This window comes from Sminthopsis crassicaudata, chromosome 6, assembly GCF_048593235.1.
Source record: "Sminthopsis crassicaudata isolate SCR6 chromosome 6, ASM4859323v1, whole genome shotgun sequence".
In the NCBI taxonomy this organism is placed as follows: domain Eukaryota; kingdom Metazoa; phylum Chordata; class Mammalia; order Dasyuromorphia; family Dasyuridae; genus Sminthopsis; species Sminthopsis crassicaudata.
Window position 1 is genome coordinate 250,447,392 of NC_133622.1, and position 68,397 is coordinate 250,515,788.

The 68,397-nt window shown below is 48.6% G+C and overlaps 3 protein-coding genes across 6 annotated transcripts; all 3 read left to right on the forward strand.

Moving 5' to 3' along the window:
- The first annotated feature begins 1,874 nt into the window (after positions 1 to 1,874).
- Positions 1,875 to 5,241, forward strand: SPDYC (speedy/RINGO cell cycle regulator family member C). 2 transcript variants are annotated; one of them, XM_074275594.1, is made up of 7 exons: positions 1,875 to 1,930; positions 2,207 to 2,384; positions 2,650 to 2,708; positions 3,171 to 3,256; positions 3,652 to 3,823; positions 4,051 to 4,420; positions 4,993 to 5,241. In XM_074275594.1, exons 2-7 carry the CDS (start codon positions 2,240 to 2,242, stop codon positions 5,046 to 5,048), a joined length of 888 nt encoding a protein of 295 aa, XP_074131695.1. In that variant the 5' UTR covers positions 1,875 to 1,930; positions 2,207 to 2,239; the 3' UTR covers positions 5,049 to 5,241. The 2 variants fall into 2 exon arrangements, with proteins under 2 accessions (XP_074131695.1, XP_074131696.1); XM_074275595.1 differs by having other exon boundaries at positions 1,913 to 1,994.
- A 130-nt stretch (positions 5,242 to 5,371) lies between these two features.
- CAPN1 (calpain 1) lies at positions 5,372 to 37,890 on the forward strand. 3 transcript variants are annotated; one of them, XM_074275592.1, is made up of 23 exons: positions 13,660 to 13,684; positions 14,245 to 14,350; positions 15,990 to 16,257; positions 16,494 to 16,563; positions 16,946 to 17,064; positions 22,227 to 22,360; positions 22,493 to 22,661; positions 26,138 to 26,221; positions 26,389 to 26,474; positions 27,034 to 27,108; positions 27,789 to 27,949; positions 29,817 to 29,995; positions 30,549 to 30,560; positions 31,608 to 31,819; positions 32,009 to 32,048; positions 32,367 to 32,432; positions 32,527 to 32,584; positions 33,196 to 33,260; positions 33,740 to 33,808; positions 34,140 to 34,218; positions 36,086 to 36,202; positions 36,485 to 36,543; positions 36,933 to 37,890. In XM_074275592.1, the coding sequence occupies exons 3-23, from the start codon at positions 15,991 to 15,993 to the stop codon at positions 36,957 to 36,959; spliced, it is 2,148 nt and encodes a 715-aa protein (XP_074131693.1). In that variant the 5' UTR covers positions 13,660 to 13,684; positions 14,245 to 14,350; position 15,990; the 3' UTR covers positions 36,960 to 37,890. The 3 variants fall into 3 exon arrangements, with proteins under 3 accessions (XP_074131691.1, XP_074131694.1, XP_074131693.1); XM_074275590.1 differs by lacking the exons at positions 14,245 to 14,350; positions 30,549 to 30,560 and adding an exon at positions 5,372 to 5,528 and having other exon boundaries at positions 13,633 to 13,684; positions 29,817 to 30,013; XM_074275593.1 differs by lacking the exons at positions 13,660 to 13,684; positions 14,245 to 14,350 and adding an exon at positions 5,405 to 5,535 and having other exon boundaries at positions 15,998 to 16,257.
- A 4,014-nt stretch (positions 37,891 to 41,904) lies between these two features.
- On the forward strand, positions 41,905 to 55,936 carry LOC141546412 (solute carrier family 22 member 20-like). The gene is made up of 10 exons (XM_074274206.1): positions 41,905 to 42,861; positions 42,944 to 43,047; positions 44,946 to 45,100; positions 46,607 to 46,775; positions 48,228 to 48,351; positions 49,067 to 49,182; positions 50,124 to 50,338; positions 50,854 to 50,962; positions 54,381 to 54,584; positions 55,593 to 55,936. The coding sequence occupies exons 1-10, from the start codon at positions 42,487 to 42,489 to the stop codon at positions 55,690 to 55,692; spliced, it is 1,671 nt and encodes a 556-aa protein (XP_074130307.1). The 5' UTR covers positions 41,905 to 42,486; the 3' UTR covers positions 55,693 to 55,936.
- The last annotated feature ends 12,461 nt before the right edge of the window (positions 55,937 to 68,397 follow it).

Consider the following 68,397-nt stretch of genomic DNA (forward strand, 5'->3'; position numbering starts at 1 on the left):
ATTGGACACAATTACTCTGGGGGTTATGATAATTTAGTCAATTTAAGGAGTTCAGCATAGGCCACTGCAGCAAAGGCCTACTTGAGGACAAGATAATCAATGGCCCTCTCTGCTCGTCTCAAGGAAGCTGAGGGATATTCCCAGAGAGCTGTGGGAATTCAACTGCAACAAAGACCCACTTAAATTCAATGAAAGCCTTCTGTTAATGCTCCTCCCTATAGTCCTCCTAGCTTCCAAGGATCTGGGGTCTCTTGCTGGGATCTTAGTCACCCCATCAGTGGGGAGGGAAGCAATGGGACTGAAGATATTTACTGGGATCCATCAGCAGAGAAAACGGTAGCTATAGATTGCACAATTGAAATCTTCTCTCATCATTGCTTTTGGGAGGTTTACATGAAGCTAGACCAAGAGAAATTAGGCAACCTTGACTCTCCTTAGCCCACTCCCAGCTCACGGTCCATTTAGGAGAGTTAAAACACATATGAGTAAGTAGAATAAAGGTAGAAATGTCTAGTCAGCAGGTGAGAATTGGCTCGTGAGCTGGGCTTTGAAGGAAGCCCGCCAGGCCAGACAAGAGAGCATTTGCTCACAGACCTCCATGTCTGAGAGAACCTACCACCTCCCAAGGTAGGTCATTCCAATTTGGTAATTAATTAATCCCTAATTGTTAAATTCTGTGGGTTTTTTTTCCCCCTGCCCTCAAGCTTCTTTCATTTCCTTCTTCAAATTTCCAGTCATTATTCTTGATTTGTCCTCTAATATAGCCTGAATAAACATAGGGGCTCCTTCAGACACTCAGGGCAGGGGTCTTCTCTTCTCGGGGCTAAATTTCCCTCTTTGCTTTTCCAGTCCTTGGCAATCTCGGCTTTCAAGTTCTCCTTTAGAGCTGTCTTCCCTTATTAGAGTGGGAGCTTCCTGAAGTCAAGCAGCATTTGTACTTAAGTCCTTAGTGCTTAATGAACTCTGGAGGCTTGCTCTTGTGTGCTCTCTCTAGCTCTCTCTCTCAATTTGAGACAATTAGGGGTGAGTTGCCCAAGGTCACACAGCTAGCAGGTATGTGAGGTCAGATTTGAATTTAGGTCCTTCTGACTCTATGACAAGTGCTAGTGGGTAACACTGTGCTCCCTCCCTAACTATGGAGCTGGATGATACATCATTTTGAAGCTCAATTTCCTTATTTGGACTCAATATTCTCAAGGTTCCCCTTTTTCTCTCATAATAAAAACTGCATTTATACAGCATTTGAAAGTTTGCAAAAGACTTTACTTCTATTTGATGCTCTCAATAACTCTGGGAGATGGGTACTAGTATTGTCTCTGTTTTACAGATGAGGAAATTGAGGCTGAGAGGTTAGGGCTCACCTCCAAGAGCAAGTGAATGAGGCAGGTTTTGAATTCAGGGCCTATGGATTGCCCCCAGGCTCCAGGTTGACTTTCTCTGCTTTCTGTCCTCCAATCCCCAATCCCTGGGGCAGTGGTCCTAGGGATTGGGAAGTGGAGGTGGGCTGGGGAGAGGGAGAGTCAAGAGCTGGGGTCTTTTCCTCCGCAGCCAAGTCAAAGTCCCCCAGTGCACCAGGCTCGGGGCCCAGCCTGGCCTCCCTAGCCAGACCTGGGGGACCATGGGTCACGTTTCTCTTCTGGCTTCGGACCCTTCAGGTACATGAGCACCCTTCCTGGGTCCAAGCCCCCAGTCCATTCTTCGGGGGCCTGGAGGGAGTGAGGGATGAGGGGGAAAAAACAGTGGAGAAAACAATCCCTCCAGGGAGATTGGGAGGAGGCTTGGAAGGGCTGATTGGTGGCTGGGCCCACTTGTGGGGGGTGGGCGGGGTGGGGGTGGGGTTGAGCCCTTATAGAGAGGAGGTGGGGGTGGGGAAGGGATAAGCTGTGGGTAATTACCTGGTTCAGGCGAGCTAGCTTCTCTCCCAGGGAGTGTAAGAGGGGGGCAGTGAGGGTCTGTCCTTAGCCCCCTCCAGCTGCTGAAGCCAGAGAGCATGGGTTTGTGGGGGACAGCCAGCAAGCTTTCCCCGATGGCTCTGGGGGTGGTGTGGGAGAGGGGGATCTGTAGCCCCACCCCCAGGGCAGGCGCCCCCCCCCAGCTGCTCCACCACCTACCTGGTTCTCCTAGACAGGTGGAGAGGCTGAGGCGGGGTTCTGCCCTCTGAGGCCCAGTTCTGCCTTCTCCCTGAGGCCGGGTTCTGCCCCCACAGGTCCTGTCCCCCTTTTCGCGTCTCTCCTCGTGGATGATAAACCTGATGAACCGAGGCCTGGCCCCTGCTGCCGCCCTTCCTGTGGTCAGCAGCTGGCTGAAGCCGCCGGTGTGGGCCGGCTCCGGGCACCCCGCCTTCCGCCAGCAGCAGCAGGTGCAGGCCTTCCTTAACCTTCTCGGTGAGACCTCGGAGGCACCCCTTGGGCTGGCTGGGGGTTCCCCAGGAGGCCCCCACCGAGTCACTGCCACCAGTAGCCCTCTCCCATCTTCCCCCTGGGCTCTGCTCCCTTTTATCCGTTGGGGGAAGGGGCTGGGGAGATGTGTCCAGCATGTGTGTGGGGGAGATGTGCCCGGGTTGGGGGGGGAGATGTGCCCGGGTTGGGGGAGGATGTGCCCGGTGTGTGTGTGGGGCTGACTCCTTTTCTTTCCCTTCCCCCTCCGCAGAGGACAGCTACCTGCAGCAATTTTTTGCTACCGATTTGTGCTTTCAAATCTCGGATAAGGTGCGCGCATTTAGGGCCAGAATAGGGGCTCGGGTCCTCCGGGAGTGAGCGGGACACCCGCCCCTGCTTGCCCCCGCCTCGGGGCCATGGTTCCCTCTTAACTCGGGCAGGCTGAGAGGGCGCTGAGGCTCATTAAGCATCCAGCCGGAACCGAGCTGAGGACTGGTTCGGCTTCAACACTTACCGGGCCCAGCTGGCGCCAAGGCCGCAGGGGGGCTTCCTGGAGTGAGCATGTGCTCACACCTGCGGGCCCTGCGGCAGGCATGGGGGAGAGGAAGCTGCCCTGCGGAAAGGGAAAAAGGAGGCCGGGGCGCTGGGAACTAGCGGCAGGACCGGGGCTGGGCCGGTTTAGGGCGAGGGCTTGGAGCTGCCCCGGGGACGGCGTCCAATCCGGCCAGAATTGTCCTCGCCTCAGGGAGGCCCGCTAAAGAGGCCTGGCCTCCTGTTTGTGTCTCTGTGCAGTATCTCCTGGCAATGGCCCTGATTTATTTCCAGAGAGCTGGCCTGCAGCTCAGTGAATATACCCACAACAACCTCTTCTTAGCCTTGTGAGTAAGGGAGGCGTGTGTGCGCGTGTGTGCGCGTGCCTGTGTGTGTGCGTGTGTGTGCCCGTGCCTGTGTGTGTGCGTGTGTGTGCCCGTGTGTGTGTGTGCCCGTGTGTGTGTGTGCCCGTGTGTGTGTGTGCCCGTGTGTGTGTGTGCCCGTGTGTGTGTGTGTGTGCCCGTGTGTGTGTGTGTGCCCGTGTGTGTGTGTGCCCGTGTGTGTGTGTGTGCCCGTGTGTGTGTGTGCCCGTGTGTGTGCGTGCCCGCGTGTGTGTGTGTGTGTGTGTGTCTCTGTGTGCGTGTGTCTGTGAGTGGAGGGGGAGGGAGGCTGGCCTTAGACACTGGTGACTTCATGCTTGTGTTGCTCTCCTTCTCTGACCCCCCATCCCCGGGAACCGCAGGTTTCTAGCTAATGACATGGAGGAAGACAGAGAGGACCCCAAATATGAGATTTTGCCGTGGGCGCTGGGCCGGGGTTGGCGGAAGCTTGTACCCAGCTTCCTCCGTCAGAGGGACCAGCTGTGGGCACGGATGGGCTACCGGGCAGTTGTGAGCCGCCACTGCTGTGAGGAGGTAGGGACTGATGGGCTCCGGAGCGTAGGCCCCCGGGGGCCGTTGGAATTGTAGTCCAACTCCATTTGCTACCTGGGGAAACTGAGGTATAGGCAGGGGAAGGGACTTGGACAGTAGAGAATGGGGGCTCTCTGACTTCTCGATGGTCTCTTCTTCAGGGGTGAATGAGAACAGCTTCCTCTTCCTGTTCCCCAAAGGCTTGGGCTAGTAATCTTGTTTCCTTTCAGGTCATGGCAAAGGAACCGTCCCACTGGGCCTGGACCAGGGAAAGGGCTGCCCACCATGGGGGGGCTCGTCGAGGCTTCCCCCAGGGGGATCAGAACGGTTCCACGGTCATGTCCCACGTCTCCAATCTCTCTCCGCTGGGCTGCTCCGTGTGTGGCTGCTGGGTCCAGTGGGACCATTCTCCATTTCCTCCCAAATGGCCTTCCCCCAAACAGAACTCCCTGAAACCGCGGTCCCCCCAGCAGCAGCCCCCCAAACAGCCTCCTCCCACTCAGTCCTTTCCACACTTTTCCTTGGCCCCTTGGCCTAGGAACTTTTTCCTCATTCTCCCACCAATGCTGCAGCTGGGACCTGGAACCTACACTTTGCAGAGTGAGTGTGGAGAAGGGACAGGGTACAGTGCTGGGGTTCTTTTGTGAGGAGAAAGGGATGCCGGGAACAAGAGAAAATGAGGGAGCATGCGAGTGGGTCTCAGTGGCTCCCTGGGGTCTCTGGGATGCAGTCCCAGAATCAAAACCTGCTCCACTTTGGCTTCTGCGATCTGTGTGGAGAACTCGGCTTCCTGTGCTTGGTGCTGGTTCATTTGCCCAAATATGGTTTCTTCTCTTCACTGTGGAAGTCTGTGCCTTTGCAAGGCCAGCTCTCCTTGGCTTTGTAGAAGCCCTGTTACCGGGAGGCTGTTCTGATTGAAATCTCCCTTCCTCCTCTGACTTTGTGTGTTGTGAAGATGGGTACTGTTTTTCCCAGGAGACTGACTGTATGCTCCAGGGGGCCACAGGAACGATGTCCTTTTCATGTTTATCTTGGTGTTCCCAGTGCCTGATGCATAGATGCATTGATTGAGTTTAGAGCGGGAAGGGAGAGTGACCAGAGGCTATTCTTTGGGTGAGCTGTCCCTCCCTGGTTTGGGGAATACTTATGACTTTCTCCTTTTCTCCCCACAGTCATGCCAGAGCTGGCTGCTGCGGTCTCCTCTGCTTCCTGGCAGTCAGTAGGATAAAGAGCAGGTGGAACCAGCCTGCCGGCCCCTCTCCGCAGCTGCCCCAAGTGGGCTGACTGCCCTCCCTGGCGTCAGGCTGGCATCGCTGCTGCCCTTCCCCCCTCCCTTTTCCAGCCTCCTCCCTGCTGGATAACTCTCTTGATCGACACCACAATGGTCTTGGTTCCTTCTTTAATAAATTGGGGAAAAGACATTGTTTAGGCTTTCATTTGACTCTTGGGGGACATTCAGAAATGGTGAGAGACAGTTTTACGGGTTCTCCGCTAGAGAGGGGCGGAGCCACAGGGCACCAGACATGAGACCAGGAAGCTTGTTTAGCACTTGGTTGTAAGACACATTACCCAATACAGGAAGCCCTTAGCTGGCACTCTGGCCTCTTCCTGCCCCTGGGTTACTCTAGAGATGAGTCTGGGAAGATGTCCATCTCAACCCCTTCCTTCCTCTAAGGTGAAAGAAACGGAGGCCCAATCCTACAAGACAGTAAGTAGCAGAGATTCAAACCCAGGCCCATTGACTTGAGCATCCTTTTCTCTGAATGACACTCGGGACTCTGGGCCTCCCCACAAGACAGGTGGTTGTCAGCCCCCCAGCCTGTTGGAAATGAGTCATCCGGAAAGGTGGTGTGTCCAGTTAAAGTGAGCTTCCATCCTCCCTGTAACAAGGTCTCATTTGGGTTTTCCTTCGGATAATTATTTAGCCTGAAGAGACCATGAAGGGTAGGGAGTGGGGAAGAGGGGGAGAAGGGGAAGAGCAGTTGATGGCCTGCCCCATTGGGGAGGAAATTGCTTAGTTTTTCCCCTGGGCCCCAGAGGCCCTGGGGAGGGAGAAGCTGTAGTTTGGGCCTAATGGTGCCCAGATGATGTCCACTGGGCTTTTGGGGACTCCTTTGAGTTCTCCAATTGGTGAAAACTGGATTTTTAGGAGGGTAGAGAGGGGCCGCCTAGTCCAGGCCCCTCACTTGACAGGTGGGGAAATGGCCAGAAAGGTACAGTCCAGGAGGTGGGGGAGTGAAGGTCCCCGGACCCCCCAGGGAGCCTGGTGCCCAGCAGCAGGAGGAATGGAAGGGGGAGGGGTGGGGCTGGAGCCCGGGCCTTCCAGGCTGCAGGTGGGGGAGGGGAGGAAGGAGGCAGAGCCAAGGTGAGTGGCAGTTGGGAGAGCCTGGAGGGGGCCTCTTGGACAAGTCTCCAGACAGTGTATGAGTTTATCCTGGTAGACAAGTTGGAGAGATGAGGCCTTGAGGTGGCAGAGAGGGTCCAGGACTGGGCCTGAACTCAGCAAGACCTGAGTTCAAATCGTACCTCAGACATGTGCAAGCTCTGTGATCCTGGGCAAGTCACAAGCTTTCAGCCTCAGTTTCCTCATCTGTAATCAAAGAGCTTGGACTCGATGGCCTCCGAGGCTCTGAATATGCCCAAGCCTGGCCAGGTTGTTCTCTTGTCTGTTTGAATGGCCAGACCCACTTGGACCCGTGCCCGCCTGGCCTGTGCCCCGGGGACCCGCTCCAGCAGCAGGCTGCTGACCTCCAGGGGCCAAACCTCTTCCATGGCCTACCCTGCAGAAGGCCAGGCTCTCGCTTCTCTTGCTGCCTGCCTGCCGGAAGGCCATCCTGCCTGGGTGAGCACGCTCCTCTCCTGGGCTCCCCACCCCCACTGCTCCCTCCCTTCTGTCCCTCTCCACCCTCTCCCCTCCCCCTTCAGATCTGTCCAACCTCCTTCCATTGTGCCCTCTGGAATGCCTGCCCAATGGTGACCAAACTTCTTTCCTCTTTCCCTTTCTCCTGGCCCTGACCCTTCTCCCCTACTCCTCCAGGCCCTCGAGACCCTTGCTCTGATCATGGTGGGGAAGTCGATATTCTTTGCTCCCCATGGTCAGCTTCTGCTGCCCTTCTCTAATCGCCCTTTCCTCCTGTGAGGTTCGCACTGGCCCAGATTATCACCGGATCCAGACGCCGCACCCTTATCTGCCACCTCCCAGGGCATCCGTTCTCCTTGGCGAGGTTGGGGCTGGCTCACTGGCCAGGCTCTTCTCCCTATCTCCTGCCAAATGCACTTTATTTTAAACCAAAAAAAGAAATTGCATCATGTTGTTCCCCCCAGGTACCCCAACTTCCTGGTTCCTTCCTCGCTATGACCTCCATCTCTTGCCTCGGGTACCCCAAGATTTCATCTTGCTATCGTTCACAAGCATTCCACCTCCTTCTGTGTCACCTCCTTATCACAAGCTGATGGTTCCCATCTTTTCCTATGTTTGGCCCTGTTCTTCATCTTCAGAGAACCCTGTCCTTCACAGACTATGTTCTCCTTTTTTTTTTTTTTTTTTTTTTTTTTTTTTTTTTTCTGTTTCAAGACTTAGTGAACAATTCTGCTCTCCACTATTCTTTATCCCAGATCCATTGCTAGGGTCAGCCCAATGGAATGGTGCAGTGGATAGAAAACCTGAACTTAAGTCAGGAAAACTCATCTTGAATTCAAATGTGGCCTCAGACACTAGCTTGAGTGGTCCCCGGGCAAGTCCCTTCATTCTGCCTCAGTTTCCTCATCTGTAAAATAAGCCGGAGAAAGAAATGGTAAACGCCAAGAAAACCCCAAACGGGGTCAGAGTCAGGTTTGACTGAAACTACACAACAATGACAAATAACCATTGCCCTGTTTTCCTAGGATAACACAGCCTGCCAAATCTCCAGCTCTGGACACCTCCTCCATCTTGGGCTGGTGAATGGAGCTGGGAAGAAAGCAAATGTGTCTAATCTTAATTGGCCCTTAGTCATTAACTGCCACCAAGCAAGCATTCTGTTCTTTTCCAATAGATTTGCTATCATTTTCTCCACTGTAGCTGCTCCAAAAGTTCCCAGCTTTCCTCAAACTTCCCCCATTCCCAATCTGCTGAGAATCTTGGCTCTTACTCCCCTGATACGAGTCAGTCCTTTGTTCTCCAAAAGGACCAATGACATCACCAAGGTCATGTTTTGACTTGTTTATGAACTGGATTTAAGTGAAGCAGAGCTGCAAAGTCATCAGCCTCATTCTTCTCCAGAGTTGTCAAAATTTAATGGCAACTCAATGACAAGTTGAGCCATGTGACCCAGCATGCAGTGGGAGATCTTTCTAAATTAAGGTCTCAAGACTGGAGCAACCTGAGGAAAGCTCCCCTTTTCTCTTTTAATTTTCACTTTTTTTGTTTGTTCTTTTCTGTTCATTTAAAGAACAAACAAGCAAGACAGAAAAGGAAAACAAAACAAAAACCCAAACATTGTCAAATGCCCAGCAGAGCATCAGGGAGGAGTCAAAAAAAATTTAGCAAAACAATAAATTACCAGCTCAGGAAAGGAAATATAATAATAGAAGAAATTTTATTTATGGGTGTCCATCTTTTATTTGCTTCCTTGTAAGTTGTTCTTTTGTTCCCTGCTTAGAAAAAAAAACAACTTTATTCCTTTTTAAAAATTATTATCATAGCTTTTTATTTACAAGACATATGTGTGGGTAATTTTTTAGCCTTGACAATTGCAAAACATTTTGGTCCAACTTTTCCCCTCCTTCCCCCAACCCCTTCCCTCAGATAGCAGGTTGACCAATACATGTTACATATGTTAAAATATAAGTTAAATACAATATATGCATACATGTCCAAGTAGTTAATTTGCTATACAATTAGCCTGTGAAGGAAATAAAAAATGCAGGCGGACAAAAATAGAGGGATTGGGAATTCCGTGTAGTGGTTCATAGTCATCTCCCAGAGTTCTTTTGCTGGGTGTACTGATTCAGTTCATCACTGCTCTACTGGAATTGATTTGGTTCATCTCATTGTTGAAGAGGGCCATGTCCTTCAGAATTGATTATCATATAGTATTGTTGTTGAAGCATATAATGATCTCCTGGTCCAGCTCATTTCACTCAGCATCAGTTCATATAAGTCTCTCCAGGCCTCTCTGAAATCATCCTGTTGGTCATTTCTTATAGAACAATAATATCCCATAATATTCATATATCAAATTTCTTCAATTGATGAGCATCCACTCAGTTTCCAGTTTCTGGCCACTACAAAGAGGGCTGCCACAAACATTCTTGCACATACATGTCCCTTTCCCTTCTTTAAGATCTCTTTGGGATATAAGCCCAGTAGTAACACTGCTGGATCAAAGGGTATGCACAGTTTGATAACTTTTTGAGCATCTTTCCAAATTGCTCTCTAGAATGATTGGATGTATTCACAATTCCACCAACAATGTATCAGTGTCCCAATTTTCCCACATCCCCTCCAACATTCTGAGTTATCTTTCCCTGTCATCTAGCCAATCTGACAGGTGTGTAGTCATATCTCAGAGTTGTCTTAATTTGCATTTCTCTGATTAATAATGACTTGGAGCATCTTTTCATATGGCTAGAAATAGTTTCAATTTCTTCATCTAAGAATTGTCTATTCATAACCTTTGAAAAATATCAATTGGAGAATGGTTCGGTTTCTTTTAAATTAGGGTCAGTTCTCTATATATTTTGGAAATGAACCTTTATCAGAACCTTTGACTGTAAAAAAAAGGTTTTCCCAGTTCATTGCTTCCCTTTTAATCTTGTCTGCATTAGTTTTGTTTGTACGAAAACTTTTCAATTTGATATCAAAATTTTCTATTTTGTTATCAATAATGATCTATAGTTCTTCTTTGGTCATAAATTCCTTCCTCTTCCACAGTTCTGAGAGGTAAACTATCCTATGTTCTAATTTTTATAATCTCATTCAAAAACTTTATTCCTTTAAAAACTCCCCTCAGTCCCCTACCTCCAACTAAAAGGCTAAAGTACAAATATATTTACATATAAATGTATATATATATATATATATATATATATATATATATATATATATATACATATACACACCCCTGTCCCCCCATATATATATATATACATGCACATTCACACCCACCCACAGACCTGAACACAAATATATCTGTATATACACATACATACAGCAAGATATATGCTTACATATATTTATATGTCTATATATATATACATGCATTTACCCATATGTAAACCCATATGGCTAACATATAGTGTAGATTTCTCTCTAGATTGAATTTTTAAAAGTTTGACTTTGTTTAATATCAACGATTACTAACCATACTTTTTTTTTTTTTTCCTAATAAATTCTATCCCAGTATCTTTGCCAAGAAAACCCAAATGGTGTCACAGAATCGGTACAACTGAAACTACTCAACAATAACAAATAACCATTGTTCGTACTTTTTTTTTTTCCCCTAATAAATTCTACTCCTGATCCTTGCAGGATTTGTGCATATATCATCTTTCCTGGCCCTGCTAACTCTTCTGCTTTAATTCTGCTTCTAAATGTGCCTTGCTATAATTTGACCTCCCCCACCCATGGATCCTTCCCTAGTCTTCTTCCCCTATCCTTGGTTTCTCTCTCTACCCATCTCCTTCCCTTATCTCTTTATAGATGTTTGGAGGATGCTCTATCGTTCATGGTGCATATGTATCCCTTTCTCCCTTTTTATAAACATCATTTCAACAGTTTCCTTCACTACCTCCTTCATTCTGGCTGCCAATGAAGAAGTTGCCCTATCCTTGCCAGGATTTTAAGCCTTTATTACATCCCCTCCCAACCTCTCCTGCATATTTATCCCTAGTTTCTCATTAATCTTCAATGGTCTCTATCTCTTGGTTCCTTAGCTTTTATTTTCAAACATAGAGCATTAAAAAAAAAAAAAAAATTCTTCACTTGATCCCTCCCACCACTAAACTTCTGGAGAAAGCTGTCTATACTCCCTGCCTCCACTTCCTTTCTTCTCATTCTCTTCTAAATTCTGCAATCCGGCTTCTGAGTTCTTTTAAGTGAAATTGCCCTTTACATAGTTACCAAAGATTTCCTAATTGCCAAACCCAAAAGCCTTTTCTCTATCCTGTCTGGGCTGCTCCGTAGCCTCTGACCTTTTTAATTACTTGCATTTTATCTTCTTTCAGGCAACTCCAGCAGGATATTTTGTAGACCTCTTAAACACAACTTCCTAAACTGCATTCATTAAACATTTTGCCTCAAACCCTAGCCTGCCTTCCAATTATTATTGAGGAGGCTACTTCCTCCTCAGCCCTGGAGGCTCACAAATTTAGAGACTCTCCACTTACACTTGACCAAAACATTCCAGTAGTTGCGAAATCTTGACACTTTTTTTTTTTTTTTTTTTTTTTTTTTTTTTTTTTTGTGGCAAAGCAATTTGGGTGAAGTGACTTGGCCAGAGGCAAGAATTTGAATTCGGATCCTCCCGACTTCAGGGCTGATGCTCATCCACTGCACAGGCTAACTCTCCCCAACATCTCTTGTATACCACCCCTTCTCTTTACTCTCCAGTCCAGGTCCTTATCACCTTCCCCTCCCCTTAGACGATTGAGATGCCTTCTGGACCCAAATCACCCTCACTCCAATCTACTACCTTCTACCCTTTCTCTTGAGCTGCGATCTGGCCTTGGGAATTGTATTTTGGACTCGAAGCTGGAGTCCCAGAGGAAACTCAAATTCAGTGTGTTTACAACAAATCATTATCTTCCTTCTTTCCAAACTTCCTTATTACTGTGCAAGGTATCACCATCTTCCCAATCACTGATTATGCTACCTGTAGAATGTCCTCCCTTTTCTCTCTTTTTCCTTCACCTCCACATCCACCTCATATTGACCAAAGCTTATCCTCTATCTTCGTCACGTCTTATTCAATCTGTCACTCTACCCAAACTCCTCACCTCTCCCCTGGCCTCCTGCTAGACCTTTGGACTCGGGTCTCAAGTTTCTTCCCTTTCTATTCCATTGTCTTAAAGCAATTGTCCTGAATGATAAATTCTAATCAATCCTGATTACCTTCCGGATCAAATACAACCTCCTGGGGCATGGAGAGCCCTTTGTAACCTGGCTCCATTAAGAGACTTCTTCCCTTCCATGCTGCTTTCAGTTCTGACACAATGGCCTCATTGCTTTTTCTGCCATGTTCTAGATTTCATCTCCATGACTTTGCCTAAATTGTTTACCTTCTTCTCTTTTGCTTCTTAAAGTCTTTAGGCTACAAAGTATCCAAGCTCTATCTCTTCCCTTTCCGGATTTCCCTACCCAGCTGGTGGCTCCCTCTCCTCCAATGACCTTCTGTCCCCCTCCCGTGAGAAAGGCAGTATCCAAGGACTTGGAAAACTTGGGATGACCAGGATAACCACAGTATCAAGGGTTTTCAGGGCTGTACACAGCAGGCACTTAATAAGTGCTTGTCAATTGAACACAGGGATCAATGATTGCAAATGATTGCCGGAAATCTTGCTTGGAAATGGCAACTCATATTTCTTGCTATTTTTGAAAGGCCATTGGAGGGAAAAGGGGTTGTCACTTGTGCTGTCTACCAAAAAGGGTAAACCTGGGATCTCTGGGCTGTGTTGTGGCGGGGTGTTGTTAACAAGGAAGCTTCTTAAAAATTAGATATGAGACAAAATCAAAACTGTCCTTACCCGCAAGGAGCTTATATTGGATTGGATGCCTCCAGAGGCAAAGGTGGAATGGGCTGGCCCGGAAAACAGGTAGTTTCCCTTCAGCTGGGGTTGTTAAGAGACTGTAGGAGCCCTCTCTGTACATGTCTGTTTGATGGTGATGATGATGATGCTGTTGGTGGTGATGGTGACAGTGCTGATAGGGATGGGGGTGGACGAGGATGATGGAGGAACCAGCATGCCCCGGAGAAAGGAGAAGATACTTCCAGCATGCTCTTTTGCCGAGGTGATACATTTCTTCAGACTTTTTCAGTTTGATCAATTTTCTTAATTTTTAAATATTTTCCTATTTAAAAAATGTGATCTGATACAAGTGATGGTTCCTCCAGAGAGGGGACTGGGAAGGATACTGTGAGAAACACTGTAATGTAGAAAACAAGATACCCCTACAATTTTATTTTAAAATCACAATAGATGAGAGTTGTTGGTATACAGAATTGTTGCTGTTTGGGTTTTCTGTTGTTATGGCTGACTCTTTGTGGCCCCATTCGGGGTATTCTTGGCAGAGATACTGGAGTTGGCCATTTCCTTCTCCAGCTCACTTGACAGATAAGGAAACTGAGGCAAGCAGGGGGAAGTGACTTGCCCAGGGTCATACAGTTGTTATGGCTGACTCTTTGAGACCCATGGCTATTCTTGGCAGAGCTACTGGAGGGTAAGTGCTCTGCTCAGGGTCACTCATAGAGTCCTAGATCTAGGCTGGGAGGGATCTCAGAAGCCTTGGAGAGTAACGCCCCCGTGGTCTACACTGTTTCCCGTAGTGAAAAGGGAGCTCGTGGGGGGCGGTCGCTTGGGCCAGCAGCCCCCCACGATCTCCCCGCGGGAAGGGGGCGGCGCGGAGTGGCCGCGGTCCGGTCTGCCTCTGTCCTGCAGGGGGGGCGCGCAGCCCGCGGAGGCGTCCGAGGCCGGGCCCTGCAGAGCCGGGTCGCGGGGGGGGGGGGGGGGGGGGGGGGGGGAGGGAGGGGGCCCTCTCCGAGAAGGGGGAGAAGGGGCCGCCTCGGAGGGGAGGGAACAGTGCTCCGAGCCCCGCCCCCTCTCTCCCCACCCAGGGAGCTGCAGCTGCTGTTCCTGTCGTTGCTGCAGCAGCCGCCACTACTCGAGGTAAGGTAATCTCGGCGGCTCCGCTGGCCGACCGCGGGGGGCGGCTGGATGAGCCGGGGGGACCCTGGGGGCGTCCCAACCAGGCCGAGGGAGGGGCGCCCTCGCCCGGGCGGGGGGCGGGGCGTCCGAGCCCAGCAGAGTGGGGACGGAGTGGGGAGCCCTCCTCCGGACTGGGTCGGGATGGGGGGGCTCCCGCAGCAGGGCGGTGCCTGCCCAGCCCTGTAACCCAAGCTGCCCCCGGTTAAAAATACCGCACCTCCCTCCCCGGCCAGCTGGCAGTGCCCTTCAACCCCCAGCCCTGCCTCTGCCCCCTCCCGTAGCGGGTTTCCTCCCCCCCTCCGCCGGCCTTGCCCCAGCCCGGGAGAGATCTAGCCGGAGGCAGAGAGATAGGGGCCGAAAGTTGGGGAGAGATAAGAGGCCGCGGCCTCCAGCCCCCGGCAAAAATCTGAGTGGGCTGGGCGGAGGCGCGGGGAGGAGAGTGGGAGGGGACCTGGCGCGGCCCAAGCTCTGGGGCAGGGAGCAGGGCGGGGACCAGATTCTTCCTGGTTGGGCCCTACCAGAGAGCCAGCCCGCCGCCGCCGCCGCGCCGAGACCCCTGCAGTGGCCCGGGCAGCCGGCCCCGACGGCCTGACGCACGCGCTCACTGGCACCGCTCAGACCCCCGAGGTAAGGGCCCGCCGGGGCGGGCAGGCGGGGGCCATTCCCCGCACGGGGGCCCAGGGCACCTTCAGGGCTTCGGAATGGCTTTGGGACCCAGTATCCCCCGGTTCCCAGTTGGGGGGCGGTCAGTGCAGCCAGGTAGGGCTTCCCCTTCGTGGGGGGCGGGGGGCTCCCTGAGCAGAGGTGAGAGCCGGGGTGTGGTCCAGATCCTAGCTCTAGGAGCCAGGAGTCCAGGGTGCCCAGCCTCAGGGCCAAGTCTTAGGCTGGACGATTCCCAAAGGGAAAAGGGCCAGTGCTGTCCGCGGGCGCCTCCCCGAGGGTGCAACTGGACATGGGGGTCTCTGGGGAAGCTTCATTCTCCCCCTCCCACAATTCCAGGCTTGTCTAGTACTCCACCCCGCCCAGCCTAGCTTAGCTCAAGTCACCTAAGACTCCTGGGTTCTGGAAGAATGGGAGGGAAAAAATCCCGGGGAATAGGGTGTGAAGCAGAAGATCCAGGTTCAAATCCTGCCCCGGCTTTATTCCTTGCGTGACCTTGGACCGGGGCCTCCCTCTCTGGTAACTTTTTCTTCATCTGCGATTTAAGGGGATTGCACTCACCTTAGATGCTCTTGTTTAGGTATAAAACTAGGCGGGAAGGGACATATAGGTAAGGGAGGGGACGCCTAGGTAAAGGAGGGGACTGGGAGGTAAAGGAGGGGACTGGGAGGTAAAGGAGGGGGCTGGTAGGTAAAGGAGGGGACTGGTAGTAGGGGACGGGACTTGAAGATGGGGCAGGACCCTGGGCTTCAGAGAATGGTATCGGGAGAGAGGTGCCTCATGGGCCAGATCCTCCTCCCAGGCACCAGTTCTGAGAGGGGACAGCGTTGGTGTTGCTGTGGGGTTCTAGGCTCTGAGGGAGAGCTTGACTATCTTAGGGATGGATGTGGAGAAGTGGCTGAGGGATTCTGGGAGTCCAGATGCTGGGCTTTGGAGTGGGAGGGCTTGGGGATCTCAAGGACCCCAGGATTCAGAGTGAAATCAGGTTCGCTGCCCAAAGCTGCCCAGCTTGAGGATGGGAGGTTGGGGTGCTAAGTTGGAAAGCGGTACCGAGCAGGGAGGGGGCAGTGCAGACCATCTGGATTGTTCTCCTCCTATCTGGGTGACATCAGTCCTTGTCCAGTGACTTTCTTCTGGGAATCCCGTCTCTAATTCTCTTCCAGGACCAGAGCCTCTGATGGGGCGGGGGTGAAGGGAGAGCAGGACCAGGGGGTTGGAGTGAGGAGCTGGGCATCTTGGGATGGAGGAGATGTGAGGGAGCGAGGGTTTGAGGGATCAGGATGGCAAGATTCTCAAAGGCTTGCAGAGCTTGAAGTTGGGGAGGTGAGCTGGGTTCTGAGGAGGGGCCGGGGCTGGAAATGCGAAGCACCCTTGAGTTCTGAGTGAGCATTTTGGTGACAGGAGAGGAAGTGAGCTGGGGGCTGCTGGGACCCAGGAGTTCTGAGAAGGCAGCACCTTCCCAGCTGGTCGGAAGCGGGAGAAAGCAGAGAGGGGTTTGAGGGGTGGTGGGGTGTTGAAAGCAGAATAGGGATGGGGGAGGGGCAGAACTTCCGACTTCTGAGAGGGGAGCCAGGCCTGGACTCTTGTCCCTCCCTTGCCTCTCCAGGATGACAGAAGAGATCATCACCCCTGTGTACTGCACGGGGGTGTCTGCCCAAGTGCAAAAACAGAGAGCAAAGGACCTAGGACTGGGCTGCCATGAAAACGCCATTAAGTACCTGGGCCAGGATTTCGAGAAGCTACGGGCCCAGTCCCTGCAGTCTGGCGTCCTTTTTGAGGATGATACTTTCCCCGCTAATGCCCATTCCCTGGGCTTCAAGGACCTGGGGCCCAAATCCTCCAAAACCTATGGCGTTAAATGGAAAAGACCCCCGGTGAGTGGGGCCCTTGGGGATGCTCCCGTGGACCCTGATGAAAACAGGGCTGTTAAAGGGAGGCTCTAAGGGAGGAGCAGGGACAGGGTCTGGGCTGGGCAGGGGGCTGGATGTCCAGGGTCGGGGGAGGGTGGACCGCTGCATCCTCCTGGGGAAAGAGCCTCCAGAGCAGGACTGGAAGGGGGAGAACATGACAGGGAGTTCAAGACCTCTTAGTTCTCTTGTTTCTGTTGCAGGAACTTTTGCCAAACCCTCAGTTTATTGTGGATGGGGCCACCCGAACAGACATTTGTCAGGGAGCTCTGGGTAAGCCTGGGAGTGTGCTTGTTCCTTCTAGCTAGGTCATTCTCTCTCTTGCTCCTTCATCACCATCTTTCCACACACACACACACACTCACTCTCTCTCTCTCTCTCTCACATACATCCCTCCCTCCCCTTCCAGTATCTAGCCCCTCCCTCTTGCAAGTAAGGGCAAGCTCTGATTATCATCTTCAAAGCTGGTTTGCCCGGATTCCTGGGTCTTTTCCGTATACTGTGGGGGTGTTGGGAGGGAAACCAGGCGCTCTGTGGCAGTTTTCTCTGGCTCGGGGATATAATGGCACTGTCTAGCCTTGCTTGCTCCCTATCAGTTCTCCTGGGAGCCACGTGGGAGAGCAGGGCTCTCTCTGATGCTTGGTGCCCATTGCAGGGGACTGCTGGCTCCTGGCAGCCATCGCTTCCATCACCCTGAACGACACCATCCTGCACCGGGTGGTGCCTCATGGGCAGAGTTTTCGGGAAGGCTATGCTGGCATCTTTCACTTCCAGGTAAGGCTGGTTGGGAGGGTGGGGTCTAGCCTTGGATGCAGGCCAGAGGCAGCTGAGACCAGTGGGGTCTAATTGAAGAGATGCAAAGTTTAGATAAGATGGTATCATCTAGTGTCGTCGCTAAGCCATTTTTTCAGTGTGGTCTGACTCTGCGATCCCCTGCGAGGTTTTCTTGGCAGAGATACTGGAGTGGTTTGCTCATTTTACAGACGAGGAAACTGAGGCAAATGGATTAAGTGCCTTACTCAGAGTTACGTGGCATGTAAGGCTCTGAGGCCAGATTTGAACTCAAGAAGGTCCTGTTTATAAACATTAAGGAAGCCCCTGCTTTGTGCAGAACACATGCTGGCTCTGGGGGAGATATTTAGGCAGGACTGGGGCCCTGCTCTCATGGTGCCTCCAGTCTGCTGGGAGAATACACTCTCAACTCAGGTGACAATAGCAATATAACGGGCCGGGGATTTCACAGTAAAACAGCAAATGTATACACTGCCTGCTGTGTCAGAGGGTTTCATTGGCCACAGGGCAGAGACATGATTTTGATTAATTATGAGTCCCATTTCTTCTTTTTGGTGTTTTATTGATATTTTCCTTCTCCTCTCCTACAATCCCAAAGACTCCTCCCGCCCCAGCAGAACTCTGTGCTGGAACCCAGTGGCTAGAGGGTCTGGCTGATCCTACTGCCAGTGTGCAAGTGTCTCAGTTAAATGAGGATGCCATGACGCCGACTTGGAAATCTGTGACAAATTTTTAAGTCTGGAGATGTCAAAAGTCTCATTCATTAACTGTCCACCACCTCTCTCCTGTGAGGCAGGAGTAATCACTGCACCGATCAGTTTAGGATTTAGGGCCTACTGTGCAATACCAAACCCAAAAAGTCGCTGACCACTAGGCACTCCTCACTGCATAAACCATGCAGAGATAATTAGGTAGAATACACAGTAAACTAGTGTAGACATTGTGGATTCAGTTCTGGGACTGGAGTCTCCTCTGCATCCGGCTTGCCCTCCTTTGAGGGCTTTCCAGCCTCCCAGTGATCTTCCTAAAATACACTCCCCAGAAGGAGGACAACTCTCCAGGTGATGTCCTTGGAGGCCGGAGGCCAGTGGGACGGGCAGCTCGGAAGTCCTGGATTTTAGTTCCCTCTACTCTTGCTCCAGGTTTTAGGCTTGGCTTTCTTGTCTGCTGCAAAGTCACGCTTCTTACTTGATTTGACCGAGGGCTGAAGCCAGCCCGATCGTTTTGGCTGGAGCCTTCTTCCAGTTTGTGATTCTTTCCCCCACCTTTGGATCATTTGCAAATGTGGTGAGCCTGCTCCCTTTGCTTTTGTCTTTGGTGACTTGCGGAAAGGGGGAGGGCCGGCCTGCTGCTGAGCCCCCAGCACTCCACGGGAGCATGCTTTTTAAGCTGGAGTCTCACCTTTTCTGTGCCTCTTTGGAAATCGGGCTTCCATCTGTTCCTCCCTGCTAGGATCTTCCCATCTGCAGGAAAAGCCCGGCCATTTTGCTGAATTTGCAGCTTTCTCCTGATTTGGCTGTCTAGAAAAAGCAGCTGATTTTAGGGAGATCTGGTCTTGAAATCCTGGTTCATTTTCTAAGTGTTTACTGGGCATCCCTTTAGTAATTCGTCATCTTGGGATCTTGCCAAGAATTGAAGCCTTTGAAGCTGATTGGTTTACAATTTGCTGACCTTTTTTTTTTTTTTTTTTTTTTTTTTTTTGATGAGGTCTACTTCTGTTTCCAATTAGTTCCTACTTTTGGAGTTCTTGAAGAACTTTCAGAGAACACTGATAGTGACTTAGCATGTGATTTACATCTGTGTGTGTGAGGGGGAGAGGGAAAGGACCCCCCCTTTCCTGAGGGGAGCTAGGGGTGGGGGCTGCATGAACCAGTGAGCAGGCTCTAGATGGCTCCCTCCTCACTGTCATGTCCCAGAACTTCAGGGACACTCATCCTAAACAGAGCCAGCTCCTGACGTAGTGGACTGGGAATCAGAAAGCTTAGCATTAGTTTTGTGACTCTGGGCAAGTCGGTTTCCTTCTTTCCGAATTGGTTTTTTCCTCTGTAGAACAAGGGTACCAGATTCTGAGCCACTTCCGCCTTTGGGTGGTAGATGGATTAGAGCTTCCCCAACCTCCCTTAGTTTATCTGGTGATTCATGCCCTAGGCTTGCACTAGGTGGAGACCTTTGCTGTGGGGTAGGGCATATCTTGGGTGCTGAAGCTGAAGTCCTTTCCCTAATACTTCCTCCCTACCTCCTGAGGCACTGAATGCCCTTCAAGCTTGACTGCTCTTCTCTTTCTCTCCTGCCCCTCTCAGTTCTCACTGCAGTATTTTGGTCTTAGGTGCCACCTCAATCCTGTATTATCTTTGCCCTGGGTTATTTGGGGTTCCCAGGAGTTCCTGTTGTCTTTGGATCTCAAAGCCTCTTGGGTTTAAGTTCTGACTGAAACACCAGCTCTGTGACTTTAAGGCTCTTGTGGCATCTGAGCCTTAATTTCTTTATTGGCAAACTTGGGATGATAATTATAGATTTCTTTTTCTTTTTTTTTTTTTAACTGAGGCAATTGGGGTTAAGTGACTTGCCCAGGGTCACACAGCCAGGAAGTATTAAGTGTTTGAGGTCTTTCTGACTTCAGGGCTGGTGCTCTATCCATTTTGCCACCTAGCTGCCCTGCTAATTATAGATTTTAATGTTGGAAAGGTCCAGCCACAGAGTCTAGACCCCTCTAATAAAATGAGAAAATTCATCTTTGCAGTGCCTTCTTTGTCTGCTCTTTGGGTTCAGCGATCTGTGTAAGGAGCTCCCCAGTTCTGTCTTCTGTAGAGCTCCAGTTCTGCACTGCCAAGTGCCTGACAGATAGATCCCTCTGGAGGTCGGTCCCAGTGGACTCTCAAACTCGGTTGTTTAAACTGGAACCCACTGTCTTTCCCGTTAGTCCCCCCTCTCCTCTAGACTTCACTGTTGCTGTTGAAAGGTCATCATCCTTCCAGTCATTGAGGTTGGAAGCATCCCTATCGAATGTTGTCATATTTTGCTGATTCTAAGTGGTTTTCTCCCCTTAGAGGGGACTCTAGGTCAGGGTCCTCCTCATCTTTCACTTGACCTATTTCAAGTTCAATTTCAATAACCTTCTAATTGGTCTCCCTCTCTAGGCTATCATCTTTTAAAAAATAACTAAAAAAAAAATTTTTTTTAAGTGAACAGAAATCTGTTGTATTTCCCTCCTTTATGAACCAGCACTTCCAGGCACGCTCAAGCAAAATTCAGTCTCCATTTAACCATGTCCACAAAATGATAGTTGTCACCTCTGTCAGGAATCCAGTGCATCCTCCACACTGATGCTGAATAAATCTTAAAACAAAACGAAACAAAAAAAAAACTTTCATTTTTTTTTATCACCAAAATATCTCCCATATCCTTTCTCTTTCCAGAGAATCCTTTCTAAATAAAGAATTCATTTCTTGAAGAGGAAGAAAAAACCTAGGGAAACTGATCTAGATATTATAAAAGTCTGACAATAGGGGCCAGGCCCCTCACCAGTCCTCCCGGGCTACATAGGGGTAGGGGGTAGGGGGTCTTATATTTGTTCTTTGTAATTTGGACATTTTCCTTTTGATTATTTGTTCTTTCCTTTTAACTATGGGAATACTCTTGAAGGTAGTTTTCTTGACCTTTTGCATCAGATCAAATAAATCTTTCCAGGTTTCTCCATACCCCTCCTGTTTGTGGATATTTGGACGTAATGGACACAGCCATCCATTGCATCCATGGATCACACTGTGTTTTGCCATTGAGTGGCCCCCATGATGGGCTATGCAGAAATATGCCCCACTATTGTTGCTAAGGTTATTTCTGGCCCTGCTTTTGCAGCCTGGCTCCAGGCGGTCTTTCTAGGCTGATTTCCTTTAATTCCCCCACCTTGGCAACATGACTCACCCAGGACCACTCAGCTAGTAAGTGTCTAAAGCTGCACTTGAACTCAGGTCTCACTGCAGACTCTGTCCTGTATCCACTGTACCAGCTAGCTGCCTGGGTGTATTGGTAGCCCATACAAATGTATGGAATGCATTTGTATGCATTTCTAAATTATATATGAATGCAGGTTATTTACATTATTGTAAATAAAAGTGATATTTTGGGGGAGAAAAGGGAGAGCTATCTGTAGCTTGAGATTAGAAAAGGTTTCGTGAAGCAAGATCTTGAACTAACCTTTGAAACTAGAGATTCTAAGAGAAGGAGCACATTCTAGGCCTCTGGGACACCCTGTTGGGTAAAGAGTGTCCTGAATAAAGACCTGGAAGGTTGGATGGAGTCAAACCATGTCAAATGTCAAATGAGAAGGCCACTAGGGGGTGCCATAGTGCACAGAATACTGGGATTAACAGAATTCGAATCCAGCCTCAGACCCTTCCTGGCTGGTTGATCCTGGGTAGATCACTTCACCCTACTGTTCTCAGTTCCTCATCTATAACATACACTGGAAAAGGAAATGGCAAACCATTCCAGTTCTTCACCAAGAAAACCCCAATTAGGGTCACAAAGGGTTGGAAATGACTGAAAAATGATGGAGCGACGGCAACAAGGGAGTTTTTGGAGCAGAAAGTGAAGTCCGCTCTGTGCTTTAGGAAAATGGCGATGAGCATGTGGAAGATCAGGTGGTGGTGGTGGTGAGCGGAGAGACCAGCTGGGAGGCAGTCGTGGTAGTCTGGGTGAGGGGTGGGGAGGGTCCAAGTGGCCCTTCACTTTGGGATGGCTGCGTGAAGGCAAAGGTGGAGGAGGAAACAGGGAGACTCGCCTGATTATTGGCTATGGGAGCACCAGGCCATGAACAGAGTAGACACTTCACTGAATCCAGGTCATAACAGATTAGCCGTTGTGGCTCTGAGAGCTTAAAGGGGGGTGGTCGTCTCCATGGGGAGGAGGGGAGAGAAAGGGAATAAAGGGCTGAAATGTGGCTATTAATAGAATTCACAATAGCTTAAACTACTCCATGAATCCCATGCTATCTCCTGGGAAGAATTCTGGGGGTTGTACAGAGGGGTCAGGGGAGATTTGTGGTCATCCAGTGCCCATGTATCCATAGGATCCATGGGCCCTTGGACAATTGGGGCTGTACCATTTTGGGGGAGCAACCCCTCATCACCCCTTCTTTCCCACAGTTGTGGCAGTTTGGGGAGTGGATTGATGTGGTTGTGGACGACTTGCTGCCAACCAAGGATGGAAAGCTGCTCTTTGTGCACTCGGCCCAAGGCAATGAGTTCTGGAGTGCCCTGCTTGAGAAAGCCTATGCCAAGTAAGTCCCTCCCTTCCCAGCCCAGGTGCCCTGGTCCTTGCCAGGGGCTCTCCTTGATCCAAGCCGGACCCCTCCCCGGGTACTACGGGTACCAATGGCCTGCGAGCCATTCCTGTCTGTCTTGTCCCCCAGGGTGAATGGTAGCTATGAAGCCCTTGCTGGGGGTAGCACCTCAGAGGGATTTGAAGACTTTACCGGAGGCGTTACAGAATGGTTTGACCTCAGGAAACCACCTAGTGATCTCTACCACATCATTCTGAAGGCCCTAGAACGGGGGTCCATGCTGGGCTGTTCCATCGATGTGAGTCACCGGGCCTATTTTTATGTGTCTGCCTGCCCTTTCTCTGACTTTTTCTACCTCTGGTCCTTCTAGTCTCATTTTATTTTTCAAATAAGAAGTATTTATTTTCTTTTTCAACCATTATCCTTCCCATTTAATAGAAAAGAAAAAGAAACTGCGTAACAAACGTGCATAAATAAACAAAGACGCATTTCCGCGCCATTCGTATCCAGAGGTTAACTTCTCATTCTGTACCCTAGTCCCCTTTGTCAGAAAGCAGGCAGCCGGCCCCATCATTGGGCCTTTGGAATCATGGGTTGTCATTGCTCTGATCAAAATTCTTAAGGCTTCCCAAGATGTTTTGATTCTGTAACGTTGCTAATGTACAAATTGATCCTGATTCTATTTACTTCTTTCTGCATCAGTTCATACAGGTCCCCTTGAAATTCTCCGAAGCCATCTCTTTAATCATTGCTTACAGTCCATTACATCCTTATTTCATAACTTGGTCAGCCATTTGTTCCCTTCCCCTCAGGTGCTGGTTCTTGGCTACCATGCTAGAAATAATTGTGTACTTTGGGTCCTCCTCTTTTCTCCAAGAGACCTTAAAAAAGCCATCTCTTTTTATTTTTCTTAGATTTTCTGTCTCTCTCTGAACTCCTTGGAGGCAAATCCCCATTAAAAAAAAACTTCTAACATTTATATCTTTTATTTTCATCTTAATTATCAACTATATCTCTGTCATTTCCCAAGAAAGCCATTCTTTGTAATAAAGGAAAAAAAGAAAGAAAGAAAAATGTGAGGGATAGGGGGCAAAGTTTCTTGTTGTTCTGGATTGTTTTTCTTTTGAAAACTATTTCTTCATATTCTCTGGCTACTTATCTTTTGGGGTCCCTAAAAGATATCCCCCAAGCCTGACCATGTAGGCAGTGTAACATCCCTATAGTTACCCACCTTGGCAAAAAGGAGAACTCGTCCTTTGCTAACTTCCAAATTCTAACCTGAGAGTCTCATGTATTCCAGGGATACGCATCCCTTCTTTATCTCATTTCAGCCTCATCATAGATTTGGGGTTACTAGGGACCCCCAGAGATCATTTGGTTCAACTCTTTGGTTTTACAGGGAAGGAAAATTAGACCAAGAGAATGGACTTGTCCAAGGTCACCCAGGTAGGAGGTGGAGTTAGACTTTGAACTCTTGTCTGCTGCCTTTAAATCCTTCCTTCTTTCCAATATACCGCTTGACCTAATTAATCATAAGAGTGAGATGGAAGGAGCCTCAGTGGCCATCTAGACCAACTCACCCGGGAATGTGACTCCCCTCTATCTATAGTAGAAGTGACAAGAAGTCATCCAGGATTTGTTTGGAAACCACCATTCTTCCTTTGGACAGCTCCATGGCTGCAAAAGATCCATTGGCTTTCTGGCACTACCTGGTGGTCCACCAAGTTCCTTAGAGGGCTTCCATGGACTGCTCTCTGATCTGCCTCATCCCCCACCCCTTCTGAACCTGATTTTTTGAACTTTAGTCTTTACTTTTGTTCCTTTTGTACTTTATTTTATGCCGTTAGACCAGATTTTCTAGCCTGTCAAAATGATTTTGGATCATATCATGGCCTGTTAGCTGGCCCTCCCAATTTTGTGTCCTCTGCAGATTTAAAGATTCAATCACCTGTGCCTTCATCCAGAAACCTTAAGTGGCCCTGAACCGCACCCTGGGCCCTGGAGTCCTCCCTGGAGACACCCCCTTGCAACTTGATGAAGAATCACTAATGACTTCCCTGCTAGTTTCCCTTCTTTCCTTCTTCATCTTTTCCCACAAGCTTCTCTGATTTGCACATATTCATCATTTATTTATTCCTGGTCAATAATGTTCCATCATATTCCTAAACCATAGGTTGTTTTTTTTTGTTGTTGTTGTTTTGTTTTTTTAAAAGCCATTTCCTGGCTAGAAAGTGGGCATTCCCTTTATTTCCAATGGAGGCTGCTGGAAATATTCCGAACTCTGTTGGACCTTTACGTCTGTCTTTGTCTTCCTTGATGTCTTTCTCTTTAGATCTGAAGTTCAGGCACCTTTCTTGAACATTTCTACCTACGTAACCAGATGATGTCCACCCCCTGACCAGGGCAGCCATGCATCCTTCTTTCTATAGCTCCCTGCACCCTGGTGGTGCCATTTCTCTGGGTTCTTTTCCCATTTGCTGGGGGCGAGATGCAGCCAGGGACTTGGTTTTTAATGTACATTCCTCTTATTGTTCATAATCTGGAGCATATGTTCATGGGATTGTTTATAGCTCCTTATTGTTCTGGGTCATTTTTCTTTTGAAATTCATGTCCTTTGTCCTCCTTATCTTTTGGGTGGCTTCCTTTTCCAAATGTTTACCAGCCCTACCTGAATCATGAAACTGGCGAGGTTACTCTGGATTCCCACTGGTCTACACTTGGCAGATTGCCAGTTTCCCCCCCTTTTTTTTTTTTTTTGGTGAATTGGGACATTTGCCCTTTGGTAATCCTGTGTTCTTTCTTTCTCATAACTCCCTAGCAAAGACTCGGGGATCATGACTCAAGGTGGTGCTTCCTCTTGGGCTTGAATTCTGCAGGGGCAGAGAGGTACTCTGTTCATATCTTTTTTCCTATCTCAGGCCCCAAATCTCCACAATTTCTCTTCTATTTTTTTCAGAAAATTGTTTTTCTTCTTGGCAGAAAAAAAAAATATATAATCTATATTAAAGGCAGTAACTAAAGCAAAATAAAAAATTCTGATGTTGATTACCTGTAGAACAAAGTTCTAATCTCTTTTGATCCTCCCCTTTTCCCTAATATATCTTTAAAACCCCCCCACAAATGAATCTCCTTTTATTTTTCTTGGATTTCCTTGGCTGAGCTCCTGGACTTTCACACCCCTATCTCTCTTCCCCTTTGTGGAGACGGCTCGTGGCAGGTGCTTGGACGTTCGTCTTGTTACTCGACCTGGCTTCTGTCTTCTGTGTGTATCTTTTAATACTCCGAGCTGCTCCGTGAGCTCCCCATGCATCCACACCCAGTTTCTTTGGCACAATTCAGTGTGGTCAGAACAAGTTTTCTTTGTGTCTTCAAAATGTCCTTCTAGCCTTTCCCTGAGCCCTTTGAAGTCCCCAGACCCGGAGTGCTTACCAAGCTGTACCCAGACCCTTCTCCTTTTCTACCATGAATTTTAAGATGGAAATTTTACTTTTCTCCGAGGTTCCTGTGAGTTCTATAGTAGTAATCCTTGTGACTTCCTCCACCTTTTGAAGGAGGAAATGACTATTAAGGTAGAGAGACAGAGAGCAAAGCAGGAATCCAGAAGAATGGGTTCTTCCATGAAGGCTTCTGGGGGGTACTATCTAGCCCAGCCCTCGGCCTCCCTTCTCCCCTTTGGAGGGTAGCATCTGACCGGAGTGGGTCGGGGGTGGGATGGCCCAGGCGGGATGGCCCCGGTAGCTCTTGTGAGAATTATCATCCCGTTGTCATACCTAGATCACCAACGCCTTTGACATAGAAGCCATCACCTTCAAGAAACTGGTGAAGGGCCACGCCTACTCGGTGACCGGAGCCCAGCAGGTAGCACCAAACCCTGGGAGGGCAGAGAGGTGGGGGTGGAATTCCCCTGGCAGACCAGAATTGGGAGCAGGGCCCCATTTCTCCCTAATGGAGACAGGCAGGCGGAGGGGTGGAGGCTAGCTCAGGAGGGAAGGCCGGGGCTGTGCTGACTGGGACTCTGCTTACAGGTGACCCATCGGGGCCGTTCGGTGAACCTGATTCGAATGCGGAACCCATGGGGTGAGGTGGAGTGGACGGGGCCTTGGAGTGACAGGTAGGGATGGCGCTGCCAGCTCAGTAGGCCCAGGGTACAGGACTTCACATGGCCATGGTGAGCCTCTTGCCAACCTCTGTCCATCACAGAGAGTTTTCTAAAATCCTTAGTGGAGGTGCGCTTGCCTCATTCATTCACTCACTCATTTCTTCAGTGAACGCTTATTATGCACCTACTTTGTGCATAGCACTGAGTTGAAGATTGAAAAGAGATTTAATGTTTAGGGAGACCTGGTCACTGCCTCCAGGAAGAGAAGAAGTAGGTTTCTTTTCTTCAGATTGTTATAAGCGCAACAAATGTGAACACACAAGCATTTCCCTATGCAAAGAACAAAGAGGACTTCCTGTTAAGCCAGGGATCTCCCCATCCGGCTTATTCTTTAAGGCTGGCTGGGGTCACTCAGGTAATTAGGGGCTGTGATTTCAGGGGCAGTGCATGCTGGTGCCCAGCCATCCCTTCAGCCTGGGGATGTAGAGGCTCCTGAAGGAAAGGGTCCTGAAAAACTAGAGTGGGCTGGTCGTGAGGGCCTTTCTGACCTTCTGCCCATCCCTTCTTTCAGTTCCTCTGAGTGGAGCCAGGTGGCCCCCTCCGATAGGCAAGAGCTCCAGGTCAAGATGGAGGATGGGGAGTTCTGGTGAGTATAACGGGAAGAGGGAAAGGCACCTCCCCAGCCTGAGGTCTGGGAGATCTCTCTTCTTCCCTCTCCCCCTCCACCCTATGCACTCCCCCTTCTCCCATCCTCTCCCTCAAGCATGCTGCATTTGTCTTGAGAGCAAAGCATCATGGGAATAGAATATGGGTCACAGAATGTCAGGATTGGGAGAAACCTTAGAATATAGAAAACAAGATATTAGAAGGGACATTAGAACACAGAATGTACAAGCTGAGAGGATCCTTTTAACATAGGATGTAGAAAGTCCAGGGATTCTTACCTTTTTTTTTCCTCTCATGGACCCCTTGGGCAGTCTGGGGAAGCTTGTGGATGGACCTCGTCTCAGAATTATTTTTTGAAATGCATAAAATAAAATATATGGGATCACAAAAGAAACCAGTAACTCCAGGTTAGGAAAGAAACCCTGATCTAAAACAACCCTCGAATTTAGAGAGGGGGAAACTGAGGCCTTGAGAAGGCAAAAGACTGGATCAGAGTCATGTGAGCTCTTTCTGCTCCTTCAGCCCAGGGGGGCGTGTTCCTAGTCTGTCCACACCCTCTCTCCCCCAGCCTCCTGCTTTTTCCCTGCCCCCCCCCCCCAGCCCATTAATAGCATCCCCTGGGACTCTGCTGGATGCCGGCTCATGTCTTCTGTCTCTCAGGATGTCCTTCAATGACTTTCTTCGGGAGTTCACCCGCCTGGAAATCTGCAACCTGACCCCAGACACCCTGAAGTCCCAAAAGTTCCGCAAATGGAACACAACCCTGTATGATGGCACCTGGAGACGCGGAAGCACGGCGGGCGGCTGCAGAAACTACCCAGGTCAGCCCTGGCTCGGGCCCCGAGGGAGATGCCCAGAGACACTGAGGGCCAGAGAGGGGAATGTGCAGGCCCAGACCTGACTGGCTTGGACATGGATGGGGAGCCATGATATCCCAAAGGGAATCCTAGACCCACATTTAAGGGATGGGTGAATTCCTGGTTCTGGCAGCTCCTGCCTTTCTAGGGTCACAGGGTCCGAGCTGGAGGGGCCCAGTCCTCAGCTGCACAGAACTCCCCTTGTATGTGGCCTTTCTTTGAAAACCCCAGGACAGGCTCATCCTCCACTTCCTGGGCTGGGCTGCCACTGCGGAGGGGGCTTGTCCTGCCATTAAGCCTGAGGAGCTTCTGGCCTGTGCTAGACTTCTGTCCTGGGGAGCTGAACAGCAGTCTGAGCTTCCTCCTGAGGACAGCCCTGAGATCCTGGATGTAGAGGGCCGGGAGTGAGACTCCTTCCAGGTTTTGGGTCTTACAGTAGCTTGGCTCACCAAAACTCCCTTATTGAAACAGCAGAGACTGCTTGCCAATGTAATAAATTAATAATCTAGCGGCTGAAGCAAAATGCAAACCCTGCTCTTTGGATTGAAGGCAAACCTTTGAATTTAGGACAGGAAAGAACGTCCACAAGGAGACTGAAGGCATTTGGGAGAAAGATAGCCGAGATAATGGTGCGATAAACTGATGGGATCTCAGCTATTTCCATCTCTGTCTCAGTACCCAAGATCGGGGCCTAAGGAGTTTAATCATTTACAGCAGAGTAGAATTTTGTTAGGCTACAGGAATGTTAAAAGAGCGCACTTTGTAGCAAACCTGTGAGCTTTTGAGGTGTATGTATTTGTGTCTGATCAATAAACTTCAGAGTCCATAACCAGGACTTCTCCGCTGGCTCCGGTATGTCACATCCTTCCTCACTAGGAGCTGGACTCCAACAACCGCAAGTCAGCCGTTCCCATGCATCTTCTCAGGCCAAAGAGACATCCCCAGTTCTTCTCAAGTAGCCTGTGTAGTGCATGAGTTCCTGGTCCTTCCCCATCCTGGGTATTCTCCTCTGCAAATTCTTCAGTTACCAGGGTCCTCCTTCCTCCCTCCTTTCTTTTTCTTTCTCTCCTTCCCTCCTTTCTTTTCTTCTCTTTCTTCCCTCCTTCCCTTTCTTCCCTCCTTCCCTCTGTCCTTTTCTTCCCTCCTTCCTTTTCTCCCCTCTGTCCCTTCCTTTCCTCCTTCCCTCCATCCCTTTCTTCCCTCCTTCCCTCCATCCCTTTCTTCCATCCTTCCTTCATGTAAGAAGTAGGCAGGAATGAGGTTGAGAAGGACTCTGAGTGCCAAACCGGATTTGAGATTTGATCCTGGAGGTGCTGGGAGCCTTTGTTTCTTGAGTGAGGGATGACCTAATCCCTGCATTGGACAGCTCACTTTGACGGCTGAGTGGAGGACGGCCTGAGACTGAGGCAGGAGGAAAGGCTGTGGTGGTGATGGCTTGTCCGTGCCTGCCCATCCTGGGACACTTATCCGTGTTCTCACCTATATCAGCCCCAGGGGAAGGCCGGTGGACTGAGGGCGTTCCTCATTAATCATGTTGGCAATGATCATATCATTATTACATAATAAATTGTGTTGTTGATATTCTGCGGCACAGGCCACGAACCCAGCTAGGGAGTAGAACTAAGGGTCTTTGGGGCCGCAGAGACTGTAGAGTCCACTTTCTGCATTTTACAAGGGAGGAAGCTGAGGCCTGCAGAGATCAGGGGGCTTGTTCAAGCCCACAGCAGCAGGGCCACAGCTGGGATTTGTCTCCCGAGAGTCTTGCTCCAGGGTGCTTGGGGGTCATGGAGGGGCGAGTGAGATTTCCCTGATTTTAATTTTGTTCTCACAGCCACTTTCTGGGTGAACCCCCAGTTTAAAATCAAACTGGAGGAAATGGACGACCGCTCTGAAAATTTCTGTGGTCGAGATGATGGCTGCAGCTTCTTGCTGGCGCTCATGCAGAAGAACCGGCGCCGAGAGCGGCGCTTTGGCCGGGACATGGAGACTATTGGCTTTGCCGTCTACGAAGTGAGTGCTGGGGGTCAGGTGGTCCAGCTTGCCTCTGCTCCTTGCCTTCTCGTGCCCTGTAGCCTGATGGCCTGGGCTGCCGTTAGGATGGAGGTTCATAGAGCCCAAGCGGTCAGGCCTGGGAAGGTCGTAGGGACCCTGTAGGGTGCCCTTGTCCGAGACGCACACGTGCATGCATGGAGTTGGGACAGAGCCATGAGAGGACTGCCAATGTCTCTGGACTGAGACAATCCTGCTCTGCTCCCTCCACTGTGCCTTCCCTGGCCACTTGGTCAGCCTTGGAGCTGAAATGGCTTCCTGTCTTGGGGGTGCCCTCTGAGGTCTGCAGCTGACTGACTCTGCTAGAGTAGAATTCAGCCCGAAGGAAGGATGTGGGACGCAGCGTCCTTGAATGTTCCCTGGACATGGCGGTTTGTGCCGGAGCAGTCCCTGAGCGTTCTCTCCTTAGAATCCAGGTGTCTGTCCTGTCCATCCCCTGCCCCCAGCCTCCCCCCCCTTCTTTGGATGGGGAAGCCACGGACTCTGCTCTCACCTGCGTCTCTTTCTCTTACAGGTTCCTGATCACGTAAGTGCCCCTGCCTGCCCTGTCTGGTGTTGACGGCTCGGGAGAGCCAGTGTGTCCCTGCTGGGAGGGACCAAGGGCATAGACCAGTCTCAGACTGGGGCCGGCTGCCAGCCTCCGCTGCATCTCTGCAATTGTGCCCAGACACACGCTTCTGCTGGTGTTAGGAGCTCCCCAGGAGAAAGCTCTCTGCCAGTGCAAAGCCAGAACGGAGGCCCCGGGGAAAAGTCTCTGTGGTGACGTGATGGACCCTGGACTTGGGCCGGGTCTTCCTGACTCTGAGGCTGACCCCTCTGGGCCATGCTGCCTCCGTTAATATTCATACTATCCCACATGTAGTGATTAGGATCAAATGGGAGAAACTTTGTGTAAAGTGCTGATCGGACCCAGGTAAATGTCAGCTGCAATTATTGTTAACGAGAGCTCGCCTTTGTGGAAGGGTACTCCTGCATGATCTCCTGGGATCCTCACATTCCCCTTATGAGGCAGTGTGTCATTCCCGTAACTACTAGGGAAACTGAGGCTGAGAGGGAGTGTGTGTCGGAGGCAAGATTTGGACTGGTTCTTCCTGGTTCTGTCCACTTCACTGCCCATTCCTCTAGCACCCGAAGGCTGACAAAGCACTTTCTTCCCAATATCTCTGAGGGAAGTTGTGACAGTATTATTTTCCCCATTGTAGAGAAGAGGAAAACTGAGACCCAGATTAGAAAAATGACTGGGCCCCAAGTCAAGTGTTGGGGCAAGACTTTTGCTTCAAGACCGGGACCCTGTATGCCGTATTACATGAACGATACTATGGTTAGGGGGAAGAATGGGGTCAAAATTCTCCTCTGCATTGTGCTTTATGACCTTAGTGTGTCTTCAGCTCTCTGTTGCTTCCTCTATTCCCTGGGAGAATGATAGCAGTAGAATTTCCTGCCCAGGCTTTGTGGGTGTGGACCCTGCCTTCCACTGCTTCTCTGTAGCTCCCCATGACTTAGGAATGGTCTTTGGATATTGCTGTGGTCAAACCATTCAACCCCCACCCACGCTGCCTTTCCTCGTCGGCAGTTGGTGGGTCAGCCTTCCGTGCACCTGAAGCGGGACTTCTTCCTGTCACACTCGTCCCTGGCCCGCTCGGAGCAGTTCGTCAACCTGCGGGAGGTCAGCTCGCGCCTCTGCCTGCCTCCTGGGGAGTACATCGTGGTGCCTTCCACCTTTGAGCCAAACAAGGAGGGGGACTTTGTGCTCCGCTTCTTCTCTGAGAAGAAGGCCGGGACGGAGTGAGTAACAGAGAAGGTGGAAGTGGCCCTTAACCCTGCCCCAGCTCAGCCCCCGGCTCCCCCGGCTGTCCCTGTGTGGGTGCCTCGGTCTCCTCCCCACTGCCTCAGTTCCCCAGGTCTCTGGGGGCTTCCCGTGCCCTTCTCACTGACCGCATGTGTATGTGTATGTGTGTGTGTCCCTTTCTCCAGGGAGCTGGATGATAAGATTGAAGCGAACCTGCCCGATGAGGTAGGCAGCTCTTCTCTTGGTTGGATTGGTGGGTGGAAGCCATGTTCCTCTCTCCCCCTCCACCCCATCAGGTAGCATCGTGCCGTGGAATTGGAGCTGCTTGGGACTCCAGGCCGGCCCTCTCCTTTTTGGGGTTCCTTTTCCTTTGGGATAAAGCGATCTTTAAGGGTTTGGAGCTGTGGAGGCCGCCCTGACATCCTAACCTCTCAGCCCCTCTGCCCTTTCTAGGGAAGAGCAGTCTTAGCTTAGGGTGGGTGCATGCTGGGAGGTGAAGGACTCTGGCTGCTTACCCCCCTCCCTCCCCCTTGTTTATCACAGAAAGTGCTTTCTGAAGAAGAGATCGACAGCACCTTCAAGGATCTTTTCAGGCAGCTGGCTGGGGAGGTGAGTGGGGCTTTGAAAGAGATTTGGGAGGTGGGAGAGGGACCCAGCTCCCCTACGGTACCCCTCATCCTCTCCTCCATCCCTTTCTCACCAGGACCAGGAGATCAGTGTCAAGGAACTGCAGACCATCCTGAACAAAATCATCAGCAAACGTAAGTGGGCTTCCCTCCTCAAACCTGGAATCCTGGTATCTTCCTCCTATTTCCCCAGAGCAAGGACTTGAGGGAGCTGCCAGGGAAGACTGTGTGCACAATGAGAGATCTTATTTATGATGATTTGTTGAGTAATTCAAGGCAAAGTTCATTGAATAAGACCTGGCTTTGGGGTCTGAGTCTTCTTAACTTTAGGACCACGGACAGCTCCCCCGTTTCCTCCTCTATAAAATGAATGGATGAAAGTTGTTCAGGCTCTTCCTCTGTGCTAAACCTGGCAATACCTGCCCTCTCACCAGTACAACTTAGCACTAATTTATCTGGGATATACAGTATCTGCCCCACAGATTGGGCTTGAGGGCCCGCTCTCTTTCCTTTTTATCTTTGAATCCACAGTGCCTAGCACATAGTAGGAACTTTATAAAAGCTTGCTAATGAATGAATGAAAGGATGGTTAGCTGCCTTTAAAAGTCTCTTCCCATTTAAAATCCTTGGATCCCACGAGAGTAACTCCCAGGGGCCCTTGCCCCTCTGCCTTGTTTTCCCAGGATTCTTCTCTCTCTGCCTCCCCATCCCAATCTCAAACACCTCCCTTCCTTCTCCCTTCCCAGACAAAGATCTCCGGACCGATGGCTTCAGCAAGGAGTCGTGCCGAAGCATGGTGAACCTCATGGATGTATCCTTTGGAGTGGGGGCAGGGGATTGCAGGGGAGGCCGGCTCCAGAACTAGCCAGTGGCAGAGAGGTTGGGACGTGGCTTTGGGGAGGCCAGTCTAGGCATGATAGGGGAGAGGTTTAGATGGAGTGGGCTGGAAATTCAAAGAATCTTTTTATGAACCTGTTTTCCTATCTCCTTTCTTCTTTTCTCTCATCTCCCCTTCTCCAGAAGGGTCAGTGTAGCACACTGGGAAGAACACAGCATCAGGAGCCAGAGGACCTGGGTTCAAGTTCAGCCTCTGTCATTTATTTTCTATGTGAACTTGGACAAATCAGTTGGCTTCTTTGGGTTTTGGTTTTCTTATTTTTAAAACTGTGTGGGCAACTGAGATGATTGCGAAGGTCCTTGAACCTGTGAACCCTCTGCCCCCATCTCCACCCTGTTTTGGGCATTTTCCTCATGTAGACCTTTATAGTTTCTCTCTTAACTCTGGTACAGCGGGATGGCAATGGGAAACTGGGACTGGTGGAGTTTAACATCCTCTGGAACCGAATCAAAAATTACCTGGTAAGGAAATGAGTGTCCTTGTTCTTCTGTCTCCTCAGGCCCTGGGGTGGTGGAGCTCTAAGCTGGCTATTTAAGACTTGCTGATTGGCTGGCAGGAGGGGGTGGGCCCACTCTTATCTGGCCATTCTCCAAGTTCAGAAGAACCCCTGATATCCAGTTCTGTAGTGTCGCTATGCCCGATTTCCCCCAAACCTGACATCAAAACATCCAGGCCAGAAGAGTTGGTTCTCCCCTCTTCCATTGCTTCCTCAGTACCTCTCCCACCCATTGGTCCTAGAGGCCCCTGGGGGAAGACGGATGGATTAACCTGTTCCCTTTCCTCTCTCTCTAGACCATCTTTCGAAAGTATGACCTAGACAAGTCAGGCAGCATGAGTTCCTATGAGATGCGGTTGGCTCTTGAGGCAGCAGGTGAAATCCTGACCTTGTGGGAAAGGAATTGCCGCAGCTGGGGGTGGGGGGGCCTGTTGATGGTGATAATCCTCAGGGGATGGCCTGCTCCTCCTCAGAGCGCACAGGTCCAACAAGAGAATGAACTGAGGCCCACAGAGGAGGGTGACTCTCCCAAAGTGGTTCAACTTAGAAGCAAGGACATTGGAACTGAGTCTATGTTGCCACCAACTCCTCCACTTCCAGGGCTCCCTGAAGAACCCCTGCCCTTTCTCATAACTGAGTCTCTCCAGGGATCCCTTTTTGGATTAACTATTTCTAGGCCAAGGGCGCGCCGTCTGTCCCTGACTCCCAGCAAGCTGAATTTATTGGAGCAACTCCATGTTTAATTCACAGAGATTCTGGAGTCAGGAGAGCTGAGCTAGAGTTGTCTGTGATGTGCCCTAACTATGTGACTATTGGAAAAGACAAATCCAGTGCCCTTTACCAGTAGTAGTCAAAAATGGTCTGGGGACCCCTGTGGGTGTTCCACATCCTTTCAGGGGTCCATGAATTCAAAACCTCTTTCTTAATACTAATACGCTTTTATTTGTAATAGCGAATATTGCTCTTGTAAAGGTGAACACTGATGGATTTAACTCATAGCCAAAAGCTCGAGGTGGGGGGGGATGGGGAAGAGATTCTCAGTAATTTTTAAGAGTACAAATGAGTCCCGAGACCAACGATAGCCCTAGACCATTCAGCAAAGGAAACTAAAAGGCATGGTCAGACAGCAGACCCAGGAGAGAACATGTATCAAAAGATGAAGCAGGAAGGGGTGGGCATTTAACTGTGTTAAAAACTACCCAGAGGTCAAGTTGTTCTTTGTCTTTCATTCTCCAAGAGGATCCTGATATCAGGGATGTGATGTTATGATATCCCAGTGAGTTGTATTCCCCAGTCTCACTTTCTTTTCTGGACCTATTTCTGTCCAGTGGCAAGATGTAGATCAGGATGACTGGAGATGGGCTCAGATGGAGTGGGAGACCTTGGTCTTTTAAGTTGAGGTCTTTTTTTTTTTTTTTTTTTTAGATTGATAAAGGAGGTTTATTTTGGGGTTTGGAAGTAAAGTTAAAGTCTAGTTAGTAAAAGGTGAAGGTAGAGATAAAAGGGCACCGGAAATAGGATTCCAGTGGACAGAGATCCTTGGCAGGCAGGCCATGTTATAAACCTCTGCCAAGTTAAGGTCTTTAAGAGGTCTCAGTTTAACTGAAACAATGCCTGATCAATGATTAAGGTTAGGTAAGAAATGAGGCAGAGAATGGCCTCTTTTACTTAAGTCAGTCTGGCAGAGGAAGACCTTCAGGGTTTCCGGTCAAAACTGAAACATTTGCTATTTACATTCACTGAGAAAATCAGGGCCCAAACTATGACAAGTGGGGCTTGTCCAAGGATCCATTGTTGATGGAGTCAAGAATGAAAGAATGAAAAAAAGCCTCAGTAGATTTAGTAATTAAGAGATTGTTGTCATCCTGGAGAGAGCCCTTAGTGCTAAGAAGGGAGTAGGAAGTGTAGGTGGGGTGGGAGGAGCATAAGTGGAGATAAGGAAGATAAAGAAATGTAGATGGCTTTTCTTAAGCATTTACCTGTGAAAGGAAAGAGAGCTCTCAGGGAAGGTGAGCTTTAGAGAGGAGTTTTTTAAGGATGGAACAATTTGGGCTTCCAGGATGAGAGCAGAACATAAGAAGTGATCTAATAGAAAATGAGAACATTATGACATTTGAAGGGGTAGAGCATTGGTGACTAGTTTGAGCAAATTTACATTGGTTTCTGATGGGATCAGTATAAAAAAGCCATCAAACTTGGCCCCAGGGCTGATTTTTTTTTTTTACTTTTCTTCTTGGACCAGGGTACAAGTTGAATAAGAAGCTGTATGGACTGATCATAACTCGCTACTCAGAGGCTGACCTGAACTTGAACTTTGACAGCTTTGTGTGCTGTCTTGTGCGGCTGGAGACCATGTTCCGTGAGTACTGCTTTCCCTTCCTTCCCTTCCTTGAATGCTCTGGGAAAGTTTGCTTTTTGTGTCTGTCTGGCAGGGGAGACTTCCTTCCCTTTCTTGTATTTATTCTCCCACAGACTTCCCGCATACAATAAAGGGAGACATGGGCATGTGCACACAGACATATGTGTGTTTGTGTGGTCATTTGTATATGTTGGAAAAGGGGGAACTTGTTCTCTGGCTGGGAGGAACACACTCTGACTTTGGCCTGCCTGCCTCATCTCTTTTTTCCTTGTACTTTCACAGGATTTTTCCAGGCCCTGGACACAGACAAAGATGGAGTTGTGAATTTTGACTTATTTAGGGTAACAGCCTGATCTTCCCTTCCTCGCCTTCTCTCTTGGGAAGTGGGTTTATGGGAGAAGAGAAGCATTTGGCTCAGGACTCTGGGGGGTTCAGGGCAAGATACTCTTAAATGAAAGGGAGAGCTGGGGGACTGGGTAAGTTGATGGAATTTGTGGGAGAAGAGAAACATTTGGTTCAGGAGGCTTCAGAGCAAGTTACTTGGTGCTGAAATGAAAAGGGGAGCTGGGGACCAGGGCACCTGACTCCTAGGAGCAAAGCTGAGTTGATTTGGGAGACAGGATGGCCAGGGATTGAGAGGGATGGAGAGGTGGAGAATACTCCCATCTTTTCCCCTTTACTTTCCAGATTCTTTTCTCTGCGCTGATTTTCTCTTTCTCCCTCTTTCCAGTGGTTACAGTTGACCATGTTTGCATGAAGTGGATGGGGCAGGCTTCCACCTCTCTCTGCACTGACCCCAGTCCCCTCTTCTGTCTGCCACATGACCCCAGCTTCAAGTGCCTTCTCAGGAGAGATGGGAAGCTGCCCTTCCTCCTGCCTCCCTCCCCTCTGAGCTGCCACGGATATCCTCCACTAGATAGGAGCACGCCTTCCTCACTTGTGCCTAAGACACAGATCTGGTAGCCCTCTGGAAGGTGGGGAAGGAGTCCCAAGGACCCCAGCCTTGAGTCTGCTCAATCCTTCAGCATGGAAGCCAGGAATGCTGCTTGATCCTGTGCCAACCTTGGGATGGGGGTCACAGGGCAAGCTGGGACGGTCCCTGCCAGAGGCCGCTGCCCAGATAGCCCTCTTCACCGACCTGCCCACCTGATGCCCACCAGAGATTGAGGCTGGCTTCTAATATTGCTTCCAAGAAACCCCTCTGAGAGTATGGGCCAGAAGACCCCGGCCCTGGACTGTGGATGGACAGTCATCTGCCCCGAGTCCGGCCTTCCTTTCAATCTTACAGCCTCTTCATCAGTTCCCTTTGCCCCATCCCCTCTGGGCCTGGTCCTTTGAGGAGTCCCTGTGCTGGGTTCCTGGAAACCACCAGGACCTTCATATTGAGAAAGCCAAACGGCCCCACTTTGGGGCGACCGCCAGCCCCTGCCTCACTTGGGCCCTGTCCGGCTCCCTCCAGCTCTCTGAAGGCTGCTGCATATCCTGGGAGGGCCAACCTCTTTTTTTTTGTTCCTGCTAGTTTTTTTATACTTGGTGATTGTATGGGGATCTCTTTAGGGATTGGGTTTATGGTTGTGGGGCCATCTGAGGAGATATACCTAGGCTAAAGGTGGTAGATGTTTTCTTGTAGAACCCAACCAACCATTCTCATGCCAAAAGAACCCCAAATAAAACAGAAAAAACCCCGAGTCCTATCCCCTTCCAGAGTTTATTGTGGTTTGCCTAGGAGAAAAACACCCACTTGTTGCTTCATTCCATCCGAGAAGCATGTGCTAAGCACCGGCTGTTTACCAGGCACTATATTACAGAGAAAAACTTGAACCAGCTCCTGTTCTTCCATTCTACTTCAGTACACAGATAAAACAAGACAATGTATTCAAATTAATTTGGGTGCAGTAGTGAATCTGGTCTGGCTTCTTGTAGGAAGTGATTATTATTTTCTGCTCTGGAAGAAGCTAGGGATCCTACCTGGTGGAGGTGAGCACGGGAAAGCACTCCAGACTTGGTGAGAGGGGCAAATCTTGTTAAGACCTTAAGATGAAATATCATGTACAAGGAACGGGAAATGAGCTTGATTGGCCAGACCAAGTAGTACTTGGGGAAGTGTTTGTGTCAGTTATAGCCAGAAAGACATTTCTCCTGAGGCAATTGGGGTTGTGACTTGCCCAGGGTCACACAGCCAGGAAATATTAAGTAAGACTATGGCTTTAACTCCAAACAGGAGTTTGTCTTTTACGCTTGAGGCCATAAGGACCACTGGGACTTTTTGAGCAGGGGAATAAGGAGACCAGCTCTGTGCTTTAGCAATATATTTGGAGAATGTTTGGTGAGGGGAATTGTAACGTGCTGTTGTCTCCAGAAGCTGCCGATCGCTCTCTGGAAGGAGATCTGCTGTGTCAACTCAAATCTCTCGGACAGATTCTTCTTCCTGTAGAGAGCCGTTGTCTCCAGACAGTTGCAGTCAACTCTGGTCCAGAGTAGTGACTTCCCTCTTTTATCCTCCCAGAGAATGGGCATGGGATAATGCAAGGGCTTCTGGGGAAAATTACTTCAACCAATGAACTTGCTCCTCCTAAGCATGCAAACTCTTCCCCCAGAAATTCACAAGTAAAACTCCCAGTCATGGCGGGAACTAGAGAATTGTCAAGTACCGACTTAGTAAGAACCTAACAGGGAATCATCTGGAGGAATAGTCGAGAGGAAGCAAACGGTATATAATTAGGCAAATCACTCTATTTTCCTTAGTTTTCTCATCTGTAAAATGAGCTGGAGAAGGAAATGATAAACAACTCCAATATCTTTTGCCAAGAAAACCCTAAGTAGGTCATGAAGAGTTGGGCATGGTTAAAAAATGATTTAATTTGGAGAGTGGTTTGATGAGGGGAGATCCTGGAGGATCCGTTAGTCTGTTGCAAGGACTGGAGCCAAGATGGTGCTGAGATGGTGTCCGGGACGACCAGAAGGGCAGAAGAAAGTATTAATAGAACTGCCCCAATGTGGGATGGGCTTCCTCTGGAGGGGCTCTCCTTCCCGGAAAGCTGCTGGCACTTGGGATCCTAGAAAGGCAATTCCTTTCAGATCTGGGCTAGGTGAGGGGGACATTGAGGTTCTGTCTAGCTATTGAGATGCTGGGACTCTAGGAGGGGATTATGGGAGAGGGGATCTGGCTCTGGGGAAGGAAAGAAGCTTATCCCAGCCTCTAGGCCTGGGGCCATCTTCCAAAGGCTGGCAGCCTAGGAAGGAAGATGGGATATGGCTGGAGAGCTGGGGTAGCAAAGCCAGCTGCCCTGGGCCATCTGTGCAGCCAGAGGAACACAGAGTTTTGGCCTGACTTGGGACTGGAGGAATGGGCTTTCTTGGACCTTTTTCCCACTCGCACCTAGCTCAGTTCCTCCCTGGAGTTGCTGCTCTCTCTTCTGTGTCAAAGGTGTCATCTGGGGCCTCCAACTTTGGGCTGTACACGCAGTCCCTTTGCTCCAGTTCCCAGCAGTCTCCACCCCATTTGCAGGCGTGAATGTGCTGGCCCTCCCAGGCGGTCCCTGACACCCAAGCCTCCAGCTGGCACATTCCTGATCCCCCCCAGGGTTTCCTTGGGTACAGCTACTTCTTTCATGCCATGTTCTGGGTGAAGGAGGCTGCTGCTGGCACCTGTTCACACACCTGCTGCTTACATAAGTTATGTCCATCCCTCCTGGGGCCTAGTGTTTTGTACCCAGAGATAAGCACTCTCCTTCCTTGTGAGCCATTAACGCTCTGGAAACTAGGCTTATCACAGAGCCCGGGGACCACAGGCTTATCACTGGGCATGGAGGCCACAGGGAGCATGGGCCTGACAATTTAAATAGTAAGGACCTTGAATTTTGAAAGTGAACCCCTGTTCTAGGACCCATTCACCCAACATGACATATATCGTAGGGATTCTGTTCTTGTAGGGCCTTTCTGGCAGGCTCACAACTAGGGCAGGGTGACTGGGCCTTTGTCCTAGGGTACCGACATAGGGATCGTTTCCTACAGCAATCAAAAGGAAGCCATTCTTCCACCTCATGGTTCTCTATTGTATGTGTCATTATACAACTCTATTCCTTCACTTGGTTTCTGACCCTTCATGCCCTGGCCAGTACCGTGGGGCCCCAATATATAGGAGGCCATTGTACTCCCCATTGGACTATCCCTTTCATCTCCTGCACCTCTCAATTCAATTTGTTCCAGATGAAAGTATTCTTGCTTCTGGACAGTGTTTATACTAGTAATTTGAGGGAGTCTCAGAGAATAAGATTTCACTGCAAAGATCTTTTTTTTTTAAATAATTTAAATAATTTTAATAATTTCAATAATACTAATTTTAATAATTCAATAACTAACATTATTATTTTAATGTTAATAATAATTTAACAATAATTTTAAATCATTTAATAATAACATATGCATGGGTAATTTTTTACAATATTATCCCTTGCACTCCCTTCTGTTCCAAATTTTCCCCTCCTTCCCTCCACCCCCTCCCCTAGAAGGCAGGCAGCCCCATACATGTTACATGTGTTCTAGTATATCCTAGATACAATCTATGTGCGCAGAACCGAATTTCTTGTTGCACAGGAAGAATTGGATTCAGAAGGTAAAAATAACCTGGGAAGAAAAACAAAAATGCCAACAGTTCACACTCCTTTCCCAGTGTTCCTTCTCTGGGTGTAGCTGATTCTGTCCATCAGTGATCAATTGGAACTGAATTAGATCTTCTCAAAGATTTCTTTTCTTGAGTCTTTTTTTTTTTTTTTTGGGGGGGGTGAAAAGACTTTTTTTTTTTTAAGTATACCTTGCAATGGAGTCTTTGCTGAAGACTCAAAAAAAAGACTCAAAAAAATCAGTGACTGCTGCTTTCTAGCTCTATGATCTTGGAGGGTAGGGTTGGGTGGGGTCCATCTCAGCCTCAGTTTCCATATTGGTCAAATATGGACAATGATCCCTGTGGCGCCTACCCACCATTCAAGGTCCTGGGTAGACCAGCTGAGATCCTGGATGAACTTCGAGGTCCTAGAAGCATCTTTAGCATCAGTATCTGCCGGAAGCAGCATACACCAACTTTGGTCCACCCTCGTCTTGAGCCCCCTCCCTCCTCCTCTCCCTCCCCCCCCATCATCGAAAGATTCTGGGTACAGAGGGAGGCACCCAGCCCATTTTGTAGATGAGGCCCTTCAGGGGAGGCCAGAGAACAAAAGCAGCTTGTCTCACAACTGAAGCGGGTGCCGAGAACTGAATCCTGGGGCTCTTAGTGGAGCCTTCTGAACAGGAAGGGGGAAGCCAAAGTTTTACTCCAGCCCATTCTAAAGTGTCCCTGGAGAGGGAAAACGGGGCTTGTGAATAAGAAAATGTTTCCTCAACAACCCTGTGAGGGAGCTGACACAATTATCCCCATTTTCCAGATGAGATTGAGCTTCGATAGGTTGACATCTCAGTATAGAGACAGCCTGCAACTGGCTTCCTGTGCCAGGCTCTGTGGGGTGAGCTGATTTGAGCTTGTTGGTCCCATAGTCTAGGAGTCTGGAGAGCAGCCTGCGGTTATGGAAAGAGTCAGAGGAGCTGGAGCCAGATCCCTGCCCCACTGTCCACTCTCCTCAGTCTATCTCTCTTTCTCCTCTGTCTGTCTCTCTCTGTCTCTTTTCCTCCCTTTTTTTCTCTCTCCTTTGTCCTCTTTCTCTCTCTCTCTCTCTCTCTCTCTCTCTCTCTCTCTCTCTCTCTCTCTCTCTCTCTCTCTCTCTCTCTCTCTCTCTCTCTCTCTCTCTCTCTCTCTGTTTCTTTGTCTCTGTCTTTCTGTTTCTCCCTGTCTCTTTCCCTCCCTTCTTTTTCTCTCTCCTTTGTCTCTCTTTGTCTCTCTGTTTCTGTCTCTGTCTTTCTCTCTCTCTTTGTCTCTGTCTCTCTCTGTTTCTTCCTGTTTCGTTCCCTCCCTTCTTTTTCTCTCTCCTTTGTCCCTCCTTCTCTCTCTCTCTGGGTCTCAGTTTCCCCATCTGTAAAATGAAGGAGTTGGATGAGGTCCTCGCCGGCTTACCCCCGAGAGCCTGCAAGGAGACAGGGTGGAGGCTGGAGGGAGTTGGGTGCCAGCAGACCTTGGGCCTGGGCTGGACATCCGAGGCTCCCCATGAGGTGTAATCAGAGTCTCCTGAGCTCAGGTCCTAATCCTCGGGCTGTTCCTCCCTCCATCCCTGCCCGGGGGGCTCCCTTACATAATGCCTGCCAAAGGCTGACTGGCTGCTGGCACCCACAGGCCTGCTGTCTAGGTTTTTGCTGCCATGGCCTTCACGGAGCTGCTGGACACCCTGGGCGGGGTGGGCCGCTTCCAGATGCTGTACACGGCCCTGCTCCTGTTCCCCTGTTCCCTTCTAGCTTGCCACAATTTTCTCCAGAACTTCACAGCCGCTGTGCCTCTGCACCATTGCCGGGGCCACGCCAATGAGACCGGAGGCGCCAACACCACAGTGGAGGGTTGGTGGCGGGTGTCCATTCCTGCGGACCAGCACCAGAGGCCGGAACCTTGCCTGCGCTTTGTCCAGCCTCAGTGGGAGCTGCTAGACCCCAATGCCACAGTCACCGGTGTGGCCACCGAGGGTTGTGAAGATGGGTGGACCTACGATCACAGCGTCTTCCCCTCCACCATTGTGACCGAGGTGAGGTTGACGCTCAGGCCTGGGCCTTGGAGGCTGGGGAGGCTGGGAGGCTGTGTGTTCACAGTCTGTTCTTTCCTGGTAGTGGGATCTGGTGTGCGATGCAAGGCCCAAGAGGGACCTGGCTCAGACAGTCTACATGGCAGGAGTGCTGGTGGGGGCAGCTGTGTTTGGCAGTGTGGCAGACAGGTGGGCCACCCCCACCCCCCATCCTCGTCCTTCCCCTTCCCTGATTCTCCTCTGTGGAGGTTCCTTCCTCAGTACTGAAGGCCATTCTGTCTGTTGTTCTTTCACTTTGTCTCTGTCTTTCCCTCCTTTCTTTCTCTCTCCTTTCTCCCTCCTCTTCTCTCTCTCTCTCTCTCTCTCTCTCTCTCTCTCTCTCTCTCTCTCTCTCTTCTCCTCTCTCTCTCCTCTCTCTCTCTCTCTCTCTCTCTCTCTCTCTCTCTCTCTTTCCTTCCTCTTTCCTCCTTCTCTCTCTCTTTTCCTTCTTTTCCTCCTTTCTTTTTTCTTCTTCTTCCATTTTCTTCTCTCTGTCTGTCTCTGTCTTTTTTCTTGTCTCTGTCCCTCTCCTTTCTGTCTCTCCTCTCTATCTCTCTTTCTGTCTTTTCTCATTCTCTCTCTGTTTCTCCCTGTCTCTCTCTCTATCTTCTTTTTCTCTATCCATTGTCCCTCCTTGTCTCTCTGTCTTTCCCTCCTTTCTCCTTCATTCTCCTTTGTCCCTCTTTCTCTCTCTCACTCTCCTCTCCTCTCCTCCCCTCCCCTCCCCTCATTTCTCTCTCTCTGTCTCTCTGTCTCTCTCTGTCTCTCTCTGTCTCTGTCTCTCTTTCTCTGTCTCTGTCTCTCTCTGTCTCTCTCTCTCTCTGTCTCTCTCTCTGTCTCTCTCTCTGTCTCTCTCTCTCTCTCTCTCTCTCTCTCTCTCTCTCTCTCTCTCTCTCTCTCTCTCTCTGTCTCTCTCTCCCTGTCTCTGCCTCCCTTCCTTCTTTTTCTCTTTCCTCTCTCTCTGTCTCTCTGTCTCTCTCTGTCTCTCTCTGTCTCTGTCTCTCTTTCTCTGTCTCTGTCTCTCTCTGTCTCTCTCTCTCTCTCTGTCTCTCTCTCTGTCTCTCTCTCTGTCTCTCTCTCTCTCTCTCTCTCTCTCTCTCTCTCTCTCTCTCTCTCTCTCTCTCTCTTCTGTCTCTCTCTCCCTGTCTCTGCCTCCCTTCCTTCTTTTTCTCTTTCCTCTCTCTCTCTCTCTCTGTCTCTCTCTCCCTGTCTCTGCCTCCCTTCCTTCTTTTTCTCTTTCCTCTCTCTCTCTCTCTCTGTCTCTCTCTCCCTGTCTCTGCCTCCCTTCCTTCTTTTTCTCTTTCCTTTGTCTCTCTTACTCTCTTTCTGTCTCTCTGTCCCTCTCTGTCTTCCCCTTTGAATCCTCCTTGGCCGCTCTCTGTTGTCTCTGCTTAGAATGGCCGTGTAGGAAGCATCCCCAGAGGCCATGTGCTCTAACTTGGTATGTGAACCCTCACTTACCACCCCCCTGACAGCTGCTCATTTGTCGGTCTTTCCCGGGGGGCCTTGGTTCAGGGTACCCTGCTGGAGAATCAGAGTCATACAGGCAGATAACCCGGGAGTTGGCAGGGACCTCGGGGGCCCCTGAGATGGTGCATCCCTGACAAGGAGTCACTGCTGGGATGCACCCTACAGAGGCTGGGTGAGCTTCCCCCTTCAGTGAATGACTCCAGGGGGCAGAAATGCTTTCCTTTACTTATTGCCTCCCAGAGTGCACCCATAACTACCCCATGTCCGTATTAATTCTTATTATCAGTGATCACTGCATTAAAAGAGACAAAGTTTATCTTTAAAAATGACTTTTAGTCTACTGTTCTTTTAAGAGCATCCTGTGGGAGGGCTCTGGCCAAGTCAAGGCCCAGACTGTAACTGAGTTACAGACTTAGTGACAGAGCCATCCCAGCGGAGAGATTTTCCACCCTGGGAGTTACCCTCATGAGGCCGGGGGGAGCCAGAGCCCCTTGTCCCCACGTCACCGACCGGTGCCCATCCTGCCTCTGGACAGCCGGGCCAGTCCCTGATTGTGTCCTTCCCTCACTCCGGCTCAGGTGGGGCCGGAAGGCTCCCCTCATGTGCTCCTACCTGCAGCTTGCCGTGGCTGGGGCCTGCACGGCCTACTTCAGCTCCTTCGTGGTCTACTGTGTGTTTCGTTTTCTGACGGGCATGACCTTCTCTGGAATCATTCTCAACTCCCTTTCTCTAGGTGAGTCTTTGGAGATAGAGTGAGCTTTTATCCAGAATGCTGGGGGAGGCACGAAGGGGAGATGGGGCGGCCTTCACCCTTTCAGTGGGGGCCGGGACTGGGGGGCCAAGGTGGGGAAGGTCGGATGCGTTTGCCAGGCGTGGCCCTGCCTTCCCACCTCTTCATCTCCCAGAAGCACATGGTAGAAGCCACTTGTCCAAGAGTAGTGAGAGGCAGAGCTTGGCTCCCAGGCTCCCTCTATTACCTCTCTGTAGTCTGGGCTGGGGGTGCAGACAGGACCAGTTTCTCCTCCCTGGGACCAGGATGTCCACCCCAGCTGGAGGGGGGGAAGCGCACTGGACCTTGTCCTCCACACTCAAGTGTTCCAAGTTAATCCTTTTTCCTGGCCAGCTTCAGGGGACTCTGGCAAGTGGCTCAGCACCTGAGGCTGGGCTGTGACTGATGGGAAGGGCAGGCTCAGTCTCATCCGGGCCACTCCGTCTCCTGTTACGGATTAGAGGTTCACTCTGGGGAAAGCGCTTGACTTTGAGAAAGGTTCACAGCAAGGCAGGGGGATATGGGAGCCTCAGGTTCCATTTAAGGGTCTCATGGTCCTGGGAAGGGGAAGAAAAGAGAATCTGAGAAGTGGGTTCATTCATTCATCGTTCAGATGTAGTAGATATAATTCGAGAATTAGAGTCAGGGAATCTTAAGGCTGGAAAGAAGCTGGAATCCAATTTCTTCCCATTCAGTAGAGGCATCTCTTCTACCTTCTAAATCCAGCCTCTACTTAAACAGAGGCAGTGTGGTCCAGCAGAAAGAGCTTAAGGTCTGCAGTTTCAAAACCACCTTGGTTAACCGCTGTCTGCCTCAGTTTCCTCATCTGTAAATAGGAGGGCATTGGATTAGATGACTTCTAAGGTCCTTTCTTTGGCCGGGAGTGTGCTGATAAATGTTTAACAACTGGTTTTTGGAGGGAAAAAAAGGACACAAGACATACATACTTTCATGTTTAACTACAGTATCACCATTTCTTAAGTCTAAACAATCAGCAGAAAGCTCAATCACATCCTGGTTTGTAGTGCTTGCACAGTGAAAATTTAACAATCCTTTCCCTGGCGTAGGATCGTCTAGCCTCCAGTGGAGGGGAGCTTGGCCCCTCCATTGTCAGAGGGGTCTCATTGCTTTTTAATGTTGAGCTGACTTTTTCCTTGTACCCATTGCTCTGACTCTTCCCTCCGGTGCCCTACGGGATCAGTCTCGGCAAGCCGGTGCTTTGAGATTCAGTGTTTGTTGACATGAATAGAGATGGAGGTTTAATGGGATGGTGCAAGACAGACCGAGCTTGATGGAACCTCGGGGGTGGCAGGACACTGGGCGGGGGTGGGGGTGACTTTCTGAATGGCAGTTCAGGACTTTGCATTTCCTCTGTGTCTTGGCCCATCTTCCTGGCCCGTTGCTGTCTCGGCGGCATCGGGTGCGTCCGGTGAACACCCATTGGTGCATCTCACCTCTGCTCCTCCCCAGTTGTGGAGTGGATGCCCACCCAAGGGCGCACGGTGGCTGGAGCCCTCCTGGGTTATGCCTTCACCCTGGGGCAGATCGTGCTGGCAGGAGTTGCCTACCTGGTCCGGTCTTGGCGATGGCTGCAGTTTGCCGTCTCGGCCCCCTACCTGGTCATCTTCCTGTACTCTTGGTACGTCAGAGGGGAGCGTTGGGGGGATGGACACACTGGGGATGAGGGATGTCCCTTGGGTGTGGAGCTTGCCCCCAGCAGGCACAAAGCTCTTGTGGCCAGCTCACCCTCCAGTGCAGGGATCCTCACCCTCCCACCCTTCTCAGCTCCCAGGGTCACCTTGGGTGGGGAGAATAGTCCCCAGCAGAGAATTCAGATACTCTGCCAGCCCGGCCTTGAGATCTGAGTTAGGAACGATGCCCTAAGGAACTAGGTGCTCTCTCAGAGCGGGGAGAATGGGTAGAGCTGGGACTTAGCAGGGTGAGAAGGGCAAGGCAGGGCGCTGAGGAAGCCAGTCCTGGCGTCAGCCGAAGGGAAGCTTTGGAAGGCGGCTCTGCTATTTTACCCAGAATGCTTAGAGCTGACGGGCTGATTGAATGAAGGAAGGGCTCATTCCCAAATTGGCCAGTTCCTCAGACTTCAATTTGTACCGCGTCCTACCTAATATCAGGCTGGGTTCTAGACTCGGTGTCGAGATGCCGGGTTATTGGGTGGCTGGTCCTAGCAGTGAATTGAGGGGCCAGTTTGTTAAGCTCCAGTTTTATGCATGCGCCTTCCCCCCTCCAGGAGACAGGAAACCAGCACCCACCTGAGGGTACGACCCCCAATCTCAGCGTTCCCTGGTTAGTGCAGCTTGGCTTTATGAGCCCCAAGCTTGACCAGCAGCTCCCTGCCCCTAACTTAGGGAAGCTCCCCATCCTCCCAGGAGTCTTTGAGCTCTCTCATTCTCTGGTTTACTTAGAAAATGTTCCAGATTACAGCCAGCCAGCTTTAGAAAACCCAACCAAACCCCAGACCTCCAGATAGTGATCGGCTGCTTCATCTGTCAGTGATGCCTTATTTTGCAGCTACGCCCCCCCCCCCATCCCTAACCCTGGATCTCCGGGCTCCGATCCAGTGCTACATGAAACCTCTCCTCCTGGCTCATTGTGCCTCCCTCACCCCTCCCAGCTACATCTAACCCTTAACCCCAGAGGCTTTCCCACCCCTCCCAGATACATCTAACTCAACCTGAGAGGCTATTGATCTACTCTCCTCATTTTACAGCTAGAGAAACTGAGGCCCAGAGAGATGAAGTGATTTGCTTAGGTAGTAAGGTAGAAAGTGGTGGATTTAAAGCAGGCAGCCATCTTTCTATCTTTCATACACACACACACACACACACACACACATACACACACACACACACATTTGCAGCTAGAACAGCACTTTTACTTAGCACTAGGTACTTAGCACAGTAGGGCTAGCACATAGTGGGGCTTTTAATAAATGCTCCTGGATGGCTTGCTTGCTTGCTACTTTTCCCAGGGGCAGAATTTGTGACCAAAAAAGAGAGGAGGGTGGCTGGTATTAGAAGCACTGCCCACTGAAGCTTCCTGCTGCCAGTCTGGACTCACTGCCATGTCTCCTTAGGTGGCTGCCTGAGTCCTCCCGCTGGCTCCTCCTCCACGGAAAATCCCATCTAGCCATCCAGAACCTGCGCAAAGTGGCCAGGCTAAATGGAAAAAGGGAGGAAGGACAGCAACTCACTAAGGAGGTGACGGGAGGGCAGAACTGGCCATGCATGCCAGGAGAGCATGGGGGCTGTTTTTATGTTCCTTGGAGGCTGCTCTCTGAAACTGAAGGGCTGGGAGAAGCCGGGGGTGGTGGTGGGGAGGCTCTGGTGACCGGTCCTGGCTCCGATTCCACCTGGGCAGACATGACTGATTTGGGACAATTAATCGAGTGTCCCAGGACTCAGAAAATAAGTCCCCTCCCCGGTTCCACTCAGATTTTAAGATGTAATCATCAGGAAGGATCTGGAAGTCAGTATCTGGGAAAGTCTCTGGAGGCGGTAGAGAGAGGCCCAGGGTCTTTCAGTGCTGATGTGGATCTTTGAAGCTGGTTGGAGTCACTCATCCATGGCCAGTCTCCTTGTGGCCCATGAGGCAGGCTCCAACCTGGCCTCTGAGAAGAGGTCACTTGGAGGCTGATCGATCATTGGGGGATTAGTAAGGTAGCATGAAAAAAAAATGGCTTAGGACAGAAGACCTGAGTTCCAATTCTGCCTCTACTACAGTCTATCTATGTAATCTGTTGGATCATTTCTAAAGAAGAGGGTTGGATTTGATGGCCAGTGAGGTCACTTCCAGATTGACATCTGGGGTCGGCTGGGTGATGTCTGTCCTCCTCCACACAGGGGGAAGCAGAGGCAGCTGGGATGTTTCCGTGCGATAGCTGCTGATTTTTCTCAAGGGTCTCGTCTCCCCCAGGTGGTGAATGCCTACATGCAGAGTGAGTCTTCAGGGGGTCGGCCCTCCAGTTCTGTCCTGGACCTCTTTCGGACCCCAGCCATTCGTAAGGTCACTTGCTGCCTCATGGTTGTCTGGTAGGTGGTGGGATCCATCCTCGAGCATCCTTGATCCGTCCTTGGGATGGGAGGGGTTGTTCTTTCCCCTAATCCTTTGGTGCTGAAGGAACAATCTGGTGTCCCCTGAATAGAGCATCTGAGAAATCCTGCGGTGAGGGAGTGGACCCTGTAGGGGCAAACTGCTGCCAGCTTGGAAAATCACCAGGTAGATGACTGACCCCCATCCACAAGGCCTGGTGCCTTTCCAGCTCCCACTGACCAGAATCACAGTATCTCAGAGCATAAGGAACCTACTTCAGTATCAATGTAGGCAATGAAGCCACAATCATTTATGAAACATCTACTGTATACAGGGCAGCAGGAATGTAAAACAACTCCGAGCTAGCCCCTGCTCTCAAGGAACTTCTAGGCTAGCCAGGGGAGAGCTGTGCAGATCTCTTTCTTACAAGGACTTGGGCATGTGGAGGACACTTCAGCACCCATGGCTCTATGGCCTCTGTTTGGAGACTTCTAGAGAGGGGAAGCTCAGCCCTTCCTCAGGCAGCCTCCACCTTCCACTCTGGGATGGCTCTCACTCCTAGAAAAATTTTTGTAGAATCAAGGCTAGACCGGACTCTGGCCAACTCCCCTCCTCCCCGATTGTTCTCAATTAGAGCTGGAAGAATCTTCCCAGGGGCTGAAATTTATCAACAAGCATTTATTAAGAACCTACTAAATGCCAGATGTTGGAGATAAAGAAAAAAGAAAGATGTTTCCTGCCCTCAAGGAGCTTACATACCCAGTCTGCAGTGTATAACGCACGGAAATGAGTGGCTGAGGGGAAGGGAATGGAAGGCAGTCATGAGCAGCTGCTTGGAAAGGGGGAAACTGAGGCATCAAGGGGTGAGCACTAACAACAAAGCCAGGAAGTGAGCCAAGGGGGCATGGGGCTAAGCAGAGGATTCCACTGTCATTCTCAGGTTCTCCAATTCCTTGGCTTACTATGGCCTGGCCATGGACCTACAGAAGTTTGGGCTCAGCATTTACCTGGTCCAGGTGATGTTCGGGGTCATTGACATCCCGGCCATGCTGGTCTCCACCACCACGATGATTTACGTGGGGCGCCGGGCCACCGTGGCTTCATTCCTCATCCTGGCCGGATTCATGGTGATCGCCAACATGTTTGTCCCAGAAGGTGAGTCATAGGAGCGGAGAGTCCTTCCCTTCTCAGCTTGCAAAGTCTCACAAGGATCCTGGGGGGGGGGGGGCGCTGCAGTGTTTTGGGCCCCTGTTTTCAGAGATTTCAGAGGGAAAAGAGAAGCTCGGGAGATGTCGATCTCAGCAACATCTGGCGACAGGTGTTAATAATGCAAGGATCTATGACTTTCACAGTTAATGGCGGTGAGGAAGAGGGAGAGAGAGAGGGAGGGGAAGAGAGAGAAAGAGACAGAGAGAGACAGAAATAGAGACAGAGAGAGATAGAGAGACAGAGACAGAGAGAGACAGAGAGACAAAGAGAGACAGACTCTAGGGATGGTATGGGCAGAAAATGGAGGTGGTGTTTATTTCTGGGTCCTTTCTGGAACTAGGAGCAATGTGGCCCATTGGCCTGGCATCCCCCCTTCTCAGGGACTGACACGGCCTGTTGGCCCGGCCTCCCCCCTTTCCTGGCTGCTGCTCATGGCTTTCCTTTTCTGCGTTCTTCCACAGACATGCAAACCCTGAGGACGGCCCAGGCGGCCCTGGGGAAGGGCTGTCTGGCCAGCTCCTTCATCTCTGTGTACCTCTTTGCAGGGGAGCTGTACCCAACACAGGTCAGGTAGGCAGCAGGAGGGGCTGCTAGCTCGCCTGCAGATGCCCACAAACGTATCCTGGAAGGGGGCCAGAGTCCTTGGACCGTCTGCCTTCCCCAGACCCAAATCCTCTTTCCTGATCAGAATTCAGTTCAACAAATATGTCTCCATGGCTTCCGATTGCTATCGGGGATATGAAGGGAAGACAACATTTCCTGTTGTCGGGGCTCTTGCATCCCACTGGGCGGTCAGTGTCAGATCGTTTGAGGTGGGAGAAAGCATCAGTCAGCAGGGGAGGAGGGGGATTAGGAAGGGGGAAGTAGCACCTGAGCTGAGCCTTGAAGGGAGAGAAAGATGCTGAGAGTTGAGGAAAGAGGAACGAATGCTTTCCAGGCAGAGGCAATGACGTGAACAAAGGCCTGTGGACAAATTTGGGGACGGAAGTCTAGTTTGGCTGGAACCCAGAGTACGATAGGAGTCGAGGCTGAAGAGGTAAGTGGGAATCAGGCTGAAGTCAGAGCCAACAACTCCGGCAACAATGAGGAACAGCTAACGTTTTTCAAAAAGGGGAGAGATGGGCTGGAAGGGGATGGCCTTGCCACCGGGGTGAGTGAGGATGGAGTGGAACCGAGACACCGATTAGAACCGCCAGATGGTGCCTTAGGGCAAAGAGCGCCAAGTTTGGAGTCCGGAACACTCATCGTCTTCGTGAGTTCAGAGCTGTCCTCAGACAAGTCATTTAACTTATTTGCCTCAGTTTTCTCATCTGTAAAATGAGCTTGAAGAGGAAATAGCAAACCACTCTAGTATCTTTGCCAAGGAAGCCCCAAATGAGCGCACGAAGAGCTGGACACAACTGAACAATAGCCACACAGTGGTGCAGTTGACAGGCGCTGATGCGTTAGCTGGGACGGTGGCCCTGGGAGTGGACAGGAGGGAAAGGAATCAGGAGATCTTGCAGTGGAGAAGCAACCAGACTGAGCCTGGGGTCCCACAGGCCCCCACACCTGGGATGCCCTACCTCCTTTCCACTACTAAAGCCTCCCCTCACTCCCAAATGACCTCCCCTCTACCTTGTGTAGAGACAGCATGGCACAGCATGCAGAGAGCCAGACTTGGAATTGGGAAGCCCTGGGGTCAAATCCCAGCTTTAGGCTTCCTGGCAGGGTGACCCTGCACCTTTCTTTTTACTTCATGTCTCTGAGTTTGAGGTAACAACTCCCTAAGACTAAGTTACAAAGAAGGCCCCACCTTCATTGACAGAGGGAGTTTCTGCACCCCAGAGCACGCCATACAAAGGAGATTCCAGGTCCAGGAATAAGCTGGCTCCTTTGGAGAGCTTTCCTATTTTCTTATCTGTAAAGAGATACATTCTGATTTCATTTTCTCTTTGTCAAACACCAAGCACATAGTAGGTGCTTCATGAATGCTTGCAAGTTGATTGGTTGTTGTCACCAATAGAATTAGGGAAGTTTGGAGAAGGAAAAGTTTATGAGGGAAGGGGAGATGCTGGTGGGCCAGCTAAGGAGATGTCTGCCAGGTACTGGGTGACAGCGGGTCAGCAAGAACTAGGATGGATGAGAAAATCTGGGAGTAATCTGCATGGAAGTGGTCATTGAATCCAGGAGCCTAATGAGGTAAGGGGGTGGAGAGACAGACAGAGACAGAGAGATACAGAAAGACAAAGATAGAGAGGGGAGGGGGAGAGAAACAGAGAGACAAAGACAGAGAGAAAGAGAGAGAGAGGTGGGGGAGGAAACAGAGAGAGATGGAGAGAGAGAGAGAGAGAGAGAGAGAGAGAGAGAGAGAGAGAGAGAGAGAGAGAGAGAGAGAGAGAGAGAGAGAGAGAGGCAGAGAGAGATGGAGAGAGATGGAGAGAGAGAGAGAGAGAGAGAGAGAGATGAGAGAGAGAGAGAGAGAGAGAGAGAGAGGCAGAGAGAGAGAGAGGCAGAGAGAGAGAGAAAGAGGGGGGAGAGAGAGAGAGAGAGAGAGAGGGAGAGAGAGAGAGAGAGAGAGAGAGAGAGAGAGAGAGAGAGAGAGAGAGAGAGAGAGAGAGGCAGAGAGACAGAGAGGCAGAGAGAGAGAGAAAGAGGGGGGAGAGAGAGAGAGAGAGAGAGGGAGAGAGAGAGAGAGAGAGAGAGAGAGAGAGAGAGAGAGAGAGAGAGAGAGAGAGAGAGAGAGAGAGAGAGGCAGAGAAAGAGAGACACACAAAGAGACATACAGAAAGACAGAGAGGGAGAGACAGAGACAGAGAGAAATAAAGACAGAGATAAAGAGACAGAGATTACACACAGAAAGACAGACAGAGAAGAAGAAGGAGGAGGAGGAGGAGGAGAAGAAGATTTAGATGATGATGATGATCTAGGACAGAGCTTGGGGAGACAATGAATGGTGGTCTAGAAAAGACAAGTGAGCAAGAATTATCAGATAGAAGAGGATAATAGCACAGGAACCAAGGGAGGAAAAGGTGATCAATGGTGTCCAAAACCATGAGAAGTTGAAGAAGATGAAAACCAAATGGAGATCCTCAGATTTCATAGGTAAAAAGTCCCTGATAAGTCCCAAGAGTAGTTTCTTTAGAGCAGTGGAGGACGGGCCTCTAACCAGGGCAGCGAGAGAGGCTTTCCCATTTAGAGAGGGCACTGACGGCAACTTCAGTCTTGGAGTAGCTTCCATATAACAGCAAGAGAGAAGTAGAGACCTGGATGGTAGGGATGGCCTAGGGTGGAGAGTTATCAGGGTGTGAATGGGAGGGAGGCAAGGATTCTCAAGGATGCAAGACAGAGGCCAGAGTGTATTTGATGTGATCAACTAGAGTCAAGGCTATAAAGGGAGCAAAGTAAGAGCAGAGGAAGGTGAGAGATGAAGAGGGAGGGACAGAGGGACGGGTTTGTGGTCAATGGGAGGACAAAAGACAGGATTAGAGAGTTTAGCTGAGGCAGAGCTGGGAGAATGGGAGAGTGTAATCGAGGGAACTCTCAGAGTTCGGGTCAGTAGCTGAGTAGAGTAAGGACGCAGGCTGTGGGAGCTGAGGAGGCCACAGTATTGAAAGGACCATGGACAAGAACTCCAGAGTCACTGATGAAGAAGGCAGAGGCTGGGACGGGGAGGGATTCTCTGACCTTCAGAAAGGAGAGGCTGGCCCTGGGGGCTTGTTGGAGATCCCAGCAAGGATCCGGTCCGGTCCGAGGGACGGGGAGGGATGGAGTAGTTCCAGTGGTGGCCTAGAGGCACAGGTAGTGAAGCAAGCCTTTGACCCAGAGCCTCTACCCCTGGTCAATGGCCTTTTTTCCTCAATGGGGGCCATCTCTCAAGCTCAAACCTGTCACTTTTTTTGCCCTGCTCTCTTCATTTCCTTCTCGAGGGTCTCAGGACCTAATTCAAACCTTGCAGACCTCCAACCCCACGACTTGGCCTGCTAATCCACTGACTTTGCTCTGTCAGGCAGATGGGCATGGGATTCGTCTCCGTGAATGCCCGCTTGGGTGGCATGGCGGCCCCATTGGTCTCCATGTTGGGAGAGTACCATCCCGTCCTGCCCCCCGTAATCTTTGGGGCTACCGCCATCTTTGCCGGGATAGCAGTCTGCTTCCTCATGGAGACTCGCAATTTGCCCCTGGTGGAGACCATCGAAGCAATGGAGAAAAGGTGAGCCTGGGGTCACAGGTTCTTCTGCATGTCCCCCCCCCCCAGATTAGCATCTCATATTAAACCACCAAGGAAACTTGTTCCATAACAAATTTCAGAGCAGAATATTCCCCCATCCCCCAAGTCCTCCCTCAAGACTTTGTCCATTCTTCACGGTTCCTCATGTTTTTGCAGTAGCTATGCCCCCCTGCCTTGGCTCTGCTTCTTTGGTTTTGCAGAATTTATCCAGAGGCAGGGGCATGTAGAGGAAAGAAAACTGGCCTCTGAGTTCAAGTCCTGCCTCAGACACATCCTGGCTGTGTGGCCCTGGGCAGACCCTTAAATTATCTGTGTTCTTAGCAACTTTCTAAGATGACACATTGAAGAAAAGGTCCTAGGATGTACCAGATCCTGTGCTAAGTCCTAGCAATATAGCCACAAATGTCCTACCGGCCCTCAAGGGGCAGCTCGATGGCACAGGGCACCAGTTCTGGAGTCATGAGGATATGAATTCAAATTCGACCTCATACTAGTTTTAGGATCTTAAGCACTAGCCATTTAGCCCAGATTGTCTCAAAACAAAGAAATGAAAAATGGAGGCAGTGTTTTTCAATAGGGTCTGTCCAATAGAACTAATAATACATATACATAAAAATGCAAAATAAAAAGCAGGAATTTTTTGGGTGAGGCAGGCTAAACTAGCTGCTCAGGGTAAATTGGGAGGGTCCCGGATAAGGAGGGATTATTCATCTACAGGTATGGTCACTGTGTATATTTTTCTCCTGGTTGAACTATCTTAATTCAGTATCAGTTCACAAAAATCTTCCCACATTTCTCTGAATTTCTAATATTTGTGTTTCATAGAAATTCCGTTCCATTCCTTCCCAAACAAGATAATCATTTATTAAGCACTTACTTCATTATATTATCATTGTGGAGTCTTGTTGAGGCATTCGTTGGAGTCTTAACTGCCAGCTCTGAGGTTCTCTCATTCTGTGCCTCTTTCTCTCTACCCTTTGCTTTCATTAGGGCCAAAGGATGCCTTTCCCAGAAGGTTACAGAAGAAAAGAGTGAAGAAATAAGCCTACAGCCCATCGGGGTTTCCTCTCACATCAAAGAAACTGTCTAAATTGGAGGGAGTCCTTGGGAAGGCCCTGCTTGTTTGTGACAAGAAGCTCTGGGTGTGTGTGGGGGCAGGCTGCTTTGGGGGAGATCCTTTGGAGGAAGGAACCAGAGCCTTGGCCCTGAACTTGGTGCTGGGGCCATGGGGAAGGGCGTGAGGCCATGGGGGAAGGGCATGGTGCCATCTTCCTCAATGATTTCCCAGATGTTCATCAAAATTTCCAATGTGAATTGAATTAAATTGATCTTCATAGTTGTCTGTGTATGTATCTGTTACACTCCCGTGGCCTCCGTGTCCCAGGGCTACAGGCACAGGGAAGGGGAATCCAGCAGGAGATATGAAAGCCAAGCAACCAATCATCAATTGCCAATGAAAATGTGTAGGAATATCCCTCCAGGAGTGCCCAAGGTCAGAGGGCCAAGGTCCGATGCCCAATAGAATCCCTACAAAATCCTCTTAGGGAATGGGGCCTTTCCTGGCTGATGTCCCATGATCCCTGCTTCCATCTCTCTAGCATTTTGGGTTTCCAAGGCAATTTCAGCCCAGCAACTTTGAACTGGAGACATGTCAGAAAATCCTGGCTCCCCCTTCACCTTCTGTGTCACTTGGGAAGGTTTTTTTTTTTTTTTTTTTTAACTGTTTCCTAATTTGTAAAATGAGAGATCTCTTCCAGCCCTGGGACAATCATCACTCAGCTGAGAGCATTATCAAGTAGTTGGGGGGAGGGAGAGGGAATTTAATCCTTAACAAGGCCAACAGGTTATTAAAAAGAATGGTGGCCATCTCTTTTAGAATAAAGACAAACACGTTATCAAGGGTTCCTTGGACTTATGAGGAGAGACAATGTGCAAGGAAAAAATGGATGACAACATGGCTGGACAAAAATCAACGAGGACAATCCCTTTTGATAATATTGACAAAAAATCCAAGAGGGCTGGACTTCTTCCTTCTCACAGGAAGTTCAGCTGAGGAGAAGGAGGCTTTGGGGGTGGAGGAGCCTTCCCTGCATTGCCCATGAGGAAGGATGGGAGCTGGTTGTCACAGGTGGGTCTCCTGACCCCAGTGCCAGAGCCCTTCCTGTGCCTTGGAATCCTTTTTCTCCCCAGAGAGCCTTCATGCTCACTCTTATTTTACCCAGATGGGCCTTGGGCTCTTGAGTTTAAATGATTATTTAAAGCAGAAGGTGGGTGGGGGTCTAGGAGCCATGCCAGAGAAGTGTGGTTTGGGTGGAGACCATCATGGAGAGAATGTGAGCCTGGGATTACAGGCTTTTTTGAACCCTCCCCTCCAAGATTAGCAGCTCCCATTAAACAACCAAGAAAATGTGTTTCATAATGGTATTTTAATGAATTTGTGTGAACTGATACTGAACTAAGTAGAACCAAAAGAAAAATATACACAATGACCATAATAGTGCAAATGAATAAACCTTCCTTATCCCAGGCCCTCCTAATGTCCTCTGAGCAGCTAATTTATCCTGCCCCACCAAAAAATCACCTGCTTTGGGAAGTGGAAGGATACTCTGGTTGGAGGCCTTCCACCCAATGCCGGACAATCACTGGTTGGGGACATTGGACTTTAAGAGTCAGAAAGACTGGAATTTGGGTCCGGCCTCAAGTGATTATTCAGCTGGGTGAACCCTGGGCAAACTGTTTGCCTCAGTTTCCTCCTTTGTAAAATGGAGATGATAGGTAGGCTGGATGGATTGGAGAGAGCCTCATAGTCGGTGAATCTGCTCTGAGATCCTCCACGTCATTCTTCTCCACTTCTGTCAAACAAAGCTCCTAAAGTCTGACCTTAATCAGCAGTCTTTAGCTGCTCCCCATTTTGGGGACTAAAATATGAGCCCCCCAGTCTGGCTGTTCATAGTCTGCCTCCAACCCACCTTTCCAGACTTCCTGCACATTCTCCCCTCATTTCCTCTCTGTTCTGGCTCCTCTAGGTGACTTGTTGCTCTTCCAGGCTGCCCGCCCTTCGCCTGCCTGGTGCTTTTGCCCAGGCCGGGAATACCCTCCCTCCTGGCCTCCAACTTGTGTTTCCCTAACTCTCTCTGGTTTCACCTCAGGGCCTCCAGCCATACAAGCCTCCTTCCCCTTCCACCCCTGCTCTAAGTTACTTAGTTTCCCATTTCCGCGCTAGAAAGCTTCAGGGCTATTTTGTTTCAGTTTTTGCATCTGTTGCATTCTGGGACACATGGTAGCTGCCAATGAAAGTTTGTTGCTTTCTGAATTGATTCTGCTGGGGCAGGGCTTGAGGGATACTGTGTTGCTCCTAGTGGGCCAGTGTCTTGGTTCCTCTCTAAGATGCTACTAGGAGGTCCCCAGTGCACAGAAGAAGAGGCCTGGAGTCCCGAAGTCCAAAGTTCAAATCTGATACCAGCTGTGTGACTTTAGATGAGACCTTAATTCTGCCTCAGTTTTCCCATCACTCCTGTAAAGGAAGGATAATAATAATAGTACCCGTCTTTCAGGATTGTGAAGAACATGAAACGACAACAATTGTAAAGCCCTTGTCACAGTGCCTAGTACATAATACACACTATATAAATGTTAGCTATTATTAGTTCATATTTCTTCCTTTTACAGTTTGATGTAGCCCCAATGGTGTCAAACTCAAATTAAAATGGGGGCCACCACACTATATATAGGGATTCCCGTGGGCTGTAGAATGACCTAGTTTTTGAAACTGAAATGAAAATGAAAACATTATGTATTTTCCCCCAATTAATACATTTTCCCCTTTATTAAAGCTTTTTTTTTACTTTTCAAAACACATGCATGAATAATTCTTTAACATTAACCTTTGTAAAACCTCATGTTCCACTTCCCCCCATTTCCCCCACACCCTCCCCTAGATGGCAAGTACTCCAATATATGTTAAACATGGTAGAAATATATGGTAAGTCCAATCTATGCATCCATATTTATATAGTTACCTTGTTGCACAAGAAAAATCAAATTAAACCAGTTAAAAAAAAGAGAAGCAAAATAAAATGCAAGCAAACAACAGAAAGAGTAAGAATGCCATATTGTTAACCACACTCAAAAACATTCTATTTTTATTTATTTTCTTAAATAATTTGTTTTTTAATTTGATATTTTATTAATAAACAATAATTTTAATTTAATATTTTATTTTCTCCAATTACATGTAAAAACAATTCTAACTATTTTTTTTTCCAAATTTTATTTCTAAATTCTCTCTCCCCCTGCCATCCCTCGAGAAGGCAAGCAATCTGACACAGGCTGCACATGTGTAGTCCTGCAAAGCACACTTCTACATATCCCCACTTGTATTTGAATCTGATCTGGCTGCACTAGGGGGTGTCTCTGTGGTAGTGAATACAGATGGCCTCAGAATGAAGACCTATGTTTGGGCCCAGTTTGTGTGATCTTGGATTAGTCATTTAACCCTTTATCAATTTGCTAAGGTCATGCATTTCAGAGAAGGTGGTGACCTGATTGGTAGAAGTCTTTTCTCATATGGGATTTTCCAACATTCATGAAATTCCAGGTTCAATCCTGATATAACCAAATTCACTTATTAGCTCTTCCCCTCCCCCCCCCTGAGGCTGGGGTTAAGTGACTTGCCCAGGGTCACACAGCCAGGAAGTGTTAAGTGTCTGGACCAGATTTGAACTTGGGTCCTCCTGAATTCAGGGCTGGTGCTCTATCCATTGCGCCCCCTAGCTGTCCCTATTAGCTCTTTCTTGATCTTGACATCCTACCTCCTCTGTTCCCCATGCCTGACACACAGCCTCTCTCGGCCTCTATTTTTTAGAATGGTGGAAGGCCTTTGCTCCTGTTCCAATTGTTGGTGCTCCCCCTCTCTCCTTGAATTCCCTTGTGTTCCTTGTGTAGACATAGCTGCATCCTGGCAATCACAGATTTTCCAAGCTACTGAGGCTGACCCTACCCAGAAAGAACCGCCTTGTTCCCATCCCTGGCCAGAAATTCTCTGGTCTTGCTTTGAAAGGAAGGGGAGCCCTCCACTTGTGGAAGCAGGCCAGCCCGCTCTAGAATGGCTCTTATTCAGGGGAAGCGTTCCCCTATTCAGCCTAGGTCACTGCCCGCTTTCTGACTCCAGGCCTTGTTCCTTACTCTGCCCTATGGGACCAAACAAGTCTATCCATTGTGTGTATTTGTGTGTTGGCGTATGTGGCCTCCTCAATAAGCCCAGGCCTTAGTGCACTCTCTTGAGGCAGTCCCCACTTGGGGAGGGGCAGGTTCTTGTGCTTACCATGAGTAGAAGCTGCTGCGATAGAACTGGGACTCCTTACAAAATACAGAGACACAGATACAAAGAGAGACAGGAAAAGAAAAATAAAGGGGGAGGGGGAGAGAGAGGAAAAGGAGGAATACACATACACACAGAGACAGAAACACAGAAAGAGAGACATACAGACACAGACAGACTGACAGACAGACTGACACATACAGAGATACACAGAGAAAGAGAGGAGAGCCTTGGGCCTTCCATCTCCCCTTCTGGGCCAACATGTGCCCAGTGAATCTTGGTCTCTGTTCTCTGAGATCTTTGTCCTCACTCAGTCTAGTTCTAGCATTGGTCTAGGGGGTAAGCTTGGGAGCATAAAAAGGTCTGGAACTGGAATCTGGATTTGAAATTGAGAGTCAGAAGTTTGTCAGTTAAGGCCTGCCTGACCCAGCAGGAGAGTGGACCAAAGATAGCCAAGAAGGAGAGACAGCGGCTCATCCATCGGCTATGTCGGGCTTGGAGGGGGCCTTGGCGGGTGAATGAACCTTTGGGGAAATGGCTTTAAGTTTGGGCCTACGCTCTCCAGGGACCAAGTGATTTAGGGGAGAGTGTCCCCTGGGCGTTGGGGTAGGGGAACTTTTATAACTTCTGTATCTATATCTCATCAGGGACTCCCTCTTTGTAAAGGCTAACTGGTATTAATTGGTTAAATGATCACTGGAACACTGATCACTAGGAGCTACTGATGATAATGGGGAAGGAGTCATTGTAATTGGCGATTGGTATAGAGGGGAATGCACCAGAACAAGGGCTCAGGGGCTGCCATCTTCCATGTGCCATCCCTCCAGATACATCCTTGAAGACGGCTTACATGTTCCCCCAGGCTTTTCTTCTACAGACCAAATGTTCTAATTCCTGCACTGATCCTCACAACCATATGGGACATAAAGCTCATCTGTACCCTTAAACTATGTGGCCCAGAAGCGAACCAGATGAGATCTGATCAAGGCCCAGGGGGCAGGTCAGCCACTTTCTTCTGGAAACCAGGCCCGTCTTAGTGGAGCCCAAGATTGTGTTCCCTTTCTTGGTTACATCCCACTGCTGACTCATACTGTTTGCAAGCCATGAAAATCCCCAGGCTTTCCTCAGGCTTTTTTCAGAATAACTGCTGTCTTAAACTGATTTAGAGACTTAATATATTAAATAGAATTGGTGACAATGACCAATCTTTCTTTCTTTCTTTTTTGGCTGAGGCAATGGGGATTAAGTGACTTGCCCAGGGTCACACAGGTAGGAAGTATTAAGTGTCTGAGGTTAGATTTGCACTCAGGACCTCCTGATTTCAGGGCTGGTTCTCTACCCACTGCACCATCTAGCTGCCTCTCTTGCTTTATTTATTATCTTATTGAGCCGAATAGTTTCTAATAGTTTGTAACTCTCATTAAATTTTTTTAATTGGTAATTTAACTTGCCTTAAAAACAAATTAGAGAATGGTTTGTCTATTTAAATAGTTTTTTTTTTTAATTTTTTAATTAATTTTTTAAATTTTTTTAAATTTTTTAAATTAAATTTAATTTAATTTTAAAATTTTTTTAATTTTTAATTTTAGTTTAATTTTTAAAATTTAATTTTAATTTTTTAAATTTAATTAATTTAATTAATTTTAATAATTAATTTTAATTTTTAATTTTTTTTTAATTTTAATTTCAGTTTTATTTATGAATTTGATTTCCTCCGCCGCTCCTTGTAGTGCTTTAAAAATGTATAGTTTGGTGGCAGCTAGGTATCCTAGTGACCTGTGGGACCCTGGGCAAGTCACTTAATCTTAATTGCCTTAAAAAAAAAATAAAATAAATAAAATGTGTAAGGGTTTTTTTTTGTTTGTTTGTTTGTTTTGTTTTGTTTTGTTTTTTTGGGGGAGTGCTTCTTGGTTTGTTACTTTTCTAGTTTTTTAAAATTGCAAGCCCAAATCATAGAGCCTTTCCTTCTTTCTTCTGTTGAGAAACACAACAAGCATTTTTAAAGCCCCTCATGTAAGTAACAAGCTTATGTAGGCAGTAGGAAGATTGAAACAAAATAAAAACTCAGCATTTTTTCCTGAAAGCCTGGATTGGTTTATGAGCTTTCATTCCCCAGACTCTTAGATCAGCACTCAATAGATAGTGAATTGAATTGAAGTGAGTTAAATCAGAAAATTTAGGATCATCCAGAAATCATCTTGATTTCTTGGAGAGACCATCTTCTCTTCTCCACAAAGATTATTGAAACACATTAATTTGAAATTGATCCTTCAGCTTGAAAACACGCTAGAAAGTGATGTAGGGAACAAGTACCTAATTTGAAGTCAGATAATCAGGTTTGAAACCAGAGTCTGCTTCTTCCTTTTTTTTTCTCCTTCTTTCTCTCCCTTTCTTCCTCTCTTCCTTCTCCATTCATTACTCTGAAATGTTTTTCCCACCTTTTCTCTACCTCCCAGCTTCCTTCAATTCTAAAGCTGCCACCTATGCCAGAAGCTTTTCCAAGTCCTCTTCAGAGTAGTTTTAATTTGCTTTTCTCTAATCAACACTGATTTGGAACATATTTTCACATGACTATAGATGGCTTTAATTTCATCATCTGAAAATTGTCTGTTCATCTCCTTTAACTATTTATCAATTGGGGAATGACTTGTATTCTTATAAATTTGACACAATTCTTTATATATTTCAGAAATGAGGCCTTTATCAAAAACACTGTCTGTAAAAAAAAAAAAAAAAAAAAAAAAATTCCCCAGGTTTGTACTTCCCTTTTAATCTTGTTTGCATTGATTTTGTTTGTGCAAACCCTTTTTGATTTAGTGTAATCAAGGTTTGTCCATTTTGCATTTCATAATGTTCTCTGGTTCTTTGGTCATAAATTTCTCCCCTTCTCCAAAGATCTGTTTGACTTTTATTTATGGTATCACTTTTTATGTCCAAGTCATGTATCATTTTGACCTTATTTTGATATAGATATGAGATATGTCTATGCTGAGTTTCTGACATTATTTTCCAAATTTCCCAGCAATTTTTGTGAAATAGTGAGTTTTTATCCTAGAAGTGGAGTTGGGGGGTTTATCAAATATGAGATTATTATAGTCATGGATTATTGCTTCATATGAATCAGGGCCTTCTCAGTGCTAGTTCCTTCCTTCTGAAATAGTCTCCAATTTACTCTCTATTTGTCTTGCATGTATTGTACATAGTTGTTTGCCTTTGTCTTCCTCATTAGATTGGGAGCACCTTGAGGGCAGGAACTGTTTCAGCTTTTCTTTGTATCCTCATCACTTAGCACAGTGCCTGGCACATAGCAGGTACTTCATAAAAGTTTCTTTTCTTGTCTTATGTGACTTTGAATGATACCTTCAAATTCTTTGGATCTCAGTTTCCTCACTTGTCAAATGAAGGAGTCGGGCTGGATGGTGTCTAAGGTGCCACCTGCTCAGCCTGGAAGTTTTCAGTGGCGTCATCTAGTCTAATCTTCTCATTTCAGGGGGAAGAACTTGAGAGTTAGAGAGTTGGAGGGTCTTACCCAAGCCCTCCAGGGTGAGGGGGAGCTGGGCTGGGCTGGTAGCTCACCTGACATCCTGAGATTCTAACTCCAGTTTTAGCAGTCTTTCATCTGTCAAGACTACCTCTTGGTTTAAAGAGTTCATCCTACAGACCCCAAGACAGGACTGCTTCACTGTGCTGGGATCTGGGCTGTGGGGGCCTTCCATTTTTATCCTCATCTTACTACCTTCTTCCTAGAGTCTGCTAGAGCCTGGAGTCAAGAAGACACGAGTTCAAGTAAGGCAAAACTCGTTGCCTCACTTTGCTCATTGGCGAATGAGCTAGAAAAGGAAATGGCAAATGATTCCAGTTTCTTTGCCAAGGAAAACCCCAAATAAAGTTACAAATAAACATAATTGAAAACAACTGAACAGCCACAAAAAAACTTCCAAAAGAGATTTGAGATAGTTTACTGAGTTTAAACCCCTAGAAAGAGTGTGATGGAAACAGAAGAGAAATCAGTGTCCTGGAGCAGAAATATAAAGGCACCCTGGTGAGTTAGCACATTTGGGCTCCGAGCTTCTCTGAGACCAGTGCAGGATGGGAAAGAAACATTCTAGGTTCCACAGAGAGTTATTGAGGGGAGGGAAGCACACACATTGTTCTAGAGAGACTCACTTTTTCCTGGAACTAATTTCTTGTAGGAATTTATCCCCTAGACTTACATAAGAGACAATGAGTAACATTTTGGGCAATGTTTTCAATTGTGGTTTTACAGACCATCAGGGAACCATTCTTCAAATTATTTCCCCCCACTTCCCATCTGCTGCTTTCTGAGGCTTTGATATATTATCTAACCCCGTTCATTCCTTCTACTTCGGTGTGATTTATGTCCTTGTCTTTCCATCAATTCTCTACAAGAGATATACCCCAAACTCTATATATACATACCCTATATCCTATAGATAACTGAAACTCAGTGTGTACCAAACAAATCTCAATATCCTTTTCCCTAAAGCTCCCCCCTTCTTAACTTCCTAATTACTTACTGTCGAGGGCATCACAACTCTCTTATCCATCAGGCTCCTCTCCTAGGAGTTACCCATGAATCTTAGCAACCTCATATTTAGTTTGTTGCCAAGTCTCGTCATTCTAACTTCATAACATCTGTTGTATATTCCCCCTTTCCTCCTCTGACACTGCTGTCTCTCTGGCACAGTCTCACAACCCCCTTGATTATTACAATGAATGCTGGTGGGTCTGCTCACCACAGGTCTCTCCCCACTCCAATCCATCCCCAGGGGCTCAGTCACCAAAGTGATATTCTTAAAATTCAGGTCCAATCATGTCATTCTTTTAGTTTGCCAATCCAAGTGGCTTCCTATCCAGGATCAAATACTCTCATTTTTCAAGTTTTCTTACACATCCCCTACTGTTGTATACAGTGACACAGGCCTCCTGGCTCTTCCACTAATAAGACACTCCATTTCTTGATCCTAGGCATTTTCTCTGTCTCCCATACCAGGAACATTTTTCCTCCTCAGCTCTAACTGCTGACCTTTCTGGCTTTCTTTGAATCACAACTAAATTCTACAAGAAGGCTCCCTCAACCCCTTTCAATTCCAGAGCTTTCTCTTTTCTAATTATTTAATATTTATCCTGTAAGTAGTTGCATTCTCTTTCTTCCTCCCTGTCCCTCCATTTTCTCTTCCCTTCCTCTCTCTGTCTCTTCGTCTCTCTCTCTCTGCGTCTCTGTCTCTATCCCTGTCTCACTCCCTCTCCCCCCTCTCTTTGCATGTTGCCTCCCCCATTAGATTTTAAACTTCTTGAGGGTAGGGTCTATTTTTTGCCGCTTTTTTGTATTCCTAGTACTTAGCAGTGTCTGGTATGTAGTAGGTACTTAGTAAATGTTGATTGATTGACCATTGGAACATATGGACTGACCCAAAGGGGTCAGGACTCTCCCCACATGATGACCTGGTCATATATTAACCAAAAAATCACGCAAGGGAAGTACTGCTTCAGTACTTCCCTTGCATGACTCTCTGTTAATAAAGTATAGCTGCCCACTCGTAACCACCTTGATCCTATTTCTACTCCTCTTTGTATAACTTTCTTTTTTTTAAATAAAGCTTTTTATTTTCAAAACATATATAGGAATAACAAGAGAGGATGCTAGGAGCATAATAAAAGCCTGTACAGCTTGCATTCCTTTCCACGCTCCTACACTCCCTCCAGGGAAGAACCCTCATGGTTTGAGACCCAATGAAATTTGGCAAATGGATGTGACCCATTATAAATCTTTTGGTCATCTGTCTTTTATCTACGTTGTAGTAGACACTTTTTCAGGATTCACTTTTGCAATACCAGCAGCAAAAGAGACAGCCTGAGTGGTCACTGAATTCCTTATACAAGCATTTGCAATTATGGATGTGTCACAAGCAATAAAAACAGATAATGGACCTGCATATACTTCTAAACATCTTGCACACTTTTGTACACAGTATAAGATTTTACACACCCCTGGCGTACCTTTTAATCCTCAAGGACAGGCAAAAGTAGAGAGAAGAAAGAGACATTAAGACATTCCTCCAAAAACAAAAGAAAGGGGGAGTCCCAGGTAACCCTAGAGAACTTCTATATCTAGCTCTTTATACTATTAACTTCTTGATATTTGACAAAGATGCCCTGGCTCCTGCAGACAGGCTTTATAACCCACCAGAAGGGCAGTGTCCAGTGCGAGCAGCTCCACTCTCTTTAGATAATTGCCAGGTGATGTGGAGAGATCCAGAAAGTGGTGAATGGAAGGGACCAGAGAGGTTAACTGCTTGGGGGAGAAGGTTTGCTTGTATCTCTATAGATGGGTGCCAACAAGCCGTATTTGCCTTGTCCATCAGAGAGAGACAGAGCAGACCCTTGAAACAAAGGAGAAGCCCAAGAAACATCAGGTGGTTCTGTTGCTGACTGGGCCCACCACTGAAAGAGCATGGCAGTTATGGCGTTTGACTCATGGATATCAAAAATTGTTGGACTTCAAAAACCCTCAGGAATCATTGAATTCTCTGAGACATGATAAGATTGTTGTTGGACTTCAAAAACCCTCAGGAATCACTGCATTCTCTGAGACATGATAAGATTGTTGTTGGACTTCTAAACCCTCAGGAATCACTGGATTCTCTGAGACATGATAAGACTGTTGTAGGATTTGAAAACCCTCAGGAATCATTGGATTTTCTGAGAAATGATAAAACTGTTGCAGGACTTCAAAATCTGCTGGAATCATTGGATTCCTTAACACATAAAAAGACTGTTGCAGGACTTCAAAAACTTGCAGGGAATCATTGGATTCCCTGACACGTGAAGCAATGGACAATAGATTGGTTTTGGACTATCTCTTGGCTGCTGAAGAAGGCGTATGTGTGACTGATGTTTACATACCCTCCTTCTAGGACTTCTGGAAATCCTTTACAACACCCTGTTGATTTATATTATTTGTTATACCACTACTTGCATGTACAATTCATTGTACACATTGAGCCTGCACTGACTGTGGGGAGAGTCATCACGAATAGCCTTTGTGTTATTGCTATGTGCTTGTATAATACCTCCCATGCTGATGGGTTTGTACATACCTGTTTCTAATAAGATCCTTCAGCCCCAAAACCTACCAGCAATCCCCACTTCCCTTTGGTGCTTTTCATCTCCGTTCCTGAGATGTCAGGGAGGGCATGACCACCTGTATTCTAAAACAAAAGAAAGGGGGAGATATGGAGGGCTGAAACTCTTAAGACAATGCATTTGGGTCGGACAATGGAGCACTTGAGACTAATTACTGATTGGACAATATTCTATAAGAATAGGCTTGGAAAATGGTCTTTCCCACTATCCTGTGCTGGCCCAATCATTTGGTGTATACTGAGAATTGTGAGAGGGACTAGGAGGTGGAGGGAGGCTAGCCACGATCACTTCTGCGAGAGAGATGTCGAGGTGAGGTCGCAGAGATCCTACCCATCCACTCTCTTCACTTCTACCGCTAAAAACCAAGAATAAAGGCTTTTGCTTATCCTTTCTCCAGCTGATTCTGAGGTGTCCTGGGTGCAAACACGGTGGCCACAAGCTATTATTCTTTCTTATCTTGACTTGAATGGCTCTGGCTTAAAAGCTAAAGTTGTGGCATGACTTCTCGGTTACTAGAGAACAAAATGGGTACAAATTCTTCAATGATTTGCTGGTGGAGAACAATGATTCAAACAAAAGAGTCAGCTCAATCAACCTGAGGTTGTCTCTCTCTCTCTCTAATGAATACTGCTCCTTCTGTGGCTAAGTAAATCTAAACATCAAAAAAAGTTGTTGAGCCACCCCTAAGACTCTTATTTTGTTCCATTATTGAATGTAACTTTCAGGAGATAGGCCAGAGTCAGGCAGGGCCTGGAACAGTTGTTAGGATCCGAAGAGAATGATTTCATTGAAATGGATGGTCCTAGGGAGGAAGGGAGGCCTGCAGTGGACTTTACCACATTGTTGGTGTCTTTGGGGAGGACTCTAGAGATGATGAGATAACTTCTGAGGAGGTTCTGAATGGTGTTTTGGACCAAGAGAAACTAAAGGTTCTGATAGAATTGAGTTTAGCTCCATGATCCCATCCTTTGGGGAGGTGGTCCAGTCTGAAATGCAGGTTTTGTCAGACTCCTGAGACTCATCCCCTGAAGAGATTCCAGTCATGTCCCTGAAGTTAAAATTTCCCTCTAAAATCTACTTGTGAGGCTGCTACCCTCCTTTGGGTCAGTCCCCCGTGGCACTCTGCCTTGTGGTGTCCTTCTCCTTCCCCTTTCCCCATGCCATGTGGTATGTCCCCTAACTCCACTAGGCTTCCCAACCCCACTTTTTCTTATAGCTAGCTAACTCTTTTAGGGTGCTGAGTCCCTTTCAGGATTTAACCCACTAGCTTAGGTCATGCTCCCACCTCATGGGGGGGCTCCCTTTCTC

What these genes read in the sequence shown, in the direction of transcription:
- SPDYC (XM_074275594.1), top strand. Translation starts at nt 2,240, where the DNA reads ATGATAAACCTGATGAACCGAGGCCTGGCCCCTGCTGCCGCCCTTCCT. An exon ending in GGCCTTCCTTAACCTTCTCG is followed by an intron (nt 2,385 to 2,649) that starts GTGAGACCTCGG and finishes CCCCCTCCGCAG; the next exon opens with AGGACAGCTACCTGCAGCAA. An exon ending in AACAACCTCTTCTTAGCCTT is followed by an intron (nt 3,257 to 3,651) that starts GTGAGTAAGGGA and finishes CGGGAACCGCAG; the next exon opens with GTTTCTAGCTAATGACATGG.
- CAPN1 (XM_074275593.1), top strand. Translation starts at nt 5,451, where the DNA reads ATGAGTCTGGGAAGATGTCCATCTCAACCCCTTCCTTCCTCTAAGGTG. An exon ending in ACGGGGCCTTGGAGTGACAG is followed by an intron (nt 26,475 to 27,033) that starts GTAGGGATGGCG and finishes CCCTTCTTTCAG; the next exon opens with TTCCTCTGAGTGGAGCCAGG. An exon ending in GAGAAGAAGGCCGGGACGGA is followed by an intron (nt 31,820 to 32,008) that starts GTGAGTAACAGA and finishes CCCTTTCTCCAG; the next exon opens with GGAGCTGGATGATAAGATTG.
- LOC141546412 (XM_074274206.1), top strand. Translation starts at nt 42,487, where the DNA reads ATGGCCTTCACGGAGCTGCTGGACACCCTGGGCGGGGTGGGCCGCTTC. An exon ending in CCTCCACCATTGTGACCGAG is followed by an intron (nt 42,862 to 42,943) that starts GTGAGGTTGACG and finishes CTTTCCTGGTAG; the next exon opens with TGGGATCTGGTGTGCGATGC. An exon ending in ATCGAAGCAATGGAGAAAAG is followed by an intron (nt 54,585 to 55,592) that starts GTGAGCCTGGGG and finishes TGCTTTCATTAG; the next exon opens with GGCCAAAGGATGCCTTTCCC.